This window comes from Muscardinus avellanarius (genome assembly GCF_963383645.1).
Source record: "Muscardinus avellanarius genome assembly, chromosome: 16".
Classification (NCBI taxonomy): Eukaryota; Metazoa; Chordata; class Mammalia; order Rodentia; family Gliridae; genus Muscardinus; species Muscardinus avellanarius.
Window position 1 is genome coordinate 19,450,551 of NC_137802.1, and position 54,900 is coordinate 19,505,450.

At 53.6% G+C, this 54,900-nt stretch overlaps 1 protein-coding gene across 1 annotated transcript; it reads right to left on the reverse strand.

The window, feature by feature from the left end:
• Positions 1–2,059: 2,059 nt before the first annotated feature.
• On the reverse strand, positions 2,060–52,190 carry SPNS2 (SPNS lysolipid transporter 2, sphingosine-1-phosphate; the record flags this gene model as incomplete). The annotated part of the gene is made up of 12 exons (XM_080712300.1): positions 2,060–2,102; positions 2,457–2,620; positions 2,706–2,804; positions 4,948–5,013; positions 5,307–5,496; positions 5,586–5,738; positions 6,042–6,184; positions 8,142–8,208; positions 8,408–8,559; positions 12,850–12,986; positions 36,321–36,386; positions 51,821–52,190. The coding sequence occupies 12 exons, from the start codon at positions 52,188–52,190 to the stop codon at positions 2,060–2,062; spliced, it is 1,650 nt and encodes a 549-aa protein (XP_080568426.1).
• Between the last annotated feature and the right edge of the window lie 2,710 nt (positions 52,191–54,900).

Here is a 54,900-nt window from a genome sequence, read left to right on the forward strand (position 1 = left end):
GGCTCAGGTGGTATGGGCCAGAGCTCTGGTGTTCAGGTAGGCCAGCACAGGTTCACACTCGCTGTGTACCCATGTGGCCACTCCTGGGGTGCACCCTCACCTTCCTCCAGGCTATTTTGCTACAGGAGCCATCAGGATGTGATTTAAATAGGTTTATTTCTTCATTTACAAGAGGAATATATTTGGCTTCTCTCTTAAGACTCTGAGATTCACAATCAGCAGCTCTAAAAAATAAAGGAGCAGTTTGGCTTCCGGAAGGAAGAGGAGGCAACACTTGGACCTGGTTCTTGTACAACAAGAAAACATTGCTGGGGCCCTGGCTGAAGCTGGGTGAGGGCCAGGCTGGTCTTTGGGAGGATACTACCCCCCAGCCCACCCCCAGTCCAGCCCCCAGGGTGCCCCAGAGCTCCGTGGGGTAGGTATTCCACTAGCTAACACACCACTGAAGCCACAGCCAGCCAGTAACTAAGAGGCAAAGGGAGTATTGTCCAAGCTGGCTCTCGGGGTCACCTATGGGCCATGACAGTGCCACTGGCCCAGAGCCACCTTGGTTGCAGCAAATGTGCAGGGGGTGGAGCAGCAGGACCAGCTCCGCCAAGGGGGCGGGAGGAAGAGAGGGCTGCGCTCTGTGTGTGTGTGTGCGTGCGTGCACAAAGGGGCCTGGGGTGCTCAGGCTGGGGTGAAAGCCTGCTCCTCACCCCGAGTCAGCTGGGGGAGTTGTGGAGTGTGTGCATGAGAGCTACCAGCTGGGGGCGTGAGTCTCCATCAAGCTCATCCCTGGGCAGGAAGTCGAGTGGAAAGCTGCTTCCTCCAGAGCCAGAGCTCTGAGAATGGTTCTGTCCCTGCAGACGGCTCAGCCAGGGGAAGGGAGGCGTCGGTGAAGGTGCCCTAGGACACGAGTCTGCAAAGGTGGGTTGGTGGGTAGCTCCCAGTGTCTCAAGCCTGGTGTTCAGCTGCTTGCCAGGGCCTTCACCCCTGGTGATGCCAGCTCTTTGTGAGGGGCTGGTCCCCCACCTGAGAGACCTGCAGTCCAGGAACCAACCCAAGGCAGTAGACCTGCCAGGGCAGGAAGCACCCAGAGACCAGTACCCGCTCCTCTTGCCAGGTTGGGTCCAGGTCAGAGGCCCAGCTGCAGGTCTGTGCACTAGGCCCTTTAGGCTTCAGAACTTGAACTGTGGCCCTAAGGCTCGGGCCATCTCTTCTCTGTACAGTCCAGGATCTGCTGGGACCTCGAAGCTGCAGATAGCACCTTGCCCAACACTCCGCGTGGGAAGGTCCAGCCCCCTGGCCCCACGACCTAGGGAGGGCAGGGGCTTGTCTAAGATCACATAAGCCGGTGGTAGGCCAGGCTCTCCCGATACCCCAACGTGGGGTTGTCTTCCTTGGCTCCAGGGATCCTGCAGCCCAAACCCAGGGCTGGGAATCTGTCGCACTGTGTGGTTCCCACACACACAGCCCTCCTGGTTGACTGAGGATGCAGCCTCTTGGAGCCAGGGCCACTCAGCAGTCCTGGGCCAGAGAGGGTAGGTGCCCAGCTGTGGGTCACACAGAAAGCATTGAGATAGTCCCACAGGTCTAGGATGGCGTAGGATCCCTCCCAGACTAGGCAGGAGCATGGGCTCTTCATTGTCCCAGCGGCACCTGGCAGGAAGGTGTCAGTCAGAGGTGGGCTTGGGGGACCTCCTCAAGGCTTCCCTCCTGCATCTTCCCTGCTGTTTGGGAAAACTGGCGACTAGGGGACCTAAGGGGCTGGAAGCCTGGTCTCCCACTGCCGGAAAGCTGCAGGTCACAGTAGGATTAGGCTCTGGCATCTCTAGGAGGATTGGGGAGGACAGAGCAGAGGAGTTCTTGGCCAGCCCCAGCCCTTTGGAGGAAGGGAGGAAGCTGATTTACTGGAAAGAGCCTGCCCCATCCCCCTTCACATAACTCCACCAGTAAATTTGGGCAACACTTCAGGAGGAAACCAAACCAGGGTTGGTGGGATACACTTGGGCAGGAGGGGACTACTTGCCTCTTACCACCCCCTCCTACCCACAGCCCCTGGCCTGTGCTCACCGCCTCAGACTTTGACGGATACAGGCGGCATCGCCAGCTGGTTCGCCCTGGGGGAGAGACGGGCTGGGGTCAGGGCGGCGAGTCAGCGGGGGCCGGGCACGGGCACGGCTCTGGCACATGGCATCGCAGGGGCCAGCTGACCGGAGGTGCTGGGCAAGGACCTCGTCAGCCCCAGGGGGAGGTGGGAGAGCCCAGGGGTAGGGAGAGGAGAGAGAGAAAGGAGTAAAGAGGAGAAAGAAGTCAGAAAATGAGAGGGAAAGAAGGCTATGGGGTCCCAGCTCTGAAACCCGAAACTCCCAAGCAAAACCCAGGTCTAGGACCACCAGGTGGGGTCTGGGTGTGTAAGGGGGAGGGGCCAAGCTGGGGGCGCTCAGGGCACAGAGGGGCTGTCACACACTCACTGCTGCTCAGCCTTGGCTCGGTCGCTGAGGAAGAAGAGAGCGGTGGCAAGGAAGAACATGCCACCCAGGACCACAACGAAGGGGCAGAGCATGAGGGCGTAGCCCAGGCTCAGGAACTCCCAGAGCGGGGAGTCCTTGGTACTCTGGCGGATCAGGTCCGAGATCTGTGAGCATTAGGGCATGGGTGTCAGGCCAGGGCCACCTCCTGATGCCCCCCACCTCCCCAGACCAACTCCCTGAGCCACTCACAAAGCCGATGAGGTAGGGGCTTCCTGCGTCGCCCAGCAGGTGGGAAGTGAAGCTCTGCAAGGCCACTGCTGTGGCCCGTCGGGTGGGGATGACCACGTACTGCGGGAGAAAGTTGAGTGAGGGCAAAGGGCCGCCCTGCAGTGAGATGCTGTGACACTAGGGGGGGAACCCAGGAGCATGCTACTTCAAGCTACAAGCCCACCCCTGTGTTTTATTTTGGAAAGGGACCTAGCCAAGTTGGTGAGGGCCTCAATAAGTTGCTGAGGCTGGCCTCAAACCTGTGATCCTCCTGTCTCTACCTCCCAGGTCCTGGGATTACAGGCATGTACCGCCATACATGGCTACTGGCAGTGGCATTTCTAAAACCCCCACAGCCTGACGCCCACGCTGATGTCTTCATGTCACTGCTGGGCCTTCCACCCCACCCCAGGGTGTGGCTGCTGTCAGGGGCAGGTGCTCTGTCCACCATTTCCAGTCCAGGCCTCCACCTCCCAGACAGAAATCCTCACCTCCCTCCTAATCACATCCAGTCACAATGGAACAGTTAGGGGGCCCTTGCTCCAGAGCTCCGGGCCTTGGGGTACCTGAGCCAGGAGGAATGGCAAAGCCACTACCTGCTGCACCCCGCTTCCTCCCTGCTCAGGAGGCCAGACTGCCTCGGGCTCTGCACTGGGCTCAGTGCGGAGCCACGTGTCATGGTCACAGGACATTGAGACCCAGACAGAGTCCTGCAGCTTTAGAACTAGAACCCTCGCTCTCAGCCTCTTGAGCTCACCAAACCAAACACCGGCCTTGAGTCCCCTCCATGGGAACAAAGCAAGGCTGGGGTGGCTGGGGACAGAGCTTTGGTGCAGAGCAAGACCCTGCCTAAAGAGCCTCCACTTAAACCTATGGGCACCCAGCACGTGCCAAGCAACACTGGACTTCACGCACCCCGTCAGACCTGGCAGGCCCTGACCCCACCACCAAGCCAGACAGGAGGGACAGGTCAGGCAGCCCATCCTCGTGCCCTAAGCTCCAGCCATCTCCACTGTTCAGGTCACCAGCCTGTAGTGTGGGTGCGGCCAGCACCCACGAGGCACCCTGTGGGAGCTGGGGAGGGGATGGGGCAGAACCTGGATCCAATGGGATGGCATGGCCCCATTTCTAGCAATAATTAGTCACTTAGCTGTGACACTTCATAAACTGGGACATGATTTCCCTAGGACCCGGCTCTTGTCAGCAGCAGCTGTCCAGGGCTGCCCCTGGGGATGAGTCAGGGGGACGCCGTGCTGCCTAGCACCAAGGGCATTTGATTCAGACACTGCCCTCCCCACCCCCTACATACACACTTGGGCTGTGCAGTGACCAGCACAGACCTACGGAGGCCTTCATACCCCCTCTACCCAGCCCGTGGACTGGTGGTCCAGCAAGAAAAAGCAGGTTTGCAGGGAAGCTGGGGAAGGGAACCCTGAAGTAGAAGGGCTAGCAGGGGTCCAGTGCCGGGTGGCCGTCCCATGTTAACGCGCCAGACCCCAGCACGTGAGGGTTTCTGCTCCCCCTGCCTTGGCCCCTCCTGACATTCCCCCCCACACACACACCAGTCCTCTGAACTCTCCCAGTCCTCTTCTGAGCCTGACCTGGAGGATCCCCAAGGACCAAAACATGTCACACACCCCTGCCACCCTCCTGGAGCGCCGCACTCAAGCCCACTGCGCCCTCTTGGCTCCTCCCAGACTGTTCCTGTCCCGCCCAGAGACACAGCCCCTGCCGGCAGTCAGACAGCCCTTTGTCCCTGACAGGCTGGTCTGCAGCCCATTGTTGGAGCTGTGAAGACCGCCTCTGTCCGTTCAGCCCAGCCACAGCACCCGCACCCGGGCAGGTGCGCCTGGGACCCAGGCTGAGCTGGGAGGGCAGAGTCCCTGGACGCTTAGACCCTGGGGGAGGAGTGCTGGCAAGCAACGCCAACTCCATGCCAGCCTGGCACCGCCAGCCTCCCAGCCACAAACCTGTCTTCAAAAAACCCCTTCGCTACCCGGCCAGCCCCACATCTCATCTCATCTGCCCATTCCACCCTGTTTTCAGGCCCTGCCCTAGTGCGGGTCCCCAGATCTCTGATTCCCTCCCTGCCTCTGGGTTCAGCTCCCAGCAGGTCTCTTCCTGCCCACCCTGCCACTCCCTGCCAGCTCCCCATGGCCTCACCCACCCTTCCAGCTGCCCCTTGTGAGGTCAGCACAAAGTGACCCCAGCCTGCCTGGCTCACCATGAGGATGTCTGCGGTGATGGCCCAGTTAGAAAACAGCAGCGTCTCCCCAACAAAGATGCAGATCTGCCCCAGAGAGCAGAAACAATGGTCAGAGGCCCCTCTGTCTACCAGCAGCCCAGACAAAGCCTCCCGCCCCTTCCAGAGGGCCCCCACCTCCTGACAGTCAGGCTCAGGGGAACTGGTGGATTCGCCACAGAAATCAAGCCACACCCACAGCCCTGAAGGATACCCAGAGCCCCTGGATGGGCTGTGGACAGAGCAAGGACAGGTGGCCTGCAAACAGGAGCCTCCCTATGGGGACAGAGGGACCACACTTCAGCCAGCTCCAGCCAGCCCCTGGCCTTTGCTGCACTCACATAAGCGCCCACGATGCTGCTCTTGGCGGCCACAAAGATCAGGCAGATGAAGATGGCAGAGCCCAGCATGCCCACAGCACACACCAGTGGGTCGGCCCGCTGGGTCCGCAGGCGGCACCAGCGCGTGGCTCCTGCACCCGTGACCACGCCCAGGAAGCCCGTAAAGCAGGTGATGGCCCCAAAGATGAGGCTGTGGGGACGAGGGACAGAGGACAGTTGAGGAGGACATGACTGTGGCTGAGGCGCTCTCCACCCAGGGCCCACCTGGCTCGGCCTCACCTGTCCTTGGCCCCGCAGGGCGGGCTGTTGCACGTCTCCGCCGTCTTCTGCACCACCTGGGCACGGTGCAGATAGAGTGGAATCCACATGCCCAGGGCCCCCGTGGCGAAGGATACAGCTGACGTGGCCAGAGAGGAGAAGACGTAGCTGCGACTGGGGAGAGGCCAGGGCGGGGACGCTGAGCAGGGCCAGGACCCACTGCAGCTGCAGCAGGCAGCCCTGTGTGTCAAAGCTCAGGAGATGCCTCTGCCCCCAGGACCAGAGAGAAGGCCCGAGGTGCCTCTCTCATGGGCTCCGGGGTGAGGGTTTAGGCTGCTGGAATAATACACGCTCATGGCCAAATGGCACTCCCAGCACTACAGGCAGTGGAGATGGCAGGCGGCCCGGCCACGGACCCTGGGTGGACCACCCATCAGGCAACCCTCCGCTTCCCACTGGACTCCCTGCCCTGCTCACTTGCGTATCAGGGCCCTCATGTCGCGGAGCCACGAGGTCCGTGCTTTGAGCTGACCCCCGAGCTGGTCAACATGGCCTCTCTTGGTGGTGGGGACCAGGATGAGGATGAGTGTTCCTGTGATCATGCCCAGGACGGGGGACACCTGGCAGGGCAGGAAACACGAAGTTAGGAACCAGGGTCCAGTCAGCCTTGCCGGCGTGGCGCTAGCACAGCTCAGGTGAGCTGGGTCTTCTCCAGTGCTAAGCCCTTCATCTGGGCTGAAATTTACCAGCCCCCTGGAAGAAACCACAGAGCAAAGCCACCCGGGATGAGGTCAGCAAAGGGCTTGGGGATCAAAGAGGATGGTCCAGATCAGGGGCAGGACAGGGAGAGGTTGCAAGGAGACTAACAGACTGAAAGAAGGGAGGAGGAAGGAATGAAGAGAGCCGAATGGGAGCTGGCGTGGTGGCTTGGAATCCCAGCACTCGGGAGGCGGAGACTGGAGGATCGGAGCTCATGGACAGCCTCAGCTACTTAGCAAGGTCCTTTGCAACTTAGTGAGACCCTGTTTCAAAAATTAAAAAGACTAAAAATAGGGCTGGAGGTATAGTTCAGAGGTACAATGACCCTGGGTTCCATACAGAAAAAAAAAAAAAAAGTAAAAGAAAAAGACGAATGGACAGGTGGAGTTTGGAAAGAGAATGACGGTTGATGGACAGATGTGCGTGAATAATGACTTTGGGGAGAAGAGAGAGTTCCTGAAAGCAGGGAGCCAGATACCAGCCCTGCCCAACTCCTGGGGCTGGGAACATTTTCCAGGTGGGTTCCTTGCTTTGTGGGGCACTGGAAGCTACTGGCTGGACATGAAGTCTCCAGCTGATAGATCAGGTAGGCTGTCCTTTGGTGGTGACCCACGCAGTCCCCTTTGGGTCTACCCTGTGTCCAGCCAAGGCCCTGGGCCTCCACCCACATGGGAGGAGGATGTCTTGTCAGCATGGAATTTTTTTTTTTTTTTTTTGGTGGTACTGGGGATGGAACCCAGGGGCCTTCTACCTCCAGGCTACACTCCCAGGCCTATTTTATATTTTATTTGGAAACAGGGTCTCTTAAGCCAGCTGAGGCTGGCTTCGAACTTGCGTGATCCTCCTGTCTCAGCCTACCAAGCGCGGAGATTATAAGTGTGCACCACCACCACGCCCGGCTATTGACAGCCTGGATTCTTTTTTTTTTTTTTTTTTTTTTTTTTTTTTTTTGGTGGTACTGGGGTGGAACCCAGAGGCTTTCTACCTCCTGGCTATACTCCCAGACCTATTTTATACTTTACTTGGCAACAGGGTCTCACTAAGTTGCTGAGAGCCTCACTAAGTAGCTGAGGCTGGCTTCGAACCTGCGTGATCCTTCTGTCTCAGCTTCTCAAGCACAGGGATTACAAGCGTGCACGCCTGGTTGACAGCCTGGATTCTAATACACCAGCCCTTGGACCCACCAGCCTCTGAGAAGAGAGACTCCTGTCCGTCCCCCCCCCCACCCCGCAGGCCTGAGCCGTGGCTGGGGAGTTCCTCTCTAGGGCCCCTCCACCCCCACCAAGAAATTCCACGAGGCTGGTGCCTTCCTGCTTTTGAGGAAAAAACACTTTGTCTTAAGCTTCCGTTCCCCCGAGAGATGGGGGATCTCTGTTTCCTCCCATTGCACTGTCCTGGGGCCTTAGTCACTTGCCCCCAACCTCTGGCAGGCAGGAAATGGCTCTGGACCCCAAGGGCCCCCCCACAGAGGTCTCTTCCCAGCCTCACCCTAACGTCCTAACACAGAGCCAGGGCTGGAAGCAGGAAACCCCGCCACGGACCTGGAATTTCCTGACTGGTGAGAGAATCCCTGGTCCTGTCACCCTGGGGCTCCCAGGGGGAGGGGTGTAACCCTCAGACGGAGGCCCTAAGAGCTGACAGCTATGAGTCCCGCTGAGCAAATGTACAAAGCATGAGTCTGCAGAGCCCAGGCTGGTGAGGGAGGGAGGCTGGAGGCCGCAGCCTGTGCCCTGGCGGGGGCTCTCGGCTAAGTGGGAATCTCAGGGTGACCCTGGAGCCAGGGCAGGATGAGGGGTGACCTCACAGGAGGGGCCTTACCCGCAGGGCCCAGCGCCAGTCCCCAGCTGCCTGCTTCACACTGGAGCCGGTGATGTAGCCCAGGCCGCTGCAGAGAAAAGGGACACAGGTCAGGCTCTGTGGAGACGGTGGGAAATGCTCACCTGTCCCCAAGGCTGCCACCCTCACACCCGGCCAGGAGTCCCCTAAGACTGACCCATCTACGTGTTTGATTGACAGAGAGTGCTTACAAGTCCAGGGCGACCTTTCCTGAAGCTCCACCCACGCCCCCACATCTCTGCCCTCACCTGCCCAGTGGGATGGCGAAGTAGAAGACGGATAGCATGAGTGTGCGCGTGTTCTTGGTGAAGAGGTCCCCGATGATGGTGGGCGCGATGGTGGAGTAGCTGGCCTCGCCGATGCCCACCAGACCCCGGGACAGGACCAGCAGCCAGAAGTACTATGGGAGAGGGGCAGAGAATGCTGGGGCCTCCTCTGCCCGCTCCACACCCCTGCCCCTCCAGGGGCCCGGAGCCAGGGGAGGGGATGGAGCCCAGGCCTGGCCTCAGCACCCTTGGGCCACCCTCGGGCCATGCTGGCCTCAGCACGCCCTCCGTATGGTGGCTCTGAATGGGACTGGGCTTCCCCAGGGAGCTGGGTCTCCATAAGCACTGGGGATGAAAGCCTGTGTCTCCTCCTGGGGGACCTCCTCCCTGGTCCCGGCCCCACTTTAGGAGCTACAAGTCCCCCTTGGCTCTGTGTGCCCCAAGCAGGGCAGGCGGGCTGATCCTGGGAGCACTGGGGGCCTGGCGTGAGTGGGAGCCAAGCAGTGCGGGCCCCCAGCATACCATGGGCGGAGCCAGCTGAGCAGGAAAGGGCGAGGCTGTGCAAGTGGCTGGTGGTCCCACCTTTGATGTGGGCCTGCCCCTACAGTGCCCCCGGCTGCTCAGGGCCTGAGAACCCAGCCTGGTCATCTCTTCCTGGCCCCACCCTGACCACCCAGCTGGCCAGCATCGCCCACATCGAGCTCTTTCTGTGCCCCAGTCTATCTCTGCCTGGCAGGCTCTTCACTGGCTGGAACCCTCATTCCTGTATCCACATCACCTTCTCCCTGACCCCCCCCCCTCCCGTCTCCCTTCAGCTCCTTGCCGCACTCTCTTCCTGGGAAGCGTCTGTCCACTGTCATTCCTGTTCTTCTCTTGGGTTTTGTTTGTATTTGCTTTAATAGCACAAGGACACTTTATCATCTGAGTCACTAATATTTTCAATGATCTCTCTTTCTGCTTTGTTTAGAGTTTCACCATTTCCCAGCTTCCTGGCATTCTCTTTGATTTGATGCCATCAAATCTGTTGATTTTTCCTGAAAGCCTTGTTCAGGGAGGACTGCTCTATCCCCCAAACACAAAACCACTCATTTCTGGTTTATGCTTGTTGCATTTTAGAGAGAGCTCAAGAATGGGAGTGATGCGTCAATTGTTGCACACTGGCATGCAGAAAGGGTCCTGAGTGTCCCCAGCCCACCCACAGGAGCCCGAGGATCCACCTCTGCCTGGGTTGCACATGTAGGCCCAATAAAAAGGACTTGTGTCTTCTTGTGCACGTGAAACATGAATATGAAGGGACCAGTCCGTGCATCTTCTGCTAGCCTTGCTTATTATCTTTTTGAAACCCGTTTGTGCTGGTTCGTACAACTCTAGTTCATTCTTCCACTGTCCAGAAACTCACAGTATGAATATACCCCATTTATCTATGCTGCTCCAGGCATTTAGGTCATTTCCTCTGTTTGTCTGGGACAGTACTACCACAGGCTTCCTTGTGTGCATGTGCCCACAGCCAGAACTGCTCTCTGTCCCTCTGAGTGGAAGACTGGGCCAAGCAGTGTGCACACTGAGCCCTTCATAAGATCTTGCCACTGTGATCTCCAGAGGAGATCCTACCAATTTACACTCAGCCCTGACAGCGCCTGAGTCCCGGGTTCCCCACAGCTGTAATAACACTTGGTATTGTCAGCCTTTTTAATTGTCGCCAGTCTGACGGGTGTGAAATGGTATCTCATTGTTGTTTAAATTTGCATCTCCCTGGTTATTTGGGAGGCCGAGCCATCTCTTCCTACGTTCATTGTCCGCTTGAGTATCTTCTCCTGGAATGGCCTGTGACTGTCCTCTGCTTGGCTTTTTTCCTCCTGGGTTATCTTTTTCTTATTGATTTCTAGACTTTTAGATCTTGCTTAGGCTTTACTTCCACCTGTCGTGAATTTATTTTACAATATGGTTTGAAGTACAGACCATATGTTATTTTTGATCCAGAGATAGTCAGTTCTCCTCAAACCACTGATTTGAAATGTAACTGCACTACATCCCCGCAGGCATGCGCACCCGGCCTCGCTGGCTCCTGGTCTATCCCTCAGCTGTTTTACTTAGACTAGACATGATTTTGATAGCCGAGAGAGCGAATCCCCTCTCACTGTTATTTTTCACATTGTTCTTGGCTGTTCTTGGCTGTTTTCTCTGCCAAATTAACTTCAGAATCACGTTGCCGAGGCCATCAAAAACCCCGTGGGACTTGGGTTGTGATTGCAACGAATTTACAAATTAATTGGAAGCGATCTCTCCGTTTCTCTCTCTGCCTCTCCTCTATTTTCCTCTCCATCTCTGGCATTGTGGTCCAAGGCTCACAGGTCAGTCCCAGAAGCAGCCCCAGGGCCTGTTCCAGGGTGAGACAAGACCTAGGGAACCCCAGAAACTTCTGGTGTAGATCCTGTTTTATATAGTGACTACAGCTTCCATCTGACCCTGGACCGGGAGCTCCCCATGCCTGACTCTCCTTCCTGAAGCAAAGTTGCTCTCCACAAACCTGTACTTTCCCCCTCCCCTTCCCTCCAGCAATGTGAACCTGACTCTGTCATTGTCCTTTTTCTCTTTCTCTCTTTTTTTCTTTCGATACTGGGAGTTGAACCCAGAAGCATTCTACCTCCAAGCTATGCCCCCAGCCCTTTTGATTTTTTATTTGGAAACAAGGTCTTGCTATGTTGCTAGGAGACTCGCTAAGTTGTTGAGACTGGCCTTGAACCAGCAATCCTCCTATCTCAGCCTCTCAAGTACTGGGATTATAGACATGTGCCACCATGCCTACCTAATTGTCCTTTTTCAAACTCTTTCAGGGCTCAGCACTACCCCAGGAGGAAGCCGAGTTGCCCCAACCTGACTCCTGAGGCCTCCCATGACTCAGGCCCTGCCTTCCTTTCTGGCCAAAATACCCTCCTTTCCCTTGACTCAACACCTCTGCCATTCCTGCATCTGTGGTGTGCCCCCTTTACCATGCCATCTGCACTAAAAGACCCAGCCTCCCAGTCCTGCCTACCTGGGCCAAGTGCCTCCTCCTCCAGGAAGCCTCCCTGACACCATGGATTATAAGAGGCCACTCTCTCCTCAGTGAGAATTAGGTTGGCACTATGTTTGCATATCTTTTGTGTTTGTGTGGTATTGGGGATGGAATCCAGGAGCATTCTACTTCCAAGCTACATCTCCATCCCATTTATTTATTTATTTATTTATTTATTTATTTATTTATTTGGTGGTACTGGGGTTCCTAGAAGCCCTTCTGCCTCTGGGCTACGCTCCCAGACCTATTTTTACATTTTTATTTGGAAACAGGGTCTCCTAAGCCAGCACGCGCGCGGCTGGCTTCAAACCTGCGCGATCCTCCTGTCTCTGCCTCCCAAGCGTGGGGATTACAAGCGTGCGCCACCACGCCCAGCTATTTTGTTTATTTTTTAAACAGGGTCTCACTAGCTTTATGAGCGTCTCACTACTTTTGAGGCTGTCCTTGAACGTGTGATTCTCTTGTCTCAGCCTCCCAAGTACTGGGATTACAAGCATGCGTCACCAAGCTCAGCTGTCTGCATATCTTGAAGGCTATATACTGGGGCTCCTGTCCGATCTTCCCACCACAGGCTCCCAAAGACAAGGCCAGACTAAAAGCTCCTGATGCAGATTCTGGTTTTCTCCTGCTTTCTCCACCGCTCTTCATAGCAGCTGTCACAGGCTTGTCCACCCTCTGCTTGAACACTCCTACTAATGGGAAACTCATTGCCCTCACCAGGCAATATATCTCCTCTTTGGAAGAAAGAACAGAAATATGTGTTTAACATTTACTATGTCCCAGGATCTGGACATTCATAAGCGCGGTGTTTCTTCCAGGAAATCTTCAAGCTGAGGTGACCAAAGTCCAGAGAAACGAAATATCTTTCTCTAGGTCACAAAGCCAAGCAGCCAACAGAGTTGGGATATTCAAACCCAGGACTGTGAGAGCCAAACGATGTGAGGTATCTCTCTGTTTAATTAATGTCTGCTTCCCTGGGACTTGGGCCCAAGCACTTAGCTGATCATCAAAAAATAAACTGAGTAAGAACCAGAGAGGGCTAGGGACTCACTTGGGCTCACACGGTGAGCTACTGGCAGAGCCAGGGGTAAGAGCCACAGTCTTCACTCTCAGGCCTGACTCTCTCTTCCCAAGTCAGAGGGCAGCTCACAGAATCAGGATGCCACACAGGGATGCAAGGCCAGTAGAGAGAAGGGCCTATCTGTAGGGCTAGTTACAGAAGCATGCAGACACACCCCACTCCTCTGCACTGGGAAGGCGCTCTGTGGAGCTGAACCCCCCGGTCTAGACCAACACTGACCAGCCAGGGAGCAGGGCACGAGACTGTAGTAAGCAGAGCTGAGTGGGCAGCATGGTGGGGTGGCCTCACCTGTTGGGGGATGAAGGAGCTGGAGAAGGTGACAGCCGACCAGAAGAAAATGCCGCAGCTGAGGATCACCTTTCTGTTGAAGCGGTCACCCAGGTAGCCGAAGATGGGGGCGGCCACCATGAAGCTGCAGATGAACACTGCAGGGAGAGGAGAGCTGGAGGGCGGAGCTGGGTCCCTGTGCTGGGCCTGGCTGCCCGTCCCACCTGGCTGGAGGCCCAGCGCCCATGAGATGACGAGCCTAGACCAAGGAAGTGGCCCCAGAGATGGCGACCTCAGCGGGGCCTGCATTCCTGGGTCAGGGTGATACCCAGGCGCCATCCTCTTCAACACATGTCCAGTTTCTCCAGTTCCAGGGGAGCCCCCTGAACACCGGCTACACCCCAAGTGCTATGGAAGGTGCTCGGCTCTGCACCTCCTGTCGCTTCCCATGCCACCAACCTCGTGGATGAGGAGACAGACTAAGAGGGAAGGCAGCTTGGCAAGGCCCAGGAGGCAGAAGCATCCCAGTGGAGGTTCTCATCCCGTCCCTCCTACTCTGCCACACTGATCTCTTTATCATATGTGGGAGAGAGGTTCCAGAGGAAGGGATCTACCTAACATCACATAGCAAATTTGGGCAAGACTGAGCCTGGAATCCCAGGTCTCACGACTGCCAGGTCGCGAAGCCACACTCCCCACTCCCTCCCAGTGGCTGCAGAGGCTTTCCTGATGGGTGACAACACTGGCAGTCCTTCATCTCCTCACTTCACAGAGAGTGTGTGTGTGTGTGTGTGTGTGTGTGTGTGTGTGTGTGTATGGAACCCAGAGGCATTCAACCTTTGAGCTACACCCCCAGCCCTATTTTTTCTTTTCTTTTCTTTATTATTATTATTATTATTATTATTATTATTATTATTATTATTATTATTTTTATGTGTGTGGTACTGGGGTTCCTGGAAACCCTTCTACCTCTGGGCTACACTCCAAGACCTATTTTATACTATTTTATGTGGAAACAGGGTCTCTTAAGCCAGCGCGGCTGGCTTCGCACCTGTGCGATCCTCCTGTCTCCGCCTCCCAAGCGCGGGGATTACAAGCATGCGTCACCACGCCTGGCTTATTCTTTTATTTTCAAACAGGGTCTCACTAGGTTGTGGATGGTGTCACTAATTTGCTAAGGTTGGCAATCCCCTATCTCAGCCTCCCAAGTACTAGAATTACAAGCTTGTGCCACCACTTCTAGCTCATTTTTTTTAACCTACATCAGGCAAAATATTAGGTGTTTTGAGATGGATTTTAAAACAAAACACAAAATTTCTGCCCTCTTGGATCCTTCCCTCCAGTGAAAAGAAATAGACAGTAAGTAAATAACATAGCTAAGGACAGTTAAAGGCCAGATATGAAATGTAAGTATTATTCCAATACTAGGGAGGCTGAGACAGGAGGATCGCAGGTTTGAGGACAGCCTCAGCAAACTAGTGAGATCATTTTCTTAAAAAGGGGGGATTATTTTCTTTAAAAAAGGGCGTGGCTGGGGATGTAGTTCAGAGGTATCTCTGGGTTCAATCCCCAGTACTACACCAAAAAAAAAAAAACAAACAAAAAACGAATGGTCAGCCAGGTACCTGAAATCCCAGCAATGCCTGTAATCCCAGTACTTGGGGGGCTGAGACAGGAGGATTGCAGATTTGAGGACAGTCTCAGCCACTTAGCAAGATCCCCAGCAACTTAGAGTGACCCTGCCTCAAAATAAAAAATAAGGCTGTGGGGGTACAGCTTGTAGACAGAATGCTGCTGGGTTCAATCCCCATTACAAAAAAAGGGCCAGATAATAGAAAGGCCAGCAAAGACCTGGTAGAGGTAGGAAGGAGACAGATCATGCAGATATGGGAACAAGAGCAGCAAGTGCAAAGGTCCAGGGGCACAAATATGCTTAGCATGTTTGAGGATTGGCAGAGTTCAGAATGACTGGAGCAAGGGGTAGAAGACAAGGTGGAGAGGCCGTACAAGAGAGGACCTTTTGTGGCCCTCTGGTTAGTGTGACTTCCATGGGTGAGAAAGGAAAATGTTAGAAGATGCTCAACAAAAGAGAGACATGACCTCATTTTGTTCTATCAGATCAAGAGAGCGGTAGAATCTAAGGGTACTTCATGAGGAGGCCACAGTCAGTGACTGGAGGGGACTTCGAGTTCCCAAGAGGGATAAAGAGGCCTGTAAACAAGGCAGGGTGGACCCTAGGACACACAATGAGACGGCGCCCCAGCTGACGGGCAGATGGCCGACAAAGGCCAGGGTGGGCAGGCCAGGCAGCAGGTGGCCGGCCTCTGACCGCTGGGCCAAACGTGGGCAAGGGTTCATCTGCTCCTCCCGGAGCCACGTCCCCAGGGAGACAGGACCAGAAGCAAAAGAAGGAGGAGAAGGAGGAGGAAGTGAGGAACAAGAGGAGAGAGGGCTGGGGGCAGAGGTCCCTGGACTAGGCTGGAGGAGATGGGTGTCCCTCTCTATCCCAGCCCAGAACAGGACAGTGAGTGTGCACGGGAGACAGGAGTCTTCGATCTGATCTGGGGCCTTGGGCACGGTTGGTATCGAGGTGCACAGGCTGAGTACTGGGGGGTGGGGGGGCTCACGTCCATCTCTGTCCCTTTTCGCCTGGGTAACCTCAGCCAGGTAACCACCTTTCTTTTTTTTTTTTTTTTTTTTGGTGGTACTGGAGGTGGAACCCAGAGGCTTTCTACCTCCGGGCTATACTCCCAGACCCATTTTATATTTTATTTGGAAACAGAGTCTCACTAAGTTGCTGAGAGCCTCACTAAGCAGCCGAGGCTGGCTTCGAACCTGTGCGATCCTCCTGTCTCTGCCTCCCAAGCGCGGGGATTACAAGCGTGCGCCGCCACACCCGGCAGGTAACCACCTTTCTGTGTCTCAGCTTCAGTGGCGTGCTGGTAAGTGCATAACAACTGTTTCTTTCAATAAAGAGTAGAGTGGGAAGCCTGATGTGGAGTGTTTGCCAATCTCCATGATATCAAAACTCCTACCTGAACGGATGTCAAGCTACCGACATGATGTGGCTGATCAGAGCTGGGAGGGGAGGTGCAGCAGTGCACCGTCACATCACATAAAGTTTCTACTGTTTGAATAAAATAACACAATAGACCTTAAGAACATAAACAATAGTTCAACAAAGTCAAACGATTATTAAATGTCCTTTTGCGTATATAGCACCTGCTTTTAGTATAAATTCTTTAATTGTTTCTAGCATAGCTCAATAGCCAGTGCGCACACACAATTCCTGAAAATTTAACCATCAATTCTCATGAGCCAGTAGAAGCCAGCTGCAGCATACCAGCCTCCTCATTTATAAAACGAAGTTAAAAACAGCTTCTCCCCTGGGTTGCCTGAGTGCTAGATGCGATAATACGAGCAAAGTTTGGCACCTTGCCCTGCCAGAGCAGGCCGGCCTCAGCCAACACTGGCCCTTGTGTAGATTACTCAGGGAGATATAATTTCCCCACATCTAGAAAAAGAATGTTTTCCTACTGCCCCTGCCTCCCAGGACCTGCCTGAGATCTGATCAGGACGTGGGCGGGGTGTTGGTTGCTTTAGGACTTAAACACCTTGAGGGGAAGAAGATGGATTGTTTTCTTTGTGCCTGTCTGTTCTACATGGATAGTGAATAGAAATAATCAGAACGGCCTGAACACAGTCAGAGTAGGGACAGGAAGAAGAGTTCCAGGCACTGTACGTGTGACCTCTTTGACCCCAAAAGGCGGCTCTGAGACAGGAGCGGGTGAGGTCTGAGCTGGGGGGCCTGGGATCCCAGCATCTGGCCCCTGCCTCAGCCTGGGCTGAACCAGGCCTATTTTTTTGTTTTGTTTTGGTTTTTTTTGTGGTACTGGGGTTCCTGGAAGCCCTTCTACCTCCGGGCTACACTCCCAGACACCTATTTTGTATTTTTATTTGGAAACAGGGTCTCTTAAGCCAGCACACGCGCCTGGCTTCGAACCTGCGCGATCCTCCTGTCTCTGCCTCCCAAGCGCGGGGATTACAAGCGTGCGCCACCACGCCCGGCTGAACCAGGCCTATTTTTACAAAGTCTAAGCATTAGGTAGTTAGATTAGGGATGAGCATTATAGGGAAAGAAATGGAGTGAGGGAATCTGGCCAGCCTTCCTGAAAAGAAATACGGAGAATGCCCAGCCATCTGCAGTTAGAGACGAGCAGTAACGCCAGGCGTGGGGGCACACGCTTGTCATCCCCGCGCTCGGGAGGTGGAGACAGGAGGATCGCATGGGTTCGAAGCCAGCCACGCTGGCTTAAGAGACCCTGTTTTCAAATAAAATATAAAATAGGTCTGGGAGTGTAGTCTGGAGGTAGAAGGGCTTCCAGGAACCCCAGTACCACCAAAAATAAAAAAAAAAAGAAGAAAAAGCTGGGCGTGGGGGCACACGCTTGTAATCCCCGCGCTCGGGAGGCGGAGACAGGAGGATCGCACAGGTTCGAAGCCAGCCTCGGCTACTTAGTGAGGCTCTCAGCAACTTAGTGAGATCCTGTTTCCAAATAAAAAATATAAAAAAGGTCTGGGAGTATAGCCCGGAGGTAGAAAGCCTCTGGGTTCCACCCCCAGTACCACCAAAAAATAAAAATAAAAAATAAAAAAAGAGATGTGCAGTATTTACACTTCAGCTTTAGATACCAGCAGGAAAATTCCAATATGGCAAATTTAGCATAGTTGTTCCAAACTATGGCACGAAACCCAGAAGAGAGCATCCCAAATGACTATGCATGAGGAGCTGTGTGGGATTTCTGGGCAGTATAAGAAGTCACCACGTGGCACAAGCCTTCCCTTTTCTACTTCTGGACCAGCCACCTCTGTGACCTTCCCGGTGGAGTCACCAATAAACCTTTTATGCTTAACCTATTTTTGCCCTCCAAATAAAATCTTTCCTTGGGGATGACAAGAACTGAGGGAAACTTGCCACCATGCTGGGACATAAGCGGTGCTGTGACTCAGATTTACACAATATAAGATGCTAGTCCCCTTCCAGTCAGCGGCCATGCCCCCGGCTCTTTCCCCTAGTTATATGGGCTAGGCTGCCATGCCCGTCTCTCCCTTTTCCAGTTCTCCCTTTTGCTTTTTAGACTCCAAGGGCCAGGCCACCATGTGCTTGGCTCTCCCTTTCCCATTCTCCCTGCCATTTTTAAAAAATCTGGGCATGAAGCCATCATGTCCCTGGCTCTGTGTTTCCCCATTCACTTTTCTGAGCAGCTCCACTGGGAGACCCTCTTTCCCTACTCACTCCTCCCAGGGGCTCAAGGCATGGAAGTACAAACAGTGACTCTCCCCCCTCTGTCTTTAAATTCTACCGAGAACTCTCTTAAGGGCAAACAGCTCCAAGGACTTCCTTACACCTTGCCGGGCAGGCAGCCAGGACTCCCCTCGCCCATTACTTTTTCCAATTGCTTACTGGGATAAGCTCTTTTCTCTTGATGGACCTACATGGGGACACTTACAGCGCCCTCCTTTCTTCATGGTCCCCCTCCTCCAGCCAATGCCTGTGCTCTTTCTCCCATAGCCAGCATCGGACCACAGAAGCAACTCTCAGCTTCTGATCTCTAGAGCAGTGCTCCCTTTATGGGCAGCCTCATTTCAGAATAACAGTGCTCTCTCCTTTCTTTTGAATAGAAATACAAATGTGTTAAAATGGCCAGGCATGCCCCAACTTTCCTTCGGGTCCTCTCTTTGTTAAGGGGTGGCAACCTCAACTTCTCGCTTCACCAGAGTCAGTTAAGTGGCTCTTCTCCATCCTGCTCATGTTGTTGCTAAAAAAAAAAAGGAAAGAAAGAAAGAAAGAAACACGGCTAACGGAGATAATCGCTCAGGGTAGACATCTGCTTAGAATGCTTCTTAGATACCTTCCTCTGAGCATTTAGGGCTACGGGACAAGGCCCATTGGTTGATATCCTGGTATGAATACGCCTCCTTTGTCACAGGTCTGCACCCCACAGTAAGAGATGCTGCCCCTTTCTCTCCTGGAAAATAATTCTTCTGGAGCAAATTAAAAGGTCCAGTAAATTTATACCTCCTCCCACAGTTCAGGATGGGGACTTTAGAAGACTGGGCATGTTTGGGGGATCTGGCAAGACCAGCCAGTACACTGGATCCCCCATTACTTGGTTCTAAAGCGGACTCCAAAAAATTTATTAAAAAATAAACAAATAAATAAAGAGGACTCCATGGGGGATCCAGGAGAAAAGATTCAGCTCCAGAATAGGAGGGGACACCCTCCCCCTCTAGCCACTATGTCTTCTCTTTCACATGGGGAATCGGATAATGGTACCTTCAGATTCTCCACTGGGATGGATCTTAAAGGACTGGAAAAGGCTTGGCCTGAACCCTTAAAAAAAAAAAAAAAACCCTTTATTTTCTTCTGTAGCGCTGCTTGGCCTCAATGCCAAGTAAATGACCAAGAAGCATGCCCTCTACGTGGGAGCCTAAATTTCAACATTATATTACAGTTAAATATTTTCTGCCACAGGAAAGAAAAATGGGGAGAAGTTCCCTATGTCAAGACCTTCTTTGCCTTAAGGGATCAGCCAGATCTTTGTTGAAGATGCAAGGTTGACCCTGCCCTTGTGGTCCTAATGAGAAAGACCTTCCCAGGACTGGGATACTTCCCCACCTTGAAGGCTCCTCCAGAGGAATTGGTTAATCCCTCCGCACCCTCCAAACAGTTAATCCCTCCGCACCCTCCAACTTCAAGGCCCCTTACAGCACTCTACTCTTCACTGACACTCCCAAACCCTAGTCTTTAATATCCAGAGACTCTCCTACCACAATCTAAGGCACGCCCTTACAGAAGATGGGTGGAGTATTCAAACCCACTCAGGTGCAAGTCTCCTATCCTATTTCAAAGATCTAAAACAAATTAAGCAAGATCTGGGGAAATTCTCTGATGACCCAATTGGTATAGAGAAGCCTTCCAACATCTATCCCAGGCCTTTGATTTAACCTGGAAGGACATAAACATCCTCCCAGGACAGACCCTATCAGAATCAAAAAGACAAAAGGTCACCGAAGCGAGGTGCCTATGAGCCATAGTTGCAACAGAACTCCTAGTGGAAGAGGCTTTTAAGACAACTCTAGGAAGGCCCTTGAGATGCATACCCCCATCCGGTGGCCTCTCCTCTAGAATTCAAAGAACTTCTAGAAGACAGAAGATGACTAGGATACTAAACCTTATTGCTGGAGAACTCAGAAGTAACCTTGCACAGGCTCTCCTCTTTAAATGTCGCCGGCCTGCTTTCCCTTCCAGAGGGGGATCCTGTGAAGAACTCCTAAGCCTCTCTCCTTCCAGCAGAGAGGACCTCAGTATTCAGACTTTAGACACCCCTGGCTTTGTCTGGGTTACCAGTAACAGTTCTTTTGTGGATAAGGGAATCATAAAAGCTGGCTATGCAGTGCTATCTACTGCAGAAATAATTGAAGCTAAACCCTTCCCACTAGGAACCTCTGCCCAACCGGAAAAAACAATAGCTTTAACCCAGGCCCTCAAACTGAGAAAAGATAAGCAGGCAGACATTTTCATGGACTCTGAGTACACCTTCTTGGTGCTTCATGCCCATGCCACTGTCTGGAGAGAAAGAGGCTATCAAACCTTCCAATTAAGCATGGCCCTCAGACGCTGGAACTTCTCAAAGCACTAAAACCTCCCCAAGAAGCTGCAGTAGTTCACTGCAAAAGACATACAAAATGAACCAGTGGTCAGGTGTGGTGGTACATGCCTGTAATGCCAGTACTTGTGTGGCTGAGATAGGAGGATCGTGGGTTCATGGACAGCCTCAGCAACTTAGCATGACCCTGCTTCAAAATAAAAATTAAAATAGGACTGAGGGCATAGCTCAGAGGTAGAATGCCCCTAGGTTCAATCCCTAGCACCACAAAAAAAAAAAAAAGGAACTAATGAGAGTCATACAAGGTAACCACGCTGCTGCAAGGCAGCCAAGTGGTCAGCTAAATTGGTCAACATAAAGTTGGCCTTAATTCCTTTCAAATCATCGATTATCTCCCCACTTACACCCCTGAGATGACTCGAGCCAAGGCACAGAGGGAAGGCACCAACTGGGTGCTGTCATCCATCTTCCACAAGCAATACAGGGGAAGGTTCTAAAGGGCCTACATGATTCCTACCATTTTAGTCTCTGTCTCTCTCTCTCTCCCTCCCTCCCTCCCTTCCTCCCTCTCTCTCTCTACTTTGCAAAAGGCTATCGGAAAGGACTATATAAGACATTGGAGAGAGTCATTCGGCCATGTGAGACCTGTGCCATTAACATTTGTCTCAGAGGTACAACCTAACAAGTAGCTAAAGCCTTGGGGATAAAATAATACCTACACCCCTCCTGGAGGCCCCAATCCTCAGGCAAAGTAGAAAGAGCCAACCAGACTTTGAAACTATACTTCAGAAAGTTCTTGTTAAGTTGGGTCCTGCACTCATGTGACTTTGTGTCACATGACCTCTGCAGGGCAAGGGAGGGGCTGAAACCCCCACGAGAATTGGGCGTTCCCGCGAGTAAACCCTCATCTCGCGAGATGCATACCTTGAAAAGGAGAGCCCGCGTCCTCAAGCTTCGGACAGGCGCGCTGGCCCCACAGTGCCTCGCCCTGATCCCCGGGAGAGCCGTGCCATTAAAACTTTACATGCCATGTGTACCGGAACTCTCTCGTGTTTTTCACACTCCGCCGTACGCACATTATTTTTATTTTACTCGCATTTAATTTTTTATTTTACTTATCATTTGGTGCCGAACCGGGAGAACTCTTGGGTCCCTCCCCATTTTTTTTCCTTTTTTTTTTTTTTTTTCTGTTTTCTCTTTTTCTTTTTACTCTCTTTTTGAGCCCCGGACTCTCCGACCCGCCAGCAGCTCGACTGTGAGGTCCCACACCAGCGCTCCGCTTGCAGGCGTTGCTCCCGCCACTGCCGCCACTGCTGCCCCATGCCTGCCTGGACCTTAAGCCATCTTTCCGGCCCTGCGCTCTCCGGGAGAGCCGGCAGCCTTCTTCCCGCCCCAGGCTCTGCTGAGAGCTCGCGGCCATCTTTTCGGCCCCAAGCTCTGCTGAGAGCCGGTGGCCATCTTTTCCCGCCCATGTGCTCTCTTCTGGAGCACCGGAGGCCATCTTCCACTGCCACCGCGGCCACAGCCACCACCGCCGGGGCGTGCAGGCTCCGCCGGCCGCCAGGCTGCCAGTTCCACCCTCCCGGAGCCAGGCTCCTTGGGTGATGCTGGCACCCGTTCTACTTGCTGACCTCCTGCACGGGCCAGGACCTCTGCCTGCCACTTGGACCTCCTAAAACCGCCGTTCCCGCCTGCCCACGCTGCCCGCCGCTGGAATGGGACCGCGCCGCCCGCGGACTGCGCCACGCCGTGCACCTATGTCTTCTCCACGCCTGGCGTTGCTTAGACCCGCCTGCCGGGGCCGCCTGCCTCCTCCATCTAGGTGGCCACCACTCTGCTAAACAGCCCCCAGCCCGCCAAGTCCAGCCCGCGCTCCAGCTGGTTCCTCCACTCAGACTCGCGCCCTGGCGCCCTTCACCCTGTGCCTGCCCACCCCAGCTGCCTGGGCCTGGCCATTCCGGAGTCGGCGGCCATCTTTCCGGCCCGAGCCAGGCAGCTTGGCACTTGCTCTGCCTGCCAACTGCCTGCGCAGGCCAGGACCTCTGCCTGCCGCTTGGACCTCCTAAAGCACCGTTCCAGCTTGGTTCTCCGGTCACCGCCGGGATCTCTGGCCGGTTTGCCCCACCCGCCCCGAGCCAGGCTCACTGGCGGTGCTCCTCGGGGCCCAGCCTCAGCGTCTGGCGCGTGCCTGGAAGCCATTTTGTCTCCACGCCGCCTGCCCGGCAAGCCATGCCGCCTGCGCACCCCCACTGATCCCACCTGCGCCAGCCGCCAGTGCCGTCCACACCAGCCACCGGCATCCACGCGCCCCAGCTCCACCACGCTCCCAGCAGCTTCTCAGCGCTTCTGTCGCAGCCAGCACTGGCTGGCAACACTTCACTCCGGTAAACTGCCTCCTTCCCTTGGTTAGCGGGTTCCGGACTTGGGTCTTCCGGTCCACTGGGACCCAAAAATCCAAGCGCTTGGTGACCCATTGTCCCCCGGTCCACTGGGACCACGCTGCGGATGACCAGGTCATCCTCCGGTTTTGAGAAGGAATGAAGACGTTCTTCCCTATCTCTTAACCTCTGTTTCCGAACGATTGAGCAGGGAAATCGGGGACGCCCATTTCCTGTTCTTCGTTTCCGCCCGCGAACCAATTATGGGGAGTCGAACCTTTATACTAGCAGATGCCCTGAGAGCCTGTCTGCCTTGATACGAGTTGGGAAATAGGTTGCGGTGGCCCAGGAATAGTTAGGAACTTTTATAAGCGGTCTGGTATCCCTCCAAATGCTCTCCCCCATCAGCTTCCATTTATTTTCCTGCCAGCTGCCATTTTGTGATGGCGCATAGTCACTGCCTGGTGATGTCACAGTCACCATCTTGGCCTGCGCCAGACTGCAATTTTGCTGGGTGGCCCGCTCGGGCGCGCCCTAGGTGCTGCGGGAAACGACAGGCCGGGGCTGGGGCGACACTCTCTGTCTGCCCGTGCGGAGTCCGCGTTGCCATTCTTGCTGGACACCCGTCTCGGGACGTGCTCTTTGTGAGTATAGGTCCGTCGCAGCTGACAGAACCTTAACATAGCATCTAAGTTTTAATTCCAGAGAGAAACAGGCGGAAATGGAGCATACACTCTGACTTTGCCAAAAAGCAGATCCCTGGTAGCTGCCCTTCGGCTGGCGGTGGCGGCTCAGCCCCCTGGAGCGCCACCTAGGTGTGGAGGACTGCAACAACAACTACCTCCAGGAGCCTGCCTCAAGTGGGGCAAAGCCACGCCTACCAATCAGACTGCTCGGCGTGTGGCCAGGAGGGCCACTGGAACAGTGCCCTTGGAAAAGGGTGAGCCCCAGGTGCCTCAACACAGGGGGAGCACCTTTCCAGACCAGGCCCCGCCGCTGGCCCTATTCAGCCTGGCTGAAGACTGATGGCTCCTGGATCCCTCAACCTCCATCCTCTTTGCCAGCTCAGGGTAGCTCTCCAGGTACTGAGTAAGCCAGTCTCCTTTTTGGTCGCCTGCTCAATCTCATGATTTGTTTTTTTCTTTAATAGCCCTTGCCTGTTCAAGCCTCCTCAAGCGCACATCACTAAGCTGTCCAGGGTAACCTCCAATTCGCACTGCAGCTATGCACCCACCTGCACCCCCTTCTGGGGGACTGGACTCCCGACTCCTCCCGGCCTGGGGCCCCTGACGACGCCCCTTGACAGCAGGAAGAAGCTAGAGGGTCCAATCGTCATCCATTATCCCTACCATCAAAAGGCCGGAATGTTAAGTTGGGTCCTGCACTCATGTGACTTTGTGTCACATGACCTCTGCAGGGCAAGGGAGGGGCTGAAACCCCCGCGAGAATTGGGCGTTCCCGCGAGTAAACCCTCATCTCGCGAGATGCATACCTTGAAAAGGAGAGCCCGCGTCCTCTAGCTTCGGACAGGCGCGCTGGCCCCACAGTGCCTCGCCCTGATCCCCGGGAGAGCCGTGCCATTAAAACTTTACATGCCATGTGTACCGGAACTCTCTCGTGTTTTTCACACTCCGCCGTACGCACATTATTTTTATTTTACTCGCATTTAATTTTTTATTTTACTTATCAGTTCTGTCAGGAAATAAATAACCTTACTATGGAAAAAAGTACTTCCTCTGGCACTCTTGCAAATAAGGGTCTCACCAACTACCATGCTACAACAGCCCTCGTGAGACTTTATGTGGCCCCCTTTCCTCCAGTCATGCCGTCTCCTGGATAAGAACAGGTCACGTTGATCCAATATGCAATGGCCCTTGGTCAATACCAACACACGCTCTGAGAGCTCAGACAACGTCCTCCCCGCCCCAGAGAAGCCCGACTTTTCTCCTTCCTTTTCAAAAGACAAATGGATTAGCTGGGTGTGGTGGTGCATGCTTGTAATCTCAGTATTTAATGAGGCACTCTGCAATTCAGTGAGACCTTGTTTCAAAGTGTAGAATAAAAACTAGAGCTGGGGATGTAGCTTGGAGGTATAGAATGCCCCTGTGTTCCAACCCCTATACTGCAAAAAAAAAAAAAAAAAAGACAAGTAAAGATCGGGGCATGGTGGCACGTGCTTGTAATCCCAGTACTTGGAGGCTGAGACAAGAGGATTGCAGGTTCATGGCCAGCCTCAGCAACTTAGTGAGGCCCTCTGAAACTCAGTGAGACCCTGTTTCAAAATAAAAGAATAACCTGGGTGTGGTGGTGCATGCTTGTAATCCCTGTGCTTGGGAGGCTGAGACGGGAGAATCGCACAGGTTCAAAGCCAGCCTCAGCTACTTAGTGAGGCTCTCAGCAATTTAGTGAAAACCTGTTTCAAAATAAAGTATAACATAGGTCTGGGAGTGTAGCGAGAAGGTAGAAAAGCCTCTGGGCGCTGGGCGTAGTGGCACACGCTTGTAATCCCCGTGCTTGGGAGGCAGAGACAGGAGGATCGCACTGGTTCAGAGCCAGCCTCCCTGGCTTAAGAGACCCTGTTTCCAAATAAAAAAATATAAAATAGGTCTGGGAGCTGGGCGTGGTGGCGCACGCTTGTAATCCCCATGCTTGGGAAGCTAAGACAGGAGGATCGCATGGGTTCGAAGCCAGCCTCAGCTACTCAGTGAGGCTTCCAGCAACTTAGTGAGACCCTGTTTCCAAATAAAATATAAAAAAGGTCTGGGAGTATAGGTTGGAGGTAGAAAGCCTCTGGGTCCCAGCCCCAGTACCACCAAAAAAAAAAAAAAAAAGGTCTGGGAGTGTAGCCCAGAGGTAGAAGGGCTTCCAAAAACCCCAGTACCACACACACACACACACACACACACACACACACACACACACAAGCCTCTGGGCTCCACCTCCAGTACCACAAAAATAGATAATTAATTAATTTATTATTATTATTTTTTGGTGGTACTGGGGGTGGTGGAACCCAGAGGCTTTCTACTTCCGGGCTATACTCCCAGACCTATTTTATACTTTATTTGAAAACAGGGTCTCACTAAGTTGTTGAGAGCCTCACTAAGTAGCTGAGGCTGGCTTTGAACCTGTGTGATCCTCCTGTCTCAGCCTCCCAAGCGCGGGGATTACAAACTTGCGCCACCATGCCCGACTTAATTAATTAATTTTAAAAAAGAATAAAATCTGGCTGGGGTGTAGCTCAGAAGTAGAATGGCCCTGGGTTCCATCCCCAGTAAAACATACATGCACCACACACACACACACACACACACACACACACACACACACACGGGTAAATAGATGCCCTTTGGCCTACACCCCAACCAGTTGGCACTGTTGTGTAGTAAATAAGTATACTTACTATACTTACTCTACTTACTATGGTAAGTATGCTTACTGTACTTACTTTCGTCTTACTATACTTTCAGCTCTCAACCACTGGAACATTTCTCCCTCTGTGTTAGGGTTTATTCTGTAGCCCTTGACTCTATTACCCTTACCTCCTCTAGCACCTGCAGCTCAAAGGCTACTACAAGCTGTTAACTCCTCCTATGTCCATGGCATTTGGCTCTGTTGAGACTCTTCACCTCTGGGGATAGGAATGGCCTACCTGCTGAGCCTTAAGACTGGACCCAAGCAACAGATAACTGTCTTACTCTCATCAGAAGGTGAGAAGGGAAGGTGGCAGTCTCTAATCTTCCTCTCCAAGTGGTCAGATATGTAATCCAAAGCAATCTCTTTTTTCCTACCTTACCCCTTGTTTGGCCCCACGAGCAGCAGCCACTCTGGCATCTGAGTACTGCACCCTGGGGAGCTAAACTGGTTACTGGTTACCTTTGGAACAGAGTTCGTTTATTTCTACATCCAGTCCTGCATTAAAAACAAAGGCGTCTACTTCGTGGTACTCAAGCTCCTCCTGCCTATCGTTGAATTAAACGAGTCTGCATACTTGCATTTCTCTCCCCTCTATATCCCTGACCCCTGGTCATACCTTGATGTTCCCGCTTCTATTCAAGTCCTTATCTCCCTCAGAGACCAGAATCAAAAGAACAAACCAACTCATTCCACTCCTAAGTGGCCCTGGCATCACCTCTGGAATGGCAACAGGGACAGGAAGTCTAATAGCCTCCTCCTTAATCTACAAAACTCTATCTCTAGAACTAGCGAATGGGCTACAGACTATGAGCAAAGCACTCGCAGACCGACAACACCAAGTTCACTCTTGCAGGAGTTGTTCTTCGAAACAGATGAGCACTGGACATAATTACAGCAGCCAGAGGGGGAGTATGGGTTACGCCTCAGGAAGAATGCTGCTTTTGGGTCAACAGATCCGGTCAGGTATAGGAAAGTATTCGATCTTAGTAGGTTAAACATCCGCCCTGGGGAAGCAGCCTACACAGGGATGGCTCTCATGGAAGGAAGGCATGGTCCTGGTTTCCTTGGCTTTGGGCCACAAGACTCCTTCTCTTATTTTTTAGTTCTTGTCTCCTAAACCTGTTAATGAAGCTTGTTTCCTTACAGCTCTAAGCTATCAAACTTCAAATGAGGTTGGGGCTGTACTGCCATCCCGTCTACGGCAAACACTGACTACTACTGGGGACCCCTGGACTGATCTGCCTTCCTGGAGCTTGATCTGTCCCAATGGGCCCTTCCCTGACAGCAAAAGCAAGAAGTCCTGGCACGTCTATATCCCTGTTTAGCTAAAAAAAAAAAAAAAAAACTACAGAAGATAGATGGTTGCCCCTGTTCCCTAAATGATTTCAGGGTCTCTAGTTCTTCAAAGGGGAATATTAGATAGTTAGATTAGATATAAGTAGGGCAGGGGAAAGAATGGAATGGGAGCTCTGATTATTAGATGAGATAACATGGGCTGGCCAGAGCAGGCCAGCCTTGGTCAACACTGGCCCTTGTTTAGAATATCCAAGGCAGATAATATTTCGTGTGTGTGTGTGTGTGTGTGTGTGTGTGTGTGTGTGTGTGTGTGTTACCGGGAATGAACCCAGGGGCACTCTACCTCCAAGCTACATCTCCAGCCCTATTTTTTATTCTTTATTTTGAAACAGGGTCACACTGAGTTGCAGAGGACCTCACTAAGTAGCTGAGGCTGTCCTCGAACCACGATCCTCCGGTCTCAGCCTCCCAAATGCAAGCATGTGCCACCCAGCTTCAAGGCAGATATTATTTCTACACATCTAGAAAAAAAATGTTTTCCTACTGCACCTGCCTCCCAGGACCTGCCTGAGATCTGATCAGGACGTGGGTAGAAAGAAGACTTTGACTGCTTTCTGGGGAAAAGGATGAACTGTGTTCTCTGTGCCTGTCTGCGCTATGTGGGAAGTGGACAGAATAATTACAATAGGAGATGCCCACTGACTGGCAGGTGGCAGATCTTATCCAGGAGTCACCTGGCTTAAAAGCTAATATGCTGAGGAACCAGCAAGAAGCACCAAATCCTTCCAGGATGGTGAAAGGAAGCTTCGTGAAGGTGATGAGGTCAAGGCTAGGTTTTGAAGCACGCATAAGAGTTTACCATGATGACGATACTTAAAATAAATAATATACGTTAGAGTATAAATTCCAAAGCCGGGCATGCTGGCATACCCTTGTAATCCCAGCATCGGGGAGACTGAGACAGGAGAATTACAGTTCGCGACAGCCTCAGCTACTTAGTGAGGCCCTTTGCAATCCAGTGAGACCTTTTTTCAAAATAAAGAATAAAAAATAGGGCTGGAGATGTAACTTGGAGGTAGAATGCCCCTGGGTTTCATTCCCAGTACTGCCCCCCCCCAAAAAAAAAAGAATATAAATTCCAAGTCTTATGAGCAGTATTATATAATGGTTGATGAATCATAATGCTTATTGTTAATGATACTTACAGTTATCATACATAGAACACTTACTATAGGCTAGGCCCAAGGATACACCCTCGACCTCGTCACAGGTTTTCTCAGTTGATTCTTGCTATTATCTTTCTCTTATAGAGGAGACAACAGAGGCTGAGAGAAGCCACATCACACAACAAGTGTGCAGCTGAGCCAGAATTTAAACCCCAATTTGGCTGACCCCAGAGTACTTCCTCTAAATGATACCACAGGCTGTCAGGCTGGAAGGAGAAAAGTCCCAGCTGATGCTCCCAAGGACAGATCGAGTTTAGGATGAGATGGGGACAGCAAGGAGACAGCCCAGGCCTTGGCCAGACCCCAGCTGTCCAGGTCCATCCCACCCACTGCTGCCACTGGCTCTTTTGACCCCTGGCTTTCTGTCTGCTCATGCAGGTGGGCAGGGGTACCCAGGATGGGAGGCGGGCTCCTTTCAGAAGCAGGCACACTCCATCTCCATTTGCCATCTCCCACATGACCAAGGTAACCAAGCATCTACAGGCATGCCCTCAGCTCACCCAAGTCCCACCATCCCCATTTTACAGCTTGGGTCATCGAGGCCCTGAGAGGTAGAGGAATTTCCCTCAGGTGACACAGCAAGTCAGGCAGCGACCTGGACAAACGCCTGCCCTTCAGTGCTTCCCCTTGGGCACAAAGAAACCTGGACACAGGAGGGAGAGGTGACCCACTCTGCAGCCTCACCTGGCACTCCCACTCCTGCTCCCTGGGGGCAGACAGAAGGGATGACCCCTCTCAGCCCTGGGGACAGCACTGACCATCAAAGGGGCCTGAATATAATCAAGATAGGGACAGGAGGAGTTCCAGGCAGAAGGCCTGGAGGAGTGCGCAGGGATGCAGAGGCTCACGCAGACAGCGGGCGCTCTGCAGAAAATAAATACTAGTTCAGACCAGAAGCTTTCCCTGCCCGCTACCCCAGCCCCCAGGCTTTGTGTGTTGGAGGAGAGCTTTCTGTCCAGACTGTCGCCTGACTCTTGATTTCGGTAGGGGTGGCTTTCCCAGCAGTTCCCACAGGAGGACATCCTGTAGCGGGGGTGTGGGGAAGCCCTCGCACAGCTCACGTGTGCTGAGCCCACAGGTCTGGGACAATGGAGCTGCTGGGCAGGGCGCCGGGCCAGAGGGGGCAGGGCTGCGGGCGGCAGGGTTGGGAGTGGTCAGAGCCTGGCCAGTGGCGGGACATGGGACATGAAACCCCAGTTTTTCTTTCTGATGGCGGGGCTGGTACAAGGCCATCAGAAAGAGAGAGGTTGGACAACATGCCCCAGGTGCTGCTGCTCACCTCTCTCACTGGTCCCAGAGCTCAATGTGCTGACAGCTCCTGGATCTTCGAGCAACCCCCACAGGGATTCCATATCCCCATAGGCAGCTCCAGGCCCCCATCTCTAGTAAGAGATGCCACCCTCACTGTACATGTGCCCTTTTTGACCCCACAAGGTGGACCTGGAGCAGGAGAGGGTGAGGTCTGAGCTAGAGAGTTCCCACTCTGATCATGGAGCCTGCATCCAGCCCCTGCCTCAGCCTGGGCTGAACCAGGGCTATTTTTACAAAGCCCAAGCTCCAGATGACCTGTTATTTTGAGAAGATTCGCCATCGTCCACATCCTGTGGGCAGGGAGGATGCTTGGGCAGGGGTGGATTGGGCGGGGGTCGGGCTCTGCCACCCAAGAGGCAACCCAGGTCAACCCAGCTGTTGGGAGGACCCAGGACAGAGGCATCTGTCAGTGCTTAGAAGAGCACCACACTCACCCTTCCTAGAGGAAGAATGGGACCTACCTCCCCCTTATATCCTGCTGGGGATAAAACCCTGTGGTGGCCTGTCAGGACTCAGGGTGAGTGACATTCTTGGTCCTTCCCCTGAACAGAGGCCCTGCCCTGGGAGGACCGCCACGGGAGCTTCCCTGATTGGCCTGCAGAACCCAAGTCAGATGAAATGGAGGATGTCAGAGCTGGCCAAGAGGAAAGGGAGCAAGGCCAGAAGACTCAGCCCAAAACAGAGGCACTGTCTGGTTTCAATATGAGCTGGCTCTTCCTCCATCCCCACTCTTTCCAACTCCCCCACTCAACTCTGATGCTTCCTTGTGACCCCACAAACCCCATCCCTGAGTAGCCTCCGTCTTCCCCCTCCACACACTCCTGCACTGGCGATGCATACATCTTATACGGACCGGCCCTGCCCCAAGACAAGACCAGAGTCTTATCCCAACCTTTTAACTGTTCAGTCAGACCCTGCCCGCTCTTCTGCCTCCTCTCCCTCCGTTCCATGTCCACCCACGGCTGACAAACTACAGGTCACTAAAACCTCACAGCGCCACAATCAACCTTAATTCTCACTCTCTCCTCTCTGTGTTGAGTTTATGCTGATTCCCTAGCCCACAGAAAAACTGCAGCTAATTCTTCTAATTTGCTTATTTCTTCTTCAACTGGATCTAGTCTACTCATTAATTCATTCAGTTATTACAGTTTTTATTTTAATAAATTTTTAACTCCTGGAATTTCTGAATGTATGTCTTTTTTCATTTTTTCTTCTCCCTTCCTTTCTTTCTTTCTTTCTTTTTTTCTTTCTTTCTCTTCTTCCCTTCTTTTTTTTTTGCAGTACTTGGGTTGGAACCCAGGGGCATTCTACCTCTGAGCTACACCCCCCAGCCCTATTTTTTATTCTTTATTTTGAAACAGGGTCTCACTGAGTTGCAGGGGGCCTCACTAAGTAGCTGAGGCTGTCTGTGAACCTCGATCCTCCTGTCTCAGCCTCCCAAATGCTGGGATTACAAGGGTGTCCTACCACATCTGGCTGAATGGAGGTCTTTTAAATAGCTTTCTGTTCTTGTCTCATCAATTCTAATCTCCTTTTGAGCTTTGAAAATTAAGCATACATAACTTTAAGTTCCTTTAGAATGAGTCTATTTTCTGTAGATCTTCATGCTATTTTTAGGGCCAGCTGACTCCCTCTCCCAAAAGTGAGTTTCCTATGTACTTGTTAATTTTGAATCTGAGTTTGCTCTACAGAGAATTGTCACCTATGTCTTCCTATGCAGGTTCTGAGTCATGAATGCTTCCTTAAAAACAGTTTGGAGGCTGAGCATGGTAACACACACTTGTAATCCCAGAATTGGGAGGTGGCGACCAGAGGATCACAGCTACTTAGTGAGGCCCTTAGCAACTCAGTGAGAACCTGTTTCAAAAAAATTTTAAAAAGGTCAGGCGTGGTGGTGCATGCTTTTAATCCCAGTGCTTGGGAGACTGAGACAGGAAATTTGCACAGTTTCAAAGCCAGCCTCCACTACTGAATGAGGCTCTCAGTAACTTAGTGAGACCCTGTTTCCAAATAAAGTATAAAATAGGTCTGAGAGTATAGCACGGAGGTAGAAAAGCCCCTGGGTTCCACCCCCAGTACCACCAAAAAAAAATTTTTTTTAAAGACTAAAAAATAGGGCTGGGGGTTGTAGCTTGGAGGTAGAATGCCCCTGGGTTCCATCCCCAGTACCGCAAAAAGAAAAAGAAAAAAAAAAAAAAAAAGACCAGTTTGAGATTTGCTTCTGCTGGGGTCCCTGGAAAAATTTAGCCTCCATTGAGAAAGGAATAAGGTCTCAGTCCTATACAGAGCAGGAACAGGAACCAGGCTCTCTGCATAAAGCCAGAGACAGGAAGGAAGTATCCATTCATGTGAAAAAGCACCACAGCATTAAGTGCCCACCAGCCTGGGGCACAGCTTGCCTGGACTCCGGGAGAAGAATGAGTCCAGTCACCCCGTGACCCTGAAATCTAAGCACTGCCTAGTTATAAGAGTGAAGAAGCCCTTATCTTGGAAACTGAGAGGAGCTGGTAATACTTTGATGAACCTGGGTAAGGAGCACATGGAAGTCTGTCCCATCCTCTCTACTTTAATGTATAACATTCTTCATGAAAAAAAAAAGCTTATATAAAAATGTTAACAAGGCACGGTGGCACACACCTGTAATCCCAGCACTTGGGAGGTTGAAACAAGAGGCTCACAGGTTCAAGGCCAGCTTCAACCACTTAGGAAGGATCTCAGCAACTTAGAAAAGATAAAATAGAAAGCCGGATGTGGTGGCAGACCCTTGTAATCCCAGCATTCGGGAGGCTGAGACAGGAGGATCGAGGTTCACAGACTGCGTCAGTTACTTAGTGAGGCCCTTTGCAACTCAGTGAGACCCTGTTTCAAAATTATGAATAAAAAATAGGGCTGGGGGTGTAGCTCGGAGGTATAATGTCCCTGGGTTCCATCCTCAGTACCGCAAATAAATAAATAAATAAATAAATAAGTAAGAAGAAAAGATAAAATAGAGCTGAGGGTATAACTCAGAGACAGAGATTCCCTGAGTTCAATCCCCAGTTTCAGTAAATTTCTAAGACATATATCTGATTACTAAGTACTCTGCATCAGTTGGCTTTACTTCCAGATCCCACTCCAGATTTTTACTTCAGCTCTTTGCTTCTGGCAACTGGGAATTTCCCTGTTAGCTTTAGCTTTCAAGCTCAGCTATGTAATTTAAACATGTTTCCCTGGTTTATTTTATCTTGCTTGGAGGGAAAGAAGGGTTTCTTCCTATCTGCTCCATCTGACAAACTGAACAGATGCCCTTTCCCCTGAACAAACTCTTAACTCATCCTCCCAAGCCCCAACCAAATGTTCGCTCCTCAGGGACATGTTCTCCACCTGCTACCAGAACTAGTCCACAGTCCCTGCCCTCTACCCAGCTCCCCCAGCCCTCCCTCCCCTGAGCCTGAGCAGACAGTGGATGATCCTGCAGCAGAGGGAGTCTCCCTGAGGGCAGGGCTGAGTCTGGGCAGACCTGGCACAGGGCCTACCGAGCACTAGATTCAGTAGCAGCTACCCCTTTAGATGTGGGTTATGGTGGTTCCCCAAATTGCAAGACCCAGGAGCTGTCATTCTGCCCTAGGCTGTCACAGAAGCGGAGCTGTAGCTCCTGCCCATGACCAGGGGCCAGGTATGATTGGGCAGCCATGTACAAGCAGATGCTGAAAACCGGCATTTCCCAAGCCGTTTATGCTCTGGACCAGAGGGGAAGCGGCAAGGGCAGGCCCAGGCCTAACCCCTGCCACCCCTATCCTGCCTCCCAGCTCAGCAGCCCCCAGTGCCCACAAATAAGCAGGCAGCCAGCTCCCAGCCCTGGCCTTTGATCTGGGCAAGCACCAACACCTGGCTGGCGCCCTCCACCCGGCTCTGACCTTATCAGGCTTGGGGAAGAGACAGGTGCCTAGGGCACACGCCAATTAGGTGACTTACCTAGCTGTCCCCTGAGTCACATCCTGGTCTAGCACAACTGGCTTTTGGCTCAGATGACCGAAGGGTTGGGACAACCAGGAGGAACCTCCCCAGCTGTGCCAGTTGTAGGCAGAAGTTTAAAGGCCATGGGGTAAGCCCTCACGAGACTCTGAATGCTGGGAATTTCTGCCACGGCCCAGAGGCACCCACCCTGGGCACACTGGATGCCAGGTGCTCAGATCTCCCCACTCCCAAGCCAAGTGGGCAGCTCTGCAGAGGCCTCCTGGGGCCCCACTCCATACCAGCTACTCTCTGCTGGGGATCGAATTCAGGGGCGCTCTGCCTCAGAGCTACATTCCCAACCCCCCCCCTTTTTTTTAAATTTGGAAACAGGGTCTCACTAAGTTGCTGAGGGTCTTTTAGGTAGCTGAGGGTCTTGCTAGGTTGTTGAGGCCAGCCTCCAACCCATGGTCTCAGCCTCCTAAGTAGTGGGATTACAGGTGTGGGCCACTGTGCCCAGCTGGTTCCCTCTCTTGAAGCTGACAAAGGGAGACTGCAGGGTTTTGGGAAAACTCAAACAAAATGGCACCTGTGGGGATTTATCTACTTCCAGCCAGGTCATCTGGGATAACTAGGGACTATGGGACTTCTCTGCCCTGAGCCAGGAAACTGGCCTGGAACCCAGCCATAGGACCCAGAGCATTGAGCCACACAACTGCTTTGAGGCCAGGGCCCCCCAGACTCTCCCCAGGAGGCACTGTGGCCCTGACCTGCACAGTGGGGTACAGCCTCCCTCCAGGTCAGGAAGGCCAGGCCCCCAGGCTCAGAGGCCACAGAGAATGGGGCTGACAGCAAGACTCTCCCCAGCCCCTTCTCACCTGTGTGCACCTCCCACCCTCTCTTCCAGACTCCCCCTTGCTTGAACCCCAGCTGGTTAGTGCTGGTCACTGTGCAGAGCCCAGGAGGCTGGACGGGCATGTTTCAGGCTGCGGGACAGGCTGACTTGTCCTGTCCCAATCAGAGAGGCCCAGGAAGGGGGAGGGGAGGGGTTTGAGCTCTTGGCCAGGGTGGACGTGGTGTCCGCCAGGGCAGGGACCCATGCCAGGGCAGTACCCCCTGGCCACCCATGGGGTACTGAACTAGAGGCCTTACCCCATTCTGGCTCAGCACACCTCAGATGTTAGGACCGAGCCCTGAAGCCACTATGTCCCCTCTCTCTGATCCCATCTGGACAGACAGGTGGCCTGAGTGGCTGTGGCACTCTGTGAGCGCAAGGCAGTATTGTACATACGGAATGCTACCTAGACAGGTCAGGCAGGTTCCTGGACAGAGCCAGCTCACCCCACCTCCTCCCTCCCAGGACAGCCCAGACAGGGAAGGAGTTCACACACTGGAATACAAACCACAGATCTCCAACACATCTGACTAGGCCCCACAGCTAGGTGGACTCCAGGGCCAAGAGCCAGAGACAGGCAGGCATCAGACTGGGCTCACACAGCAAGGTGGGGCCACGTCAGGGCCAGACCTCCTGCCCCAGCCCTGGACTGAGGCAGACCTCCTGCCCCACACTGGACTGAGTCTCCACCCAGGCCTGAGAGGCCTGCTGAGCATGGTCGGCATGGCAACCGACAGTGAGAAGGCCAAGAAGCTAGGAGCTTGGGTCCCATGGGACCATGCAGTGGCAGGGCAGGGAGAGAGGGGCATTCGTGGTCTCTCCCCAGAGAGAAGGGCAGACAAGTGGGGGTGACTGTTCAGGGGCCTCCCATGTGCTCCAGGCCCAGCCTCTAGCCATCCATCAGAAGGCTGCAACTGGCTCTGGCCCCAGGATCCCAGTCTCCTGCACTGAGTCTGAAAACCCGCAGGGGCTGGCCAGGTGGAGTCCTCCCGTTTGCCATAGAAGAGATGATTCCCAGGATTGGTGGCAATGGAAGGAACGAGGGGTGGGGGCAGAAGATGGAAACAGGGTCACAGAGGCATCCTTGGCATTGCCCAGCTCCTGGATGCAAGGAGGTCCCTTTGCCAGCCTTGAGTGATCTACTGGGTTTCAAGACAAAGTGTCTCCCATACCCCTCTGGGCAGGTGGTACATGTTTTACTTGGTGCCACTGTTTTGTAGGTGGAAGGCAGAGATTGGATGCAAAGCCCACGCTCCCTCCAGGAGTCAGGACAGGAGGGGAGGGTCCAAGGAGAATGGCGGTCCACAGGAGGAGGGCCCGGGTGCCTGCCCCTGTGCAGGCGGTGGAGGCAGGCAGGAGGACTCACCTGACTGCAGCAAGCCGGCGCCTCGGTCCTTGACCCCAAAGTGCTGCTGGATGTCCAGAAGGACGCCTGGTGGGAAACAGAGGATGTTTACTGGTGATGTCTGACACCTGTATGGCCCTCACCCCACCTACCTAGGCGACTCCTTGTCCAAGCCCAGCCCTCTTCCCCACCTTGCAAATCCTAGCCTGAGCCGGGCATGGTGGTGCATGCCTGTAAGCCCAGTTCTTGGGAGGCTGAGACAAGAGGATAGCAGGCTCAAGGACAGTCTCAGCAAGTAGTAAGACTTTAATCAACCTAGTGAGACCTTATTTCAAAATAAAAATAAAATCAGGCTTGGAGTATAGCTCAGAGATAGAATGCCCGTAAGTTCAATCTCTAGCAACACACACACACACACACACACACACACACACACATCCCAACCTAACCCTATCCCACCCTTCCCAGACTACTGGTGACCTGGATACCAGGCTTCCCTCGTGCCCCCACTGGGGCCTAGAATGCTCAGCCTGGGGACAGGGTCCTGCTCTCAACCACTACGAGAGCCTGTGGAGCACAGCAAGCAAGGCCCCCTGTGCTCACTCAGCCAGGGGGCAGCCACACCTCCTCTCTGCCAGCCTGGGCCTCTTGCCCATCTGTGGCCCAACCCTGGGTAGGATGCTGGGACCTGAGCAACCGGCACAGAGAACCATGAACAGCCACCAAAAGCTGCAAGGATCCTCCTAGCTGGGGAGAGGGCAGGAGCAGCAACAGAGACACTCACACAAGCTCACCTGCACATTTACACACTTATGCACACATACAAGCACACTTGTACACATTCACAAGCTTGTTCTAGCTGCCTCCAGACCATAGCCGGGACTTGTGGTTTTTTCAGAGGCAAGATGCACGCTGAAGACCGGACCGCTTCCTTGGGGAAATCCTTGAAGCTGTGACTGCTCCCAAGTCCCAGCACCATCGACAGCCGATCAGGACCCTGCCCATCAAGGGGGAAACCAGAACATCTAGAAACTACCCACAGTGGCCAACAGAGACTGACAGGACCATGGCTGCTTGGGGGCCGATAGAGTCCTGCACCCCTCCCACCTCCTGCAGATCTCAGCCCCCGTGGCCGCAGGGGGCCTCCACCTTGGCTTATCTCTGAAGACAGAAGGACCTGGGCCACAGGCCCCAGCCCTGAGCACATCTGCACGGAAAAGGGGAAGGAGAGAAAGGAGGAGGAGACAGGGTTCTTCCCTTGGGAGCTCCTCAAGCAAGGGACAGAGGCTCCTGGGAGACTCCAGGGTTCTTTCTCATCATTATAATGATAACAGGATTTAAAATGATAGCAGTTAAATGTGGTGGCATGTTGCCTATAATCTGAGTACTTGGGAGGCTGAGATAGAAGGATTGCAGCTTTGAGGCCAGCCTTAGCAACTTAGTAAACACCTCAGCAACCTAGCTCCTGTTGCAAAATAAAAAATAAAAAGGGTTAGCCGGGCGTGGTGGTGCACGCTTGTAATCCCCGCGCTTGGGAGGCAGAGACAGGAGGATCGCACAGGTTCGAAGCCAGATGCGCACGCTGGCTTAGGAGACCCTGTTTCCAAATAAAAATATAAAATAGTTCTGGGAGTGTAGCCCGGAGGTAGAAGGGCTTCCAGGAACCCCAGTACCATGAAAATAAAATAAAATAAAATAAAATAAAATAAAAAGGGTTAGAGATGTAGCTCAGAGGGAGAATGTCCCTAGGTTCAATCCCTAGTACCAAGAAAAAGGGGAGAGGAATTTATGGCAGTTTCCATTGTTGGCCATTAAATTATCTGTTTAATCCTCACATGTGCCAGGGAGGCTGTGCTGTTATCCCACTTGACGGGTGGGAACCTGGGGATAGGAGGCGAAGCCAGCTGCTCAAAGTCACACAACTGGGAGAATGCTGGATTTCAGGCAATGCACCGGGGTCCCGCCTGGCACCTGGGGATGAGGGTACCAAGGACATGGAAAAGGCTGGGTGCCACTCAAGATCCAGGCTGGAACACTGAGCCATTTCCTGGATGTCCTGGCAGCCCAGCATCCTGAAGAGCTGGCCTCCTTGTCAATGCCCTGAGTGAGCTTACCACTATTACCTTAATGAAGAGGCCATGTGAGGCCCAGCTAATAGCCACGGCCTAATGGGGTAATGGCCTGGCCTCCAAGGTGAAGACCAGAAGCTAGGCCTGGGTCTGTCAACAGCAGGGCCACCAAACTGGATCCCCAAGGTGCCCTGACCCAGCCTCAGAGGCCCAGAGTTCCATCAGGACGTGCGGGCAGCACCAGTGGTAGCCATCACCTCCCAGACCAACATACCCTCCCTCTCCTAAGCCAGACCTCTGTTCCCCCTCAAGGCAAATGGACCTGGCCACATTCCTCCCTCTCCCCCCCCCTCTGTCACCACCTGTGTCTCCCCAGTATCCAAACCCTTCTTAGGCACCATCCCTCCACCACACACACCCCAGCCATCCAAACTCGCCACCGCTCCCCCAGCTCTGCGCACCTCTTCTATCCTGGTCGTTTGGCTGGCTATGCTTGTCCATGCCACTCCTCCAAGGCTCGTTCAGATGCCTGACTTCTTCCCCAACTAACTTACTGCCCCACTCACTCTCTACCATCCATCCTAATTTTAGCACTTGCCCCCAAGGATGAGCTAGGATTAGTTAGTTCTACACACAGGGACAGAGATAGGAGCTCCTGAGACCCACTGTGGCCAGGAGCTAAGAAACACTATTTATTGCTTCTTGCTACATTCTAGGCACTGTGAGGCTTTATAGATGGCCCTACCACTAAACCCCAGTCCCACCCTTTTCTTTGTGGGTCTGAGGATAGAACCCAGGGGCATTCGACCTCTGAGCTACACTCCCTGCCCTATTTTTTCCTTTTTTTTTTCTTTTCTTTTTTTTTTTTTTTTGTGGTACAGGGGTTCCTGGAAGCCCTTCTACCTCCGGGCTACACTTCCAGACCTATTTTTACATTTTTATTTGGAAACAGGGTCTCCTAAGCCAGCGCACGCGGCTGGCTTCGAACCTGCGCGATCCTCCTGTCTCTGCCTCCCAAGCGTGGGGATTACAAGCATGCGCCACCACGCCCGGCTCCCTGCCCTATTTTTTATTCTTTATTTTGAAACAGGGTCTCACTGAGTTGCGGAGGGCCTCACTAAGTAGCTGAGGCTGCCCGTGAACTGCAATCCTCTGGCCTCAGCCTCCCAAATGCTGGGATTACAAGTGTGCGCCACCATGCCCAGCTAACCCAGCCCATTTTTATTTTGAGATAGGATCTTACTAAGTTGCCCAGCCTGGCCTTGAACGTGTGATTCTTCTGCCTCAGCCTCCTGCGTAGGTAGCTGGGATTATAGGTGTGTGCCACCTTGTCTGGAGTCTACAGAGGGCATTTCTGTCCTTGCTATGCATGCCCATTATAATCTCCATTTTGCCTATAGAGAAACCAAGGCTCTAAGACATGAAGCAATTTGTCATATAGCGCATTAATTTGAGTTGTGAGATTTGAAACCAGGTCTGAGAATATTGAGAGTAAAAACCAAACTCAGCTTCTCCCACTATTGTCACATAACACAAACCACTTCTGGGACTGAGCTGGGGCGGGAGGGGGTACCACACAACTAATAAGCAATTGATTATGCAGCAGACCCCAGCTGGGCATTTTCCAATTTAATTAGAAAACAACTATGAGATGGCATTAGATCCCAGAAGCTGCAGGCTGGTCCCCAAGACCACCCTTGTGGCCCACAGCAGGCCCCAGGCTGTTTTTATCTATATAAAATTTGGATTCCCATGCCCCTCTCGTTGAATTTGATTTTTTTTTTTTTTTTTTGTACTGGAGACTGAACCCAGGGGCATTCTACCTCTGAGTAGTATCTCCCTTTTTTTTAATTTTTAAATCTTGGAACAGGGTCTCCCTAAGTTGCTAAGGCTGGCCTTGAACATATAATCCTCCCATCTCAGCCGCCCAAGAACTAGGATTACAGGTGTATATATACCACTGTGCTCAGCTGAGTTTGATTATTTTGCTAGAGCAGTTCACAAAACTCAGAGAAACACATTTTCCTAGTTTATCACAAATACTATTACACAGCACACACATGAAGAGCTGCACAGGGCCAGGCATGGGGGAAGAATGCGGAGCTGCATGCCTTCTCCAGGTGCACTGCCTACAGAACATCTGCGTGTTCCACTATCTAGAAGCTCTCTGAACCCCATCCTTTTGGAGTTTGTGGTGGCTCTGTCACATAGGTATGCTTGATTGTATCACTGGCCAGCAGTGATGAACCCAACCCTTAGCCCTCTCCCCTCCTGGGAGACTGGGGTAGGGCTGCAAGTCCCAACCCTTAATCCTGCCTTGGTCTTCCTGTGACTAACACCTATCCTGAAGCTACTCAGGGGCTGCCAGCCATCAGGCAACTCATTATCATGCCAAAGATACTGATCATTTTGAACATTCCAGGGACCTCAGGAGCCTATACATGGTGCATGTTTCACAATATCCACATGGGGGTGTCACTGAAGCCAAAGACCACCCTGGGGCTACTCGTATCCTCAGCCTGGCCCAGCACACAGCTGGCCCACAGGGGCTATCTGTAGGATGGGTGCACACAGATGGATGGCTGCAAGCAAGGCAGGGACCCTAGTGAGTCACTCAGATCCAGAAGAGGGACTGACACGGCTTGAGCATTGGGTAGATGAAAGAATGGGTGCAAGTGTGAGGCTAAAAATTTCCCCTGTGCTCCAGCACTGAGGCCCTCCATCCACGGCTCAAAGGAAGAACATGGATCTGGAGTAACCAGAGCATACTGGCTGCCATAACGATGTCATATGTAAGCCTGGCACGGTGGCACACAACTGTAACCCTAGTGCCTGGGAGGCTGAGACAGGATCCTGCGTTACAGGTTCAACACCAGCCTCAGCAACTTAGCGAGATCCTGTTTCAAAATAAAAAATAAAAGGGAGCTGGGCGTGGTGGCGCATGCTTGTAATCCCAGCATTCGGGAGGCCGAGACCTGGAGGTATCACAGTTTGCAGACAGCCTCAGCTACTTAGTGAGGCCCTCTGCAACTCAGTGAGACCCTGTTTCAAAATAAAGAATAAAAAATAGGGCAGGGGGTATAGCTCAGAGGTCAAATGCCCCTGGGTTCCATCCCCAGACCCGCAAAAATAAATAAATAAATAAATAAATAAATAAATAAATAAATAAATAGGGCTAAGGGTATAGCTTGGGGGTAGAATACCCCTGAGTTTAATCCTCAGTACAAAAAAAAAAAAAAAAGATGTCATATGTCCATAGCCAATCAGAGGGCTCTTGCTTCCTCTATACACAGCACAGCCTCCCCCCTTCAAGACCAGTCACCTCTACATACAATGATTTCAAGGCCCAGGGCTTGCCTCTGCCTCCAGGAAGCCTCCCCTGACCTCTTCTACCACAGGCTGCTCCTGGTGGAGGGATAAACATTTCTTTATATCTGGATGGGCATTCAAGGTCTCTGGGAACTCCAGAGCACGGGACACTTTAGATCCTCTCACCACCCGCTGTTGGAAGTGCAACCCCAGACCAAAGCCAGAGCGCTCGTGGAAGGCCAGAGAGAAGCTCCTGGAGGGCAGGGCCTCCTGCAGGCCGTGGGCCAACCTGGGCCCTGCAGGAGCCTTTCTGGGCTTCCTTTCCTTCTTCTGGGCCTGGAAAGGGGCCTGGCCACCATGGGGCAAAATGCTGCTGGCCACTGGCATGGGAAGCATGTGTCACGGCAGACCGACCGGTCGCCTCACATTTTCCTCTGGGCTCCAGCCTGGCTTGGGCTACACACACCCCGCCCCCTTCTTTACCACAGCCTTATTTTTAGCCTCTTTCCTGGAGGCTGAGGTTTGGTGGGTCACAGGACGGGCCTTGCGCCCAGGAACAGCTTCCCAGAGCTCAGGCCAAGTCTAGCCCCAGGGACAGGCAAGGTGGGGCTCCTTCCCCAGAGGCCACAAAGCCGGCCCCCTCCAGGGAGCTACCCCAAGTCCATACCCAGAAAGGCTCTCTGGCCACAGGGCCCTCTGCCCTGAGTTTTCTCATCCATAAACAGCAGTGGTGCCCACTCTGAGTTCCAGGATCTCTCCTCAGGTCCAAGGCCTGCTGTTTCCAGCCCCATAGGTATCCTGAGCACAGCCAGTCCTGATTCAGGTCTGGGCTCCAGCCTGCCCCAGCTTCTGCCTCTCACCCAGAAGCCCACCCACAGGCCTACTCTAGCTCATCCCTCTATGAGGAGAACTCTGACTGGTCCCCTGGGTCAGCGTGCCATCCCCTCCTCCCGTACCATGGAAGCTCTTGTAGGAGTCCTCTCCCTTCTCCAACTCCACACGTCCTCACCTGTGTCACTCCCCAGACACCAGCCGCCCTGGTGGCTCCTCCCCACAGATCTTCTCTTTCCTCCATTTCACAGCCTCCCGGACTCCACAGCTCCCCTGCTGGTCTCTCTTCTCTGCGCTAAGTACCTGGAGTCAGCTGTGACCCTCCTCACCCTCAGCCCCCATGAGCAGACCCAGCCGCTCTGCTGCTTTTTCACCGTTTGGCCTCTTTCCTGGCCTCCCTGCCCCTGCCTCAGCCAGCCCATCCACATGCCCCCTGCAGCCAGCTCTTGCAAGTACTTAGCAGTCTCTGCCAAAGTTCTAGGTGCTACTGGGACTCCAGAGACTTCAGGGTATTTCCTGAACTCAAAGAGCTAACGCTCGAGTCCTCGGGGGCCTGGTGGGTCCCTTTGGGTGATGCCTGGGAATCACCCATACTTTCCTCAAGATCCACCAGTCCAGCCCTAGGAAAGTAATACTAACAGCAAGTATTTATGTAGCTTGAGTGCTTATCATGTCCCGACATGGTTCTGAGAGTGTTAGCTCATGACGTTGGCTGCCAATAACCCTCAGCAGCTCCCCGTTGCTGCCTGAATAGAGCTCAAGGCAAGAAGCCCCTAGGTCCCCATGATCTGGCCTAACCCAGCCTGAGCTGCCACTCACGAGGCCATCTACCTCCCTAGACCTCCATTCTTTCTGTTTAAATGGAGAGACTAGGAGCTTTAGGGTCCTCAAGCCTGCCTGAGAATTCCAATTGCCCTGAGTGAGGGTAGTGGTTAGACTACAGCCCCCTGGGCCCTTCTCAATCTGAGAAGCAAGACTCTGACTTGCCAGTGGCAGTCTGCAAGCTTCCAGGCCCCGACTGTGCCGTGGCCTCTTCTCACGGTGTCTGTCTCTACCTGTGAAGATCTGTCCCATCCTTCAGGGCCCAGATCCAAGGTCACATCCACCCTGATGCCCTCCCTCCTCTGGGGCTCTTGATGAAATGGAGCCTGCAACCTCAAGGGACCCAGCCCGGACGGCCTCTGGCCCTGACTCAGCCAGCCCAGATGCTCCCAGTGAGCAGACATCACTGCTGGCTCCTCAGCAGACCCCAGTGGAGTCAGGACCCCTACCCTCCTCCAGCCAGGTTCAACTTGCTAACATCACAGAGTCCTCAAAAGGCCAGGGAGGAAGAGGAAGCCATGCTGGCCTCAGGGCCCTTGGCTCAGGCATCCTCAGATATAAATGCATACCCCGAGGTCTTGCTTCCCAGTCAGCCAGAATTGGCCACCTGGTGCTCAACCTTGTCCCCCAGACACAATCTACGCCTCATGTTCACGCTGCCCGAGCCTTGCCCGGAGAAGCAGGCAGCTTAGCTAAACTTTAGGAAGCATGTTTAAGTTCTGGCTTTTCCACCTTCCCGACTATGTGGCCTTAGGCAAGCTGCTTACCTCTCTTGCCCAGGTTCCACTTCTGTAATATGGCCTACAACCTGCTTCAATGGTTGTTTGGGATGGGGGGTTAGTGGGCTGATCCATGCAAAGCATTTAGGAAGTGCCTGGCACGTACAAGGTACTGAGTAAATGTCACAAACACCATCAGGGGTCATTTACTCGTTGGGCAGGCAGAGCCTGAGGTAAGAACAATGGAGACGTCTCTTTTCTCCAAAATGGGGGCAGACACCTGGGAAGATGGAGCCTAGGACCCTGAAGAGGTGGCCATGCTTCCCTTCGCCAGTGCCTCTCAGCGGGCCCCTGGTGCTCCTGTGGAGGCCTCGGAGCTGGCACACTCCGGGAGTCTTGCCCCCATTCCGGCACTCAGGCACAGCTCCCAGCCTAGTAATTATAGGGGCCTGAGGCTGGCTCTGCTGACCTGGCTCTAGATGGTGAAGGCTAGGAAGCCACAGTCTAGGGACGCCACCTAGGCAGTCCCCTGCCAAGGACCCCAGCTCCCCAGCACACACTCATACCTGCCCCTGAGTCCACAGGGCAAGATCCTGCTGCCCTCGTCCTCCAGGGACAAGCCGAGTGACTTCATCTGCCTCTGCTGAGCTTGAGTTTCCCATTTGCATCCGTGTAGGCTCTGATCCTGAATCTCAGCTTTGCTCGACCTGTGCCAACTCTCCTTCCCCCAAGCCACCCTACAAAGCTGGGTCATTAATATCTGGACAGCCTAGGGGTCATCTCTGCAGAGACCATGAAGATGAGGCCCTAGCTCAGAACCTTAGCCCTGGGAAAACACTCCTGCCCACCCCAGACTCTGCTCGCAGAGCCCACCAGCCCTAGAGAGGCACCGCCCCCGGAACCCTGAGAGCCCCCCTCCTCCCTACTCATTTCTCTGCCCAGAGTGGGTGGGGCCAGCAGCTGGGCCTCTGGCCTGTGGTTCAAGCCTATCATTTGGGGCCAACTTTCCTGGAACCAGTCTCTGCCTTAGCAGTGTGGGGGCTTCTCACAGCCACTCCTTTCCAACTCAGCCCCCCAGGGACAAGGTGGCTGTAGCCTTATCATGCCCATCAGGGGGTGCGGCTGGGTGGCCACAGACCTTGGATAAGGCCAGGGGAATGGTGGAGACAGGGCAGGGGAAGATAAGAAACCTCTAAATGGCTGTCGTATACCCTCAGCCTGCCTCAGTGGCTACAGACACCAGGGGCTCCCACTCCTGCCTCTCAGATGGAAAACTGACATTCAGGTGAACAGAACAGAGGTCAAGAGATTAGGCAGGATCTGGGATCGGCTGGCTTCCAAGACCTGGTCTACGTTCCATATTTATCCCAAAACTCCCCAAAAAGAAGCTACAGCCAGTTATAATCATACCATCTGTCCTCATGTGAGTGCTAGAAACAGCTGTGTGCCCAAGTAACTCTGCCTCTGCCCAGGCCCAGCCCTTTACAGTTTACAAGGCTTGCTCCTTTCCTCCCAGGACCCCCTTCAGCAGCAAATCTATTGACAGTGAAGTGTCCACAAAAGCCTCAGAGGACTAGCTTTTGAGGTTCAGGGAGACCCTGTCAAGGTCTCCAATGAGGCAGAGGACCAAAGGGGAAGTAGGAGGTACGGACTTGTCCCCAGTCTCCAAGCCCTGGCTAGTGAGTGCATGGACCCTGCCTTTATTTCTTATGTAGTGTGTGTTTGGTAAGGGGTGTGTTTACTGGGAACTGAAGCCAGAGGCGATCTACCTCCAAGCTGCTCCCCCAGCCTTTTAAATTATTTTTGTTTATTTTGAAAAAATATCTCTAGGTTGACGAAAGTCTTGCTAAGCTACGGAAACTATCCTCAAACGTGTGATCCTTCTGTCTCAGCTTTGACCCTGCCTATTTCTTACTTTTAAGCAAATGCTTATGCCCTCAGCCATATGTCCCCTAAGACTCCCACTCAGCCACCTTCCAGCCACCTAGAGAGGGACAGGCCCAGAGCAGACTGGCACTGTTTTATGTGGCTGCTGTGTAACCCAGGCCAGTCCTGAGCCTTGGTTGCCTCACCTGCTCCCAAATGTACAGAAGCCGTTCTGCCCAGCTTGGAGCGGGGTGGTCCCATTGTCAAGACCGAGCACAAGACAGACATTTCCTCTTACTTCCTTTCTGGAGATGCAAGGCCCCTCGAGGGTGAAAGGGCAGCACCAGCCACTGACAGAGAAGCACTGACCTGGACAACAGACCTGGTCCTTAACCTGTCCACACCGACCAATGGCCTTTCCACCCAGAAGGGTAGGCTTTGGGGTCGGGCAGGACAGAGCTAACCCAAGTCTACCTCCCAAGCTTATGCCAGCCCTTCACAAATCTGCTGGCCTCCTGAGGCTGGAGGGAGATGATGACTGTACTTGGGAACAGGTGTGACAATGAAAACTGAACAAAGTGCGGTTAAAAACAAAGAGCTAGGAACTGGGGATATGGCTTAGTGGTGGAGCATTGGGAAGACTTCCTGAAATGAGGCCAGAACATTGCCAGGACCCTCCAGGGCGCAGAGGCTTGCAGCTCCTGGGGAGCAGATCTGACTTCTGAGTGAGGGAGGTGCAGACAAAGCCAGAGGCCAGGAGACAAGAGTTCCTGAGACCATGTCCCCTTGGGAGTGAGACCTTGACCACAGCAAGAGAGGGACAAGGAAGGTCAGGATCTGCCTCAAGTCACACAGCCCAGCTGGCCACATTGGGCAAAATCAGGAGCTGGAAGCTCAGCCCAGGAGACACTTGGGACGGGAGAGGGAGTCAGGCCTGAAAAGCTCCGGCCTTCCTCATTCTTATCTCCTTTCTGACTCCAAGACCTCAGGCCCCACACCCAAGCAGAAACGAAAGCCACTTCCTCCTGGGGAGGGATGAGGAGCTCCCTGCCTCTGGTCACCTTTGTTTAGGACAACCTCCTCTCAGGCCTGGCTGTAACCTGCAGCCCTGCAGCCTTTCCATCCCAGTCAGAAAATGGGAAACTAAGGCCCAGGTCACCCTGGGCCCCAGACCCGTGAGTGTCAAGGTACTTCCCCTAACAGGCCAATATCGTGGGGTGGGGCTGGCAGAGGCCACAGGAAGTGTCATGAGGAGGAGCAGGAGCAAGCCGATGGATCGCAGGAGTCAGTCACCTGGGTGCTCCCCTGGGCACCGACTCTTCCAGGAAGGTGCCCCGGATTCTCAGCCCTCAGACCGTGGCCAGGGTTTCCCTACCACAAAGACGTGGCTGTGGCCAGGTCAGGTTCACCCAAGGGGCAAGGCAGGAGTGAGCTCCAACTTGGCCGCCCTCCTGCACCCAGTCAGGCTGATCAGGGGAAGCCCTGAGTCTGCCGGTGCTCCTGGTGGGTCCCTGTGCTCAGCTCTCCTTGAGGGTTTGTGTTAGTGAGCAGTTGCCATGGAGACTGGTCTCAGCTTCTTTGGCAGGAAAGGAATCCCCCAGGGCAGGGTTCTGCCTCTTCTCACCAGCCCCCAGCCCGCCAAACACCAGGTGCCCAGTGTGCTGCAGGCCTGATCAAAGGGAAAGAAAATAGGTGTCAGAAGGGAACAGGTGCCCCCAGAGAAACTGGGGAAGGAGCTCAGTTCTCAAGTAGTCATTCACCAACCATAATTAGGGCCTGGACCAGCTCTCTCTTGCTGGGCCTGGTTCCAGGAGCAAAATGCTACCACCTACACCCTCCTCAGTTCTGCTTCCATTTTACAGATGGAAGAATGGGAGCCCAGGGGCAGGAGCAGCTCTAGCATCAGGAAGCACAGCTGGACATGGAGGTAGAGGGGCTCAAGACCCTCAGCTGAGTGGCTTCCTTCTTCCTCTGGCGTGGTGGTCACAAGTGGGCTCAAAATGCAGAAGGGGCAGCTGCTTAGCTGGTAGGGGTCATGGGGCTCATGTGCCCTAACGGAGCTCAACTGGCCTGGGCTAAAGTGAACTGAAATTCTTCTGCCCAGGAGGGCACCTTCCCTGGATGGCAAATCTCTGAGCTTCTAGACCAGAGGCAGGGGGTATGCCTCTACCTCCACCAAGGATTCCAGAGCAGAGCCTGCTGCACTGGGACGGCCATGTGACCTTGGATAAGTGCCTTTGTTCTGCAGGCATCGATGTCCCTGCTGTACCAGGAGGAAGAGGGAAGGGTTCCGAAGGCTTTGGCCTGCCTCAATTTCATCCAATAGAAGGGATATTCAAGAAGAAAAGAAAAATGGGAGCCAGGCCTCCCTCCTTACCTGGGGCTGAGGCCGGCTGCCCTCAGGGGGTTCTCACGGGGAGGGGAGGAGGAGAGAGCATAATTACCTGGATTCCCGGGTGGCGCTGGGAATGCCAGGGCAGTTCCCAGGACAGAGCCCAGCCCCGCTGCAGAAGGGAGAGGCTCAAAAGGTATCTGAAGGGACAATCTGAAAGACAGTCTGAAAGGAACTGTCATGAACAGAGGAGCAGGAGGGCATCCTGGCTGGGGGGCAGCTTGAGCCTCTGCATGAAAGAGGTGGCTGACATTTGTGAAGCCTTCCGAGGTGTCTGGCCTAGTCCCAAGTGCTTGAGATACATTCACATTAATTCTACACAGCCCTGGATATAGAAAGGTGGAAATTGTCCCTCAGAAGGCTCAGGTGATGGCTGCAAGGTCACACAGCTGGTAAACCAAAGAGCTAAGACTCTTAACAGCAAAGACTTTCTAAACCTGCAAGGTCCACTCTGGTGACCCCCAGCCACTGGTACATAGACATGCGCCAAGAAGGTAGATCATGTACCAGATTTTGAAGATTGTATGAAAAAAGGATGGCGAATATCCCAGGAATTAATTTTATATTGGTTATGCAATAAATATATTGGATATATTGAGTTAAATAAAATATAACCAGGTGTGGTGACACACACTTGCAATCCCAGTACTTGGGAGGCTGAGATAGGAGGGTTGCGGGTTCAAGGCCAGCTTCAGTTACTTAGTGAGGCCCTCCATAACATAGTAAGACCCTGTTTTAACATAAGGAATTAAAAAATAGGGTTGGGGAAATAGCTTGAAGGTAGAATGCCCCTGGGTTCAATCCACAATACTATATAAAATTTAAAAATAAAATATATTATTAACTAACTGCACCTATTTCTTTTACTTTTTAATTCTGGCTACTGAGCCGGGCGTGGTGGTGCACACTTGTAATCCCAGCATTCGGGAGGCTGAGATCGGAGGATCGTGGTTCGCGGACAGCCTCTGCTACTTAATGAGGCCCTCTGCAACTCAGTGAGACTCTGTTTCAAAATAAAGAATATAAAATTGGACAGGGGGAGTAGCTCGGAGGTCAAACGCCTCTGGGTTCCATCCCCAAACCCACAAAATAAATAAATAAATAAATAAATAAATAAATAAATAAATAAATAAATCTGGCTACCAGAAAATTTGAAATTAATATGAGGCTTACATTATATTTTCTTTGGACAAAGCTGGTCTATACCATGAAAACAGAAATGTACAGGACGGACATAAAAAAGGAAAGTAGGGATCCTCCATTCTTGGATGGGGTTTCTGGGGCCAGATTGTTTCTGGGGATTCTGGGGCCGGGTTTCAGGGGGTGGGGGGACTAGCATCAAGAATGACCAAGAAGCAGAGTGGCTGCCTCCCATCTCTGTCCCAGTAACAGGTGGACTCAGGTCCTGGCACAAGGCACATCAAGCCATAATAGTTACCATAGAGATAGCTAAATATTCCTAAAAACTGACCTTGGGGGCAGGGGGCGGGAAATGACCACGAAGAAAGAGAGGGAGCCAGGCTCATCCGGGAGAGGAAATCCGAGCCTGTGGAATTAGTTGTAGGGGCAGAGCGGTAAAGCACTCCTGTTCTGGGAGGGCTGCACAGCCCAGCCAGTGCCTGGCCAGGGCTTTCCAGGCCTTCCTCCCCACCACCCCATGCCCCCCTTAGCCAGTGTGCCCCACCCACTCTGACAAATTCTCCAGAAATTTGTTACCTTGTTTCCCCATTCTGATAGTCTAACCAAGTATAGGTAGGAACAGATAAGCAGGAGCCCTCCAGATGCCCCCTCTCTCCCCTTAGTAGAGTCAGTTCCTTTAAGAACATTAGGAGGGTGGTCTGGGGCTGGAGAACACAAGTCAGAAAGTGTTAAAATGTTAGGAGCTGCACCGTTCATTCCCAGCTGAAAGTGCGTGGGGAGACCTTCCCGGGCAGAGACTCACTGGTAGATTAGAGCTAACGTGAGCTTTGTGGGCCACTTCAGACAAGGGCCACGCAGGGTCCTCGCTTCCCCATCTGTGCTCAAGGTCTATTTTGCGCCCGCTAGAGTCCCTGACTTTTCCCCCAGGGGGTGGCACCTAAGGACTCAGGTTCCAGGCAGCATGGCACATGCCTGACAGGGATGGTACACTCAAATACTCCTGCTCACTAGATCCAGGTAAGACTCAGGGACAGCCCAACCCAGAAACAGATGCCTCCAGCTCCTCCCATGGAGGCACAGAGGGCAAAGGGAGTTTGCAAGCAGGAGTGGCAGGGGGAGACTCTGCTGGCCCTTCCACTTGGCACAAAACTCCACTCCACAGAGGGGAGAATGAGGCTCAGAGAGGAGCACCCAGGGCACATGCGGCTTAGGCCAGGACTCTTCCCAGTCACCCCAAAGTCCTCTCTACGCTTATCCACCCCTCACCCACACCTCCGTGGTAGGATCTGGGCCAGCATGCCAGTCACCCAGAACTGCTCACCTCCCGCAGGGAGCTCCCACCTATGCCAGCATAACCAGATCTGTTCCTCGCAAGGCTGCGGCTTTCCTAAACAGGGGCAGATCCATCTAGGGCAAATTCCTCCCTCCTGACCCTGAGAAGTCAGAAGGGAGCCAGCAGAAGGGAGCCCAGAACTATGTTTATCCCAAGATGCCCATGATCAATCCAGTCACAAATAGGGAAGCCGACAGAAACACAAGCTGAGACTGGCCCAAGGTCACACACCAGGTCCACTCGGGACAGATCTGGGATTAGGACCCAGTCCTTCTATAGCCCACCATCGTATCCCTACGGCTGATACCCGGAGATGTTCACAGCAGATGACGAGGCCTTCCCTCTTTAGCCCCAGAGGCCGGTGCTCTGCCCCAGGCACCACGCGCCACAGAGCAGGGAGAGGCATCTCCAGGCCGCTAGCCAGGGCCAGCTGCAAACCGCATACTGGGTCCCCAGGCGCCGCGGACCCGCCCCACCGCTCCTCCCTCGCTCCCCGCAGGCCCGAGCCTTTGTCAGCCACGCGCTCGCAAGCTCACACACACAGCCGCGCCGCCACGAGAGCACACACGCAGTCTCCCTTGCACACCCACAAGGGGCGCACACACTCGCCGCACGCACGCAGGGGGTGGAGGCGGCCAAGGAAGGAAGGAACTGACCGGCCATGGACGCACGGACGGCCTGGGTTAGCGGGAGAGCAGAGGCCCCGGGAACCTGCGGTAGCGGCGGGAGGGGGGCGCACAGACAAGAGCGCAGAGAGCCGCAGGAGGCTGGGGAAGAGGACAACGGCTGGGCAGCCAGGGGCTGGCGAGGGCGCGCCGGCTGCTCCAGGGTGGGACCCCTCCAGCCCTGTCCCCGTGGGGCGCAGGGCTCTGGGCTGGACGGTAGGGTGGAGGCATCACTTGCCCAGTCGTGCCACCTACGCAGAGGATCCTCAGCGACTCCACTAGGGCTTTGATCTAGAGGTCTGAGACCAAAAGGCTCCCTAGGGTACCTGGGGTGGGAAATATCTGGTCTTTGGGCCGGGTGGGGCACTTGCTCACCTGCCACGGTGTACCTGTCCAGGTAGTTGAGCACGTTGCCCAAGCTGAGGATGGCGGCGGCTGCCCCCCGCCCGCGGCCCAGGGTGGCGGGTTTGGGCTGCTGCGCACCGGGGCCCTTCGCAGCGGCTGCGCAGCCGGGGGTACCGGGAATGCTGGGGGGTCCGGACGGCGCCCGCCTCACGCTGCCCGACAGCGTCTGCACCTCGTCGTCCGGGGACCCGACTCCGGCGCCCCCCGCGCCCCGCGCCCCGCAGCAACCGCCACCGCCAGCCCCTCGCTGCGCCCCCCGGCGCCGGCGCCGCCGCTCGGCGTCCGCCTCCTCCTCCTCCGCGCCGCCCGCCGCCGCCGAAGCGCATTCCAGGCACATCATGCCGGCCGGGGTCGAGGCGGCGGGGGGCGCGGGGGCCGCGGGGCCCAGCTCGGGCCCGCTCAGCGCGTGCGTGCGCCGCGGAGCCGCCGCGGCACCATCGCGTCTCCGGGCCCGGCCCGCCTCTGCGCTCCGGCTCGGGCCCCGGCTGCGGCGCGGCCACCGCTCAGCCCAGCGCCGCTGTCGCTGCCCCGGCTCTGACAGCTGCGGCCCGGCCCCGCCCCCAGGCCCGCGCCCAATCAGCTCCCGGCTCGGGCCGCAGCCCCGCCCTGCACGTGCTGCCCCGGGGGGTGCGGGGGGCCGGCCGCAGAGCCCCACCCGCCTGACGGGGGCGCAGTCACGCCGGAGAGGTGCGGACGCGGAAGCCGGAGAAGATCTGGAAGGGGTTTGCGCGGAGCTGTGGCGCTGGGAGTGGGGTGCAGGAAGCTGAATCCCCAGCACCCACTCGGTACTGTCCACCCAGTCACTGTCAGAGGAGTGGACTCCTGGCAGAGACCGAAAGAAGACCGAGGGCTTGAGCCTAGGATATCTAATTGGACAACCTAGAGAGAAAGGTTTTATGGTCAAAGCAGAGGCACCTGTTGGAGAGCCTGTGGTTCCAACAGCTCACACGCCCTGATTCGGTCAGCTCTCTCAGAGCTGAGTAAGAAACATGATTGTTACAGGCTAGCCCAGGACGCAAACCTCCACCAGACATGGAAGGGTGTGCTACCCACCTGTCCAGAGAAATGCAGCTCGGGGCCCCAACCTAACTCGACCACCCACTCCTGTACGCACACAGATCCCACCGCTGGCCCCACAGACTGGCAGCCCCTGTCAGGCAGAGCCAGAGTCCTGATTAGTGCACTAAGAAGAGGCCTCCTAGCCAGGCGTGATGGCTCGTCTGTAATCTCAGTACTTGGGAGGCTGAGGCAGGAGGATCTCAGGTTCAAAGGCAATATCAGAATTTAGTGAGACCCTGTTTCAAACCAAAATAGGGTTGAGGATGTAGCTCACAGGTAGAATTTCCCTGTATTCAATCCCTAGTATTACACACACACACACACACACACACACACACACAGTCTCACCAGGTGGTGGCTCATTCCTAATTCTGGCTACTAAGGAGGCTAAGACAGGAGGATCCCAAGCCCCAGGTCAACCCAGGCAATTTAGACAGACTCTGTCTTAAAATAAAAAAGAAGAGCTGGATGTGGTGGCACAGGCTTGTAATCCCAGTACTTGGGAGGCTGAAATAGGACGATCATAGGTTCATGGCTCACTTAGAGAGGCCCTGCTTCAAAATAAAGAAAGACTAAAAATAGAGCTGAGGGTGTAGCTCAGAGGTAGAATACCCCTGGGTTCAATCCCCAGTACTGTAAAATAAATAAATAAATAAATTTAAATAAATAAATGAATGGCTGGGGATGTAGCTCACAGATGGAACATCCCTGGGCTCAGACATGGAACATCCCTGGATTCAATTCCCCAGTACTGCAAAAGAAGAAGAGCGGAGAAGAGAAGGAGAAAGAGGAGGAGGGCAGCAGCTATAGCTACCACCTCCCTGGGCTCTCCAGGCTCTGGACTTTCAACTGTGTACTAGGGAGATACAAAGGCCTTAACGGAAGTCAGGAAGCTGGGCCCCAGCTCAGCACTGCTCTGGCGTGTGGCCTGACCCTGGACCACAACACTATTCTCTCTGGGTCTCGTTTCTCTGCCTAAGGGTAGATGAGAGGACAAAACTCAGACAGTCTAAAAGACTATGAGTGGTCCCTGGCCCCCCTCATCTGGGGAATGGCTGGGAGCACTTGTGTCCAGCATGGTTCTGACCCATCTCAGAGGTGCCGTGGTTCTGAGAAGCTTCTCCCAACCCTCTCCCAATCACCTCTGGGTAGGGAAAGAGAGCAGGGTTTTGCGCCTTTCAACATCAGGGAACCTCTGAGCTGTATACCGCCGGGGGTGGTAGCTCATGTTTGTCATCCCATTCCCTGGGAGGCTGAGATAGGAGGATTGCAGGTCCATAACCAGCCTCAGCAACTTAGTGAGACCCTGTTTCAAAATAAATAATAATAGGGCTGGGGATATAGCTCAGAGGTAGAATGCCTCTGGGTTCCATCTACAGTATGACGCATACAAAACAAATCCTGAATAAAGTGCAGAGGACAAAATGTTAGAGCTGTACACACCCTCATAAGTCAGATGATTTTTTTTCCCTGTTTCACAGACAGGTCCCAGGGCACAGAAATGACCCCATCACGATCATGCAGCTAGTCAGGGACAGGGCTAGAGCTAAGCAGGACTCTGGTATCCTCTGGAGCTGGAAGCTTGTGTCTTACTGTAGGCTCCTCCTGACCACACATCAACAGGCAGGTGCATCTTATGAAAGTGTCGACCACGGTGACTCATGGCATTGCCAACCGGTGAGGCAGCAGGAGGCACCACCCCACACTGTCTCTGCTGAGCAGAGTTAATCCCCAACTGGTGTTTCTTGGCGCCTTCGAGGTGTATTTTACATTCTGCAAAGTAACTAAAAATACGCTCTGGTGTGTTGGGTATGAATGACTGTGGCGGGAAGGTTATGGGAACAGATTTCATTCTGAAAGTTCTCTGCTGCCTCTTTCCAGCTTTCTAAAGGGAGACCTGCAAAGTCCAATGGGAAAAGTCCCACTGGGTGGCCTGGGCTGACAGGTGATTAACACACAAGAAACTCCATGAAGCTAGATCTGGGCTCCAG